At 35.3% G+C, this 72,089-nt stretch overlaps 1 protein-coding gene across 1 annotated transcript; it reads right to left on the bottom strand.

Annotated features, from left to right (window-relative positions):
• Window positions 1–49,119: 49,119 nt before the first annotated feature.
• Window positions 49,120–68,028, bottom strand: LOC138713726 (leucine-rich repeat-containing protein 70-like). The gene is made up of 2 exons (XM_069846040.1): window positions 67,893–68,028; window positions 49,120–57,964 (listed from the first exon to the last, which is right to left on the bottom strand). The coding sequence occupies exon 2, from the start codon at window positions 57,948–57,950 to the stop codon at window positions 56,367–56,369; it is 1,584 nt and encodes a 527-aa protein (XP_069702141.1). The 5' UTR covers window positions 57,951–57,964; window positions 67,893–68,028; the 3' UTR covers window positions 49,120–56,366.
• Window positions 68,029–72,089: the final 4,061 nt, after the last annotated feature.

Here is a 72,089-nt window from a genome sequence, read left to right as displayed (position 1 = left end):
TCAGCCTTTTCTGAAAGCAGACTGAATGATAAATGCTTCTCAACCGAATAATAGCAGGCATTTCCCATATTTATATTACGTTTAATTTCCTCTCGAGTGTAATTTATATTTGTTACTGTTGCTCAAAAGTATTTGAATTTTTCCGCCTCTTCAAAAAATAAATTTCCAGTTTTTATGTTTCTATTTCGTACTATGTTCTGATCACGAGACATAATTGTATACTTTGTCTTTTTGAGATTTACTTCCAAACCTATCTCTTTATTTACTTCAAGTAAAATTCCTGTGTTTTTCCTAATAGTTTGTGGATTTTCTCCTAACATATTGACGTCATCCGCATAAACAAGTAGCTGATGTAACCCGTTCAATTTAAAACGCTATCTGTTTTCTTGGATTTTCCTAATTACATATTCTAGAGCAAAGTTAAAAAGTAAAGGTGATAATGCATCTCCTTGCTTTAGCCCGCAGTAGTGGAAAAGCGTAAGATAGAACCTGGCCTATACAGACTCTCCTGTACGTTTCGCTGAGACATATTTTAATTAATCGTAGTACTTAGTAACCACCTTATGCTTATTTTATATATAAATAATAATTATATACTTTTTTGTGTCTGTGAACATGTTGACGGTTGAAAGACGAAACTTGCTCCAAGGACCACAATATCCAGGGCTAGAACTAGGGTATGTTACACAGAATTGTTTACGTCATTAGGAATCCATATCTCAGCCAATATGTGTCTTCGGTTCTCCCTCTATTCCTGCAACCTTCATCATCACATGTCCTTTTGAGTAAACATACCTTTATACATGTGAGGGGGTCAGAAGCAAAGGGGTACAAGTTATATTTCTAAGAACATGATTTAAGTGCATCCAGGTCAAGCTAAAACATCTAAAATTTTAGTGGCAGTGGGGTATATCTTTTAACCTCAGCAAACACTAAAATTGAAATAAAAAATTTCACGGAATTTACGAAATCTCAAGTACTTTCAATCACATTTTCTCGCAAATAATTTTAGTGCACTTATACCCCTTTTCTTCTGACCTCCTCATATGGTATCCTTCTGTGAAAATGCTGATAATATTCTGTACTCTCTTTCCGCGTTGCAGAATATCCGCAGTGGAGGACGCCACGTATATTACAGGTGGTGTCACATATCTGGGTTGATAATAGTTATGATGGTGAACAAATTGTTTTATCTTCTACCTTCATGTCCCCGCTCGCATATCACAGAGTGTGTCTGATGAATCAGCAGTGTTAACGGAATAATGTAGAATGTAATCAGCTACGATAACGTTTCAACCGCATTAGCATCCCAATCAATGGCTGACGGGGAACTTCCATTAAAACTCCGCGGCAGAAATCAATGCGATTTTCGAAGTTGCGTCAATACAGGACTACTGTATCATAGTATCAGAATAGTCTAGTAACAATTTGAGTTTCACATACGTATTAAGAACAATTTTTAAGAGAGTCGGTGTTAACTGATATGTCACGATTCGATACAGCATGGATGGGCATCGTGCCTCACTTGAGAAATAATGCCTCACTGACCTTCACAGAGCTTATCGCTCTGAGTGACATCATCTCCACAGTCCCCGTCCCTCCCTCACGCAGCTCCTAGGCGTGGGCAGGTTCTATATCAGTTTCATAAGCAATATCAGTGGTGGCATAATGGCATTATCAAAGCAGTGTGTACGCGTTAGAAAACGATTTTTTTCAAGAGAAATGGGAGGAAGAATTTTTTTGCTGTTTAGAAGGGGAGAACATACGATGTATGTTATGCTCGTAAATCCCATTAGGCATTAATAAATTTAATAAATACAACGACATTACTCCTTATGTCATAAACAACATGCTGAATTAGAAGGTGAGACAAATTAAATGTTATTTTACGTACTATTCCGAAGAAAATTTATTATCTTAACATATTCATAATATACTAAATACGACATTATACCTTAAACACGCTGCATTAAAAGGTACGAGGAATTAAATATTGTTTGTACGTATTATTTCCAAAAGAAATTTATAAAAAAATATTAAATGTGCGTAGAAAACGAAATATGATTTTCTGAAATGCAAATCTATTAAGTAATCTTGATAAACGCCAGAATATTCAAGAAAATAAACGTAGACAACGTGATGGAATATTATTGGCTAGTTACGCAATTTCTCGCCTGTGATTTAAATCAATTCAATGATGGAGAAATAGTAAAGAGGTTTATGATTAAAGCTGCCGAATTAATTTGCCAAATTGAATAAACGTTTTCGAGTCTCTCACGTTAACCAAGCGCTTTCCTAATAATTCGCCACTGACCGCCTTAGCAATTACGATAAGGTGACGCAGGTCACAGCAGTTTATAATTTCCCATCCTACTCTGCAGTCTCCTCTCCTAGTAAACAAACTATTTCAAATCGAATGCCTCCCGTAACCGAAAATTGTGCCCATGTATGCCATACAGCATATCACAGTATGCAATATTATGCTTCCTTGTTCATTTAATTTGCAATCTCAAGACCTTTGGGGCCCTTCTCCGTAAAAAAATTCTTATCACTTACAAGATACACTCGCCAAGTGCCTGACTGATAATGGTATAAAATCAAATCAGTGTTGCCAACACATAAATTGTATCCCCGTCAGTAGAGCACTTGGAAATCCGTCAGAATCCGTCAAAATTAAAAAAAAATATATATATATATATAGAGAGAGAGAGAGAGAGAGCAAATTTTAACACAACTTATTTACAAATCCTGATTAAAATAATAATTCGTCACCATTTAACTTGATTACGAGGAAATCTGAAACAGAGGATTCTTAAACATAGCACGGAACAGGCAAGGCTGTTCAAATAAAAAGTAAAACATCCCAAAAATTAAACAATTAAAAATTACAGTAGCTAAAAATGTCAAAAGACAATGTAAACCTAATTTCCGCCAAAAAATCCGTCACCCGTCAAAGCCATTTTTTTCCCGTCCGCTACGTTGAATTTCCGTCAATTTTGACGGAATTTCCGTCCAGTTGGCAACACTGAATCAAATAGGATGGAAAGTTCAGCTGTAATCAATGTTTATGGTATAGGTCGCGCCAGGGATTTTGGCAGATGGATTTTCTTATTGTGAACTCGAGAGCGAGTCCTCACCGCTGCAAGATCGGCTGTTATCTCTGTCGCAATGGAATGGGTAGGACATAAGAGTAAACATGCACGCCCGAGTATTCTATTGAACTGTGCACAGTCACCTCCAAAAACTAAACAAATATTACAGTAGTCTATATGTGTCTTTGGTATTCCCAAGAAACTTGTTCGATTAATTAAAATGTGTCTCAATGAAACTTACAGCAGAGTCCGTATAGGCCAGTTTCTATCTGATGCGTTTCCAATTCACTGCGGGCTAAAGCAAGGAGATGCACTATCACCTTTACTTTTTAACTTCGCTCTAGAATATGCCATTAGGAAAGTTCAGGATAACAGAGAGGGTTTGGAATTGAACGGGTTACATCAGCTTTTTGTCTATGCGGATGACGTGAATATATTAGGAAAAACTCCACAAACGATTAGGGAAAACACGGAAATTTTACTTGAAGCAAATAAAGCGATAGGTTTGGTAGTAAATCCCGAAAAGACAAAGTATATGATTATGTCTCGTGACCAGAATATTGTACGAAATGGAAATATAATCTGTTATATATATATATATATATATATATATATATATATATATATATGTATATATATATATATATATATATATATATATGTATATGGAAATATGTTAATCCTTAGTCAATAGATAAGACTGAGTTTTACGAAATACGAACATTAAGGGATGGAAAATGGGAGGCAGTAATGATCAAAATAATTATACCGATTTATTTTTTTTAACCAGCAGACGTGCAGCCTTTAAATTTAAAACAAAGATTCACTCATAAAATTGGGTTAGACTATTCATCTCATCTTTCACAATTGTTTCTAAAATGTATAAGGAAAGTAAAAAATTCAAATTCATTACAGGCTACTCCCTTGAAATAACTTCAATTTTTTTTTTTTTTACGAGTAGAGAGGAGAGAGAAAGAAGTCGACGATTTTAAAAATTCACTAAACTATATTTAACTAGAGACGTAACATTTAAAATGAAGGTTACTCTCTACAATATTGGTTAAATATTCTTAGATTTTTTTTAATACCATATCCTAAGGTACTTATGAAAAGGCAGAAGGGAGTGAGAAATCTCATGTCATCCGATCTCGATGAAAGTCGATATCTGGGGATCTTTGCGATCACAGAATACGAATAAGGTATTATTTAGTCCGACTTTGTCCCTAAACTGGTGGAGTGGGACAAAAATGGGTGAAAAATTAAATTAGATATCTTAGGGGTTTTCGAGACGAAAATTACGAATAATACAATTTGTGCGAATTCAATATGCCAGTTTCAGTACTATGAATTATATTAAAAAAAATAAACGTCGGATATCGCACAGGTACAGTATTTAAGGGGGTATGTAACACCTTTTGATAGTAGGCCTGTACATTTAGTAAAATCCAAAGTGTAATTTCTACATATTCTGAATGAATGTTGTGCTGGAATTTAATATAGTCATCAGCCAATACCTCTAGATTAACAAACAACCTTTTAGAATCCATAAAATACAGTATTTATTGTGAATGGTAATTATATTTTTCAATTGGTGCAATTTGTGCAGGGAAAATTGGTTTATCCGATATTTTGTAGGATTTCGAATATTTTAAAATGCTTTCTTCTCTGTTCTATTCACAATGTGCGTGTGAAGAAATTATTGCCCTTGTAATATCCATTACAGTCCTATTTATTATACTCTTATATAAATCTAACTTCCGCAGCATGCAATTTTACCCAATTAACCAAATTATATTTTGATTCTTAAGAAGAGAGAATGGACGACTACAGACTTCCCAAGAAAGCAATAAATTATAAACCAAAAGGACGAAGAGATCAGGGACGACCGATGAAAAGATGGAGCGACCTTTGAAGCCGGAACGGGCAATTGCCCATACCATGAAGTGAAGAAGAAGAAGAAGAAGAAGAAGAAGAAGAAGAAGAAGAAGAAAGAATAATCGTAATTTTATTAACTTGAATTGTCGCACCACCAGTAGATGATCCCTAGATTATTACTGGACAGATCTTGTATATTGATCTGGTAAGGGTAGGATTATATATATATATATATATATATATATATATATATATATATGTATATATATGCGCAATGCAATGCTTTTTCCTTTTAATTAAGAATTAATTTAATTTAGAAAATGTAGGAGACTTATTGTAAAATCACTGCGAACGGAAGTCATTTACATTTACTAAAGGTATTCTTTGAGTAGGACTGTACCGTGGTGTGTTTCATAATAAGGATAATTGATATGAGCTGCTGTTATGAAAATATGAACGACTCAGAATGTTATCGCATCTCATTCTCGCAGCTTACACAAACGATATTGGCTCGCCTACTGGAAATGTCATCGAGGTCATCTGCCAAAATCGGTGCCTCCGACTATACTACAGTCGCGCTCGAACCTCCTGACGTTTGCAGGTGTGTCCGCTTATCGGCGATAGCCAATAGCGGCAGTGCTGCGTTGCAACATTTGGACACGTAGACTCGCCGTATAGAAAGTCTCAAGATCAAATAACAAGTGCGCTCGGAAAATTGGTATGTTGTAGGAACCCTGCATGTATATATGATGAATGTTTAATGTTTTCTGAATACACAGAATCAAAAATCACATTTCTACTCCCAGTGGTTCCAATTTTATGGGTTATACAATAAAACCCCGATAATACGCTGTTCAAGGGACAGCTTGTAAACTGCGTATTAACCGTGATATTATATTAGACGGGTATACTAATTTTGACTTATATACAGTCGGTCTTACTAATAAAAACTCTGTATACAGACGTTTAACTGTCTTATACTTATACAATGAGTAGCTCGTTTATAAGTCGTGTGTAAATTCCTTACTAATAATCACTACATACGTCGCGTATAACAGTACAACTGTTACACAGCTACGTCATAGTTTCGTCATTACTTCGTTACGAAAGATAATAGAATATCTGAGGTTCTCTATTGCATCCGGTAGAGCGCTCTAGTGTGGCGTGTTAAATATCGATAGTACAACTGGCTCTAATCGATTACCATACTATATTTCGGTCAAAGAGTACAAGCTACAGTAATATTATTCTAATTATTCTGTGTTCTTTGGTTTGTTCCTCTTTGGTTACTAGGCAACCATCATCATAAAATGACAGTCGATACGAACAGCTGTTAGAGGGGCGACCATTTTTTCTCTATATACAACGCTTAAACAAGGGGTTTCGTGTATATAACTACTCCCATTGTATAGTTACATGCTGTTTATACGTCCATCGCTTCTGCATGGTTTATTAGTAAAGTTTTCTGTCTCAACTCTGCATAAGTCTAGTATAAAAACTATACACGGTTTATTAGTAAGACTGTTACGGTCTTACTAATAAAAACTCTACATACAGACGTTTAACTGTCTTATACAAAGAGTAGCTCGTTTATAAGTCGTGTGTAAATTCCTTACTAATAATCACTACATACGTCGTGTATAACAGTTTAACTGTTAACACAGCTACGTCATAGTTTCGTCATTACTTCGTTACGAAAGGTAATAGAATATCTGAGGTTCTCTATTGTATCCGGCAGAGTGCTCTAGTGTGCTGTGTTAAAGTATCGATAGTGCAACTAGCTCTGATCGATTACCACACTATATTTTGGTCAAAGAGTACAAGCTACCGCAATATTATTATACTTATTCTGTGCTCTTTGGTGTGTTCTTCTGTGGTTACAAGGCATTCATCACCATAAAATGACAGTCCATACGAACAGCTGTTAGAGGGGCGGCCATTTTTTCTCTATATACACCGCTTAAACAAGGGGTTTCATGTATATAACTACTGCAAAGCAATTCCCATTGTATAGTTACAGACTGTTTATACATCCATTGCTTATGCATGGTTTACTAGTAACATTTTCTGTCTCAACGCTGCATAAGTCTCGTATAAAAACTATACACGGTTTATTAGTAAGACCGAGTATCTATTAGCATTTTTTTATTGAAATAAAGTATAACTCTATTATGTAATTACTATACTGTACGACAAACACATTAACAGTATGTAGGCCTACTGTACTTAATTCTTTCGAAAAATGCCATTTAAAGTTGTTTGCTGTGTGCGTGTTCTCGAAGTCCTTTTGTAATTGTAGCTGCCCATAGTGGTAATTTTTATGAGCCTAGATAGATATTGTTATAATAATGAATACGGAAAGAAACTCATCTATAAACATAGACGGAGAGAGAATCGTTTCCTTGGGTGGGAGGAGCAAAGCAAAATCATAGAATCCCCATATAACTGGGTTATGGGGGACATCATTCATCATTTACCTTATCCCCCCGTTATAGCTTAACTGTGGTACAGTACATGGGAATATGACCATTTAATAAACGTATTTTCGGGGGCATATTTCTTACAGTTACGTCCATATCCGCGATGTTTCGGACCGAGTTCTATAGGGCTTGAACTGTAGGTCTACTTACTTACTGACTTTTAAGGAACCCGCAGGTTCATTGCCGCCCTCACATAAGCCCGCCATTGGTCCCTATCCTGAGCAAGATTAATCCAGTCTCTATCATCATATTCCACCTCCCTCAAATCCACTATAATATTATCTTCCCATCTACGTCTCGGCCTCCCCAAAGGTCTTTTTCCCTCCGGCCTCACAACTAACACTCTATATGCATTTCTGGATTCGCCCATACGTGCTATATGCCCTGCCCAACTCAAAGTCTGGATTTAATGTTCCTAATTATGTCAGGTGAAGAATACAATGCGTGCAGTTCTGTGTTGTGTAACTTCCTCTATTCTCCTGTAACTTCATCCCTCTAAACCCCAAATATTTTCCTAAGCACCTTATTCTCAAACACCCTTAACCTATATTCCTCTTTCAAAGCGAGAGTCCAAGTTTCACAACCATAAAGAACAACCGGTAATATAAGTGTTTTACAAATTCTAACTTTCAGATTTTTTGACAGCAGACTGGATGATAAAAGCTTCTCAACCGAATAATAACAGGCATTTCCCATATTTATTTATTTTGTGTTTAATTTCCTCCCGAGTATCATTTATATTTGTTACTGTTGCTTCCAGGTATTTGAATTATCCCTCCTCTTCAAAAGTTAAATTTCCAATTTTTATATTTCTATTTCGTACAATATTCTCGTCACGAGACATAATCATGTACTTTGTCTTTTCGGGATTTACTTCCAAACCTATCTCTTCACTTGCTTCAAGTAAAATTCCCTTGTTTTCCCTAATCGTTTGTGGATTTTCTCCTAACATATTCACGTCATCTGCATAGACAAGCAGCCGATGTAACCCGTTCAATTTCAAACCCTCTCTGTTATCCTGGACTTTCCTAATGGCATACTCTAGAGCAAAGTTAAAAAGTAAAGGTGATAGTGCATCTCCTTGCTTTAGTCCACAGTGAATTGGAAACACATCTGACAGAAACTGACCGATACGGACTCTGCTGTACATACTGTAGGTCTACTACAAATTATAATAGTTCATAACTTAAAACAATCTCCCCCTTTTTGTCTCTCGTACAGAAACACATGCATACATAAATAAAAGCACGTAACAGTGCTAACAGAAACTTTTTTATATAAAGTTTTCCTTCCTGAAGATATCATATGAAATGTAAACTCTTATTATTTTATTTAATCTCGTCTTTAAGTTTATACAATTATACCGGGATCACTTTTCTTTTTTCTGCATTGTTGTGCAGTATGTTATTCATATTTCTCCAAGTGACGGCCTGAACACCTGCAGACTTCTAACACATGAGTACAGGCTATTACAAAAGAAACATTACAGTGCTTCCATTCCTCAAATGAGGTATAGGAATTTTTATACATTTAGAAATTAAAAATAAATATTATAGTCCAGATACATGGTCTGAAGACATTAATTTGTCAATTTAAGCACAGGAACTTAATGATAAACGAAAGCAGAAAAGATCTTTTGAATTCAATATTTTATAACGTTAATAGAAAAAAAAGAGTTTGGGGGGGAGACGGTGCTCCCCCATAACTCCGCCTATGTCTATAAATAATCATTATTCTACTAATTCTAGCTGTCCTTGCATATATTTAAACATGTTGGTCCTTACATATGAAGAGTTCGCGGGAAAAACGATGAATGTCACATTTCTGTTAAGGATTAGATAATGGTCTAATTAAGTCTATAACTGCAAGATGTAATGCTGTTTCTATAGAAAATAAAGGAAAGGATTACTGTATTCGTGGTGATAATTCTCCTTTTTACCATTTTTCATAAGAACAATATTAAGTTTCTCAGTGATCCATTGAATTAGATAATGACATCAACCTTAACAAAACTGTGACATTCATCGTTTTTTCCGCGAACTCTTCTAAACATGTTTGTGGGTGTTCATGTAGAAATCCGCTAAGCACAATTAATGTAAACTACAATAAGCACATTGAATGAATGATACGTTTCTGCAGTTGAGACTTGAGCAACTCTAATCTTCAGAGTCCCAGATAACATTGACAAGAGCTTCAACAGGAAAGATAGATTTCTTCCAGGCATGCTTAATAATGTTAGTGATTTGAGGGCACTGAACTGATTATAAGTGGATGCAGGTTGATGATAGCTTATGATGTTATCAATGTTGTCGAGTAAAACTCTCTTACAAAAACGTTTGATGAACTACTTCTATTGACGAAAAAACTATACATCGAACGGTTGAACAAGGAAAGTTGCACCAGGTGGAGTGGTTGTTATCTATATGTATTTATCCCCATAATCACTAACATTATTAAGCATACCTGGAAGACAGCTACTTTCCAGTTGAATGTGTTGCATTTGAAGCTCCTGCCAATGTTATCTGGGACACTGAAGATTCTAGTTCAGGCATACCAGAAATCAGACTCTAAATGTGCAGTTATTTGCGCGGATCGCCGGTCTGTGCAGACTGCATCATTCGAGCGTTGCTCTTACCCTTTCTTAGCTGGAGGGATGTACAATAATCTATTCTGCGCTTCTAGGGTTGGATTAAATAGGCATTTGGACATTATAAACACACTTAGCAGAAGGAAAAAACACGGTTATTATCAGTGTCTATACTTGACAATTGTAATACAAGAAACTTTAGATTTACTCAGTTATATTTCACAAAGTAGTGGTTTGTAAAGCATAATTTATTAATATGATTTTTATATAGTATTTGAAGAAAAAAATATTGCAGTAATTTCGAAACAACAAAAAACGAACAAGTATTTCATTTTACGTAGTATGTACTAATTATTATTTTAAAGTAATAGACCTACTCTTTCATTGTTCGTCAATCATTATTATTTACTGGGATCATTGGTACACAAATATTGAAGAAAATATTATACTCCCAATTAATTACATGCAGTAGGACATTGTGAAGTTTTTACACTGAAATAATTTCCTTGCTGTATGTCAATATAAATAAACATTAATATTAATAAACGATATGAATTAAGCTTAAAATTTAAATTCACATATAGTTTATTTGGAAAAAGTTGAGAGTAAGTATCGACAAGTTGGAAGCGTTACTGAAAGAAATTAAAAGTGTAGTTCACAAGCTGTGAAGCGACGATATTCTATTTATGTTACATTTAAAGGTTTATTAATGTAAGTATATTAGCATAATATAGTTACGTGAGATGGAAAATTTGCCATTATATATTTTTCCAGAAAATTTTTCCGTCTTGCAAATAGTTGCTTTCTTCGCTCCTTACAACCTCAAGAGCCTCACATGTATTCCTCACTATATTCTCATCACTTACCAGCTTATGAAATGAAAGTCGTAAGTGGTCTAATCTTTGATGGCTGTGTTAGTACAGACTCCAAAACAACGCCATTGTCAAGTTCGTTTTGCCGTGAGAGTACTGATTAAGAAATAAGGCTGGCAATATATTTTGAGAACTTCACTAATCTGATCTAAACTATCACAAGACTATTACCTCGACATGGGCTGATGAAAGCCTTTCAATTTAAAATAATTATTGTTGGCTGAGGAAAACATTATAACAATTATGTTACATGATTCGTAATTTCTCTTCTTCGTTATCTGTGAACTCCTCACTTTATTTATCATAACTCATTCACAGGCACAGCCAAATCAGCACCCGTACTGAAGCTGCGTTACTGAAAGAAAAGCTGATATGCTGTTGCAGGTCTGTATAGTCCTGTCGCGTTCCCCTCCAAGGCGATTCACTCCCTCCAGGTAGGGGAATAGAAAGTGCACATCGCACAGAGACTACTGCACAATGTGCAGGGGTTTCGCATGCCTGTTCTAGTTGCTCAACTCCGAACTGCAGATATGCATCATTCATGCAATGTGCTTATTTGTACTTAACGGATTTCTACATCAACATCCACAAACATGTTTAAGTATATGTAAGGACAGCTAAAATTAGTAGAATAATTGTTATTTATAGTTGTGTTTCCTTCCGCATTCATTATTGTACCAATATCTATCTAGGCTCATAAACATTGTATAATTACCACTATGGGCAGCTACAACTGGTACCATAAACATTGATTGCAGCTGAACTTTCCATCCTATTTGATTTTATACCATTATCAGTCAGGCACTTCGCGAATGTGCCTTGTTAGATCAGGCGTGTCCAAAGCAATAGGTAGCGCCGAATCACTGCTGAATGCAGCCCACAACACTTCACTCAACGTTTGATGAGTGGGGACGGAGGGGTAGCTGATACAAATCACATTGTTTGGTAGTGGTGGATTGCTTCATTTAACTGTTACCAATGGCTGTTTTTATTCAATTATCAATATAAATAATATATATTTACACAAAATTATTCCATGAAATACTTCCCTACGTTACTTTTTTTAATGTAACACAATCAACATTTGTTTGGAAATGAATATAATGTATGTTACTCTCTTCAGTGAGCCAACATGCAATGCTTCTTATATAGCATTTGATATAAGGTGGGTGCTCCTGTAATGGCCATGTTCCTGATATGGCCACCCCCCTATTGTGAGTTAGTTAACCAAAAAATCCGCTAAATTGCAACAGCATCCAGTGAAAGGGCATCCTGGTATGTGACTTGATTGTTTTGCATCCAGTCAGGTTGAGCAATATGGCGTCAGTTGCCTGTTTTGCGGTTTTCATGTGACCTCTTCTTATTTTTCTCTGGTAAGTCTCCTTTGTTTTATGCATGTTTTTCAAAGACTTGTTCCATGAAAACCATAGTACTCCATTCAGTTTTTAATGTTCTGTTGATTGATGTTGTCGTTGATGGCGTATCTTTTACGAGTTGTTCATAACCAAACGATTTTCGTGAAAGCTTACCTGCTCCTGATATGGCCATATCAAGTTCATTTCACTTTTATTTTTTCACTTGACAAATTTACATGCCTTATAGCTGGGATTACGCAAAAATTTTGTATTTTAAGAAAAACAACTTAATTTTTTTATGGAAAAACCTGTTTTGACTACACTTTTGAATTATAAAAAAGATTATTAAGTGTCATGTTTATTCATTTTACACCAAAATTATTTAATTTTAGCACAACTGGTCTATCAAACTGAAAACAATCACGACTTGTAGAACATGGAACAAGGGTGGCCATATCATGTGCACATGTTACTGTTATGGCCACGAGGTAGACTTTTGGAATTTGGGACTTTTTGGACAATTAAAGCTACTTTTATGGGGAAAGAAAAAATGTTTTAAGAAAGTCCATTAGACTGAGAACGAGTAAGAAAAAAGTGGTTTACATTTTTTCAAAATGGCGGCTAGAAATATTCTCAAACTTTAGCATGGCCATATCAGGGACACCTACCTTACTAATGAACTGTTATTAACTAATTACTAATTACGTCGTTTCTATATGAATTCAATCAATAATTCATTGTAAAAAATTGGTTTATTTATGTGTGTAATAATAAGTAAAAATTAAGTTTAATCATTATTGTTCCCAATCTTCTTAATCGACTTAAGCAAAAACAACTTCAAAACCTCCTTGTTTGCAAATCGCTTCCCAAGCAGCAGCTTCGTCAATTGCGGAATGAGATCAAAGTCGCATGGACACAGATCAGGCGAGTAGGAAGGATGTTCCAAGATCTTTCACCCCCAAAAAAGTTCCTGACAGGCGCCGCAGTTTGGGCTGTTGCGTTATCATGCAGGATTATTATATTGTCCAGCAGGGCTGGACGTGTCCTTCGAATTGTACAACGCAGATGGTACATCAGGAATAATCTGTAGTATTGGGCATTGATAGTGTGGATCGTAGCTCAGAATGACACTAACGAGCATTTCTGCCTCGAAGAACAGCAATTTTCACGTATGACCGCTGTTCAACTTTACTTACATCCATCTTGGAGCACAGTCTCTAGCATACTAACTTTTGCGTGCACTGTCAACTAGCCAACAACAGAATTATTGTACAGGGACATCATTTTATTTTTACTTCAATTTTTATTGTACCTGAGTTTTTGAATGTACATCACTCCCACCCCTTCTACTAATGAAGTTCCAACTGTCCTTCACACAGAACCAAGGCCGTATGTAGGAAACAGCACTGAGTTAGTGAGTATAGTACGTTCCAAAAATATGTTCACGTTTTCCAGTGACGAAAGAGCTTTCAATATTGAATCATATTTTCGCACAGGTACTGTCGTCCGTTTGCCTACGTCGCATCCCGATTTTCCCCACCCGCTTCTGCTCGCTCCTCTGTAAAAGCTGAGCTGTCTTAGCTCTTTTCTGAAAACATTAATTTCTGTTAGGAATTGGAAGTTTACCTAATATTATACAACTGTTTAAATTTACTTAAATAAAAGGGCCTCGTTAAGTAATTAACTGTCACGTGATTTCCCACCTTTCTACGATCCTACGGCATAACCACTTGGACGGACAGTGGTAATTTTATCTGTGCGGGTCGGGAAGAAGAAAGATTGAATTTACAGTACGTATGGTACTCTTTTATAGAGTAGGTACAGAATTATTTCAACATGAGTTACTAGTAGGAGGACGAAACTAACAATTGGAATTAGATGCAATAGTCTATAGTGCGATAATATGCACAAAAGAACTGAAGCATGTATCGAAATGAACGGCCACCATTTTAAAAAATGTGTTTAAATATCCATATTATGATTATTTTTCAATTTAACTTCTTTCTCTATCTTGTACGCTAATGTGCTGTAGACAGTATAATATACACTGCATAATAAATACGTTCGCATGGTAACTCAGTTCGTGAGTAAAAACACTTATTCTTAATACAGTACTGTACTTTGATTAAACAAAAACCTAATGAAAATTATCAAACTCAAAATCGCGATATTTCCTAGTTTACGTAAATGGATTAACTAGTTTTCTTCCCTCCTATACCTAGCAAAGTGGTTTGTTTGTGTTTTACGCCAGTATCATCGAACTCCAATCATGGAAGGGGGTATCAAACTGTGTTTCCGGTTCTCTAAACGTATAGCCAGGTTAAAATTTAAAATGTTAGTAAAAATAAAATGATGTCCCTGTATATTGGATACACTGACTCAAGGAGAATGGTCTGCACAAGAGGGAAACAAATTGCTTAATATAAAGAACACTGTTCGAGTTTGGAATTCGTCCACAAGAGCGTCACGACACGAGGAGGTTTTACTCACCCGGCTGAGGATTGGCCACTGTCATCTGACACTTGGCCATCTCCTACGTGGCCAGCCTCAGCCGGAGTGTGATATGTGCCGTGTTCCACTTACGGTGGAACTTTTTTATTGCATTGCAGAAAATATGACCGTGTCCGCCGGCAATATGGAATTCGGACGACTCTACGTGACGCTCTTGGAAATGATTTTAATTGTACAAATGCAGTTCTGAGATTTTTATCGAATACAGGACTGGATAAGGTGATTTAGTTTTCCATTGACCCGTTTTACTTATCCTCCGGACCCTTTACATCCGGAGGTTACATTAGTTGTTTTATATTTGATTTTACATTGTTGACATTTCGGACTTTATACATCCGAATATTTTTAAAATGTTATTGTTTTTGAAATGTGATACACAATTTATCTCTGGTGGCCTTAGTTTTATTATTTTATTTCTTCGTTTTAAATGTCACCTAGGGTCGTAGAATTGCTAACTTTCATGATTCTGTATAAATCACCTTCTGTATACTGCATTTGTGTACCTCGTTTTAACGTGACAACGCTTTTTAGTTTCTTTAGCACTATAAATGTTATATTATTTACTAGCCATACCCGTGCGCTCCGCTGCACCCGTTAGAAATAAATATAAAGTAATTACATAATTAAAATAGGACATTTGATCCAGGGAACATTCGTGTTTGATAGAAGGGTAAATCGTTTAATATGTTACTTAATTTAAATTGCATCCAAATAATTAAAATGCGATCATTTTGGTCCAGAGACACTCATTTGGTGCAATGACAATTCCTTTAACATGTTTCTTAATTTTTATTACATGCAACCATAGCTTAATGAAGATTGACATCATTTAGATTTAATGTGTATATTTTATTTTACTTGTTATAGGTTTCCATTGAATTATGGTAATAACTTAATTTTAACCCTTGTTTTCTACGTATTCAGTAAATGGCGCTTGGCCCACTATGGTTGTGAACCCTTCAAATAACTTAAATTATATTATATAATATTACATTACATATTATATTATGTTATGTTATGTTATATTATATTATATTATATTATATTATATTATATTATATTATATTATATTATATTATATTATATTATATTATATTATATCAGAAGTTACTGTAATAACATTACAGCATTATGTCCATCTAGAGAAACTACACTTTCCAATGGTGAAATAATAATTAATAATACAAATCGGTTAATTTAGCTTCCGATATTACTTCATACAAACACAGAAACATTCTCTGTAGGCTATCTTTCATAGCTTTCGATTGTTGCTGTCCAAGGCCCCTTATAGACGAAGTCATTTGTTTTTTAATTCATTACACGGCCTTAGATGGCGTTATTTTAATTTTAAAACTCATTTATCTCATTAAATATCAGTCCTATCAAAATTTTTCAAGGAATAAAACTTATCGCAAATTATTTTTAAAGAAACGTTTGTTATGTAACATTTTTCACATAAATCAATAATAAGCGTGATATTTCGATTTATTTAATTCAGGCCCCCTTATAACCCCCCATTTAAATAATGTATTTTGAATGCCATATAGCCTAAAATCTAAGTTAAAACGAACTTAATTTATATTCCAATTTTCATCGAAATCCGTTCAGCCATTATTGCGTGAAAAGGTAACAAACATACAGACAGACAGACATACAAACAAAAATGTCAAAAAAGCGATTTTCGGTTTCAGGGTGGTTAATTATATATGTTAGGACTAATTATTTTTGGAAAATCGAAAATTACCAGAAACATTTCGGCTACAGATTTATTATTAGCATAGATGTCTCTGTTTTATTACGAATTTTAGATAAGGGAGCAAATAGCCATAGTAGGTGACGCGCCCTTTTCAAACCCTACTACTACTACTACTACTACTACTACTACTACTACTACTACTACTACTACTACTACTACTACTACTACACTGACTCTGGTCACCAATGAACACAGTCGCAATCTGGTGGTGGCATCTCGTACAGCAACAAGTTTTATTCAAAAGTATCATATGTACTGAACTAACCATGTTTTCGATTATTCGGAAGATATAACATAGTTTCCATGACTTATGAAATGACTCTCGTATGTGTCTCTGTAATAAACTAATTTTTAACGGTGAAATTTGATAATAATGTATAGTAAAATAATTATCTTTAATATTTCATCACAGAAAATATTTTGTTCATTGCAGAAATGTAAGTTTTTGGCATCTGAAGTATTTTTTTTCTGAAAGTGGACATGTCATATTTTAAAAGTTTGCTCCTCATATGGAAATAACATTGAACACACTAACGGAAAACGGTATTATCGCCGCGCTCTCATGGTTAACATTCGGCAGGTCTTTGAGCGGCCTCGTGCATAACATTCGGCAGGTCTTTGAAATTTAATTGTATTATTGTTTTCAATTTCTTATGTCGCCGCTCCAATCACTCGCCTCAATTTCAATGTTGCAACCAATAAGCTGCTTCCATTATTAAATGACACCTACTTGTCTAATCCACGTGGACTAAAAGCGAGGTTGCAATGTCTTGTGCTGAGGACGAACATTAAGGTGTGTGATTAAAAAATAATATTAAAGAGTTATTATTAATCCTTAAGCAGCCGCGCTTAACCACCCCCACCACTTAAACCATTATAATCTCGAGTATGCGAATTCCGATTTCAAAAATGTTTACTGTTATTGTTGCTTTACCAATTCCAATAAAGGTACTGAAAGTTTCAGAAGTACAGGCTTACTAAATATGAAGTTACGAGCTCCGTAATATCTGACTGGGGTGTTCACAACAAGAGTTAAGAATGTCAACGTCTCACTGTATGCCCAGTGCCTGTGTTGACTTCCGACGTGAACAAACTACGCGAAGAGTACAGTTTAAAAATGAGAAATGCAGCACTCCATTAATGTCTAGCAGATGACAATATACAAATATGAGGAATGTGTTGAAACATTAGTATAATTAGAAGAAGGAACTTGCCTTTATGGTTCATCCTTAGCTTCAGAGCCATCACAAGCCGAATTGCATTGCACTACAGACATTCTTAAATTATCGAATGTCAAACATCGTCGTCGATCACTCAAACCGTTTTTGAACTGCGAAAAGCTTCTTTCAACGTCACAGGACGTTAAGCATACTATCCTATCGTCTGATGATTTTGCATTATTAAGCCTGTTACAAATTGTTAAATAGCTCATATTTTTCTGGTATTTATTCTTTATTCGCTGTGTGCAGGTCCTTTCTTGATTTTTTCTGACACCTCTTTTATTATTGCTATGCCCTTGGATATTTCCAAACGAGATAGTCTCTACGGAGAGTTGTCTGATTCGGAACGCGCTGCTTGGTACCGTAAGTTGGGGTAATTCCGATATAGTATTATAATACCGATCATTTTGCTTTTTCATTAAAAGATTGTAGCTCTTGTATTATATCGTGAGGTATGTCGGACAATACATTATTTACGAAGCTAATAATGTGGCTGATATGAACCAGCTGCGTGAAGGTTTGCAACTGTATTAATTAAGTTTCATTTTCCATTGTTGACGCCAAGTCGTTTTCTGCTTGCTATAATATCCTTGTGTAACTTCAGTTCTACTGCTTCACTGGAAGGGTTTGTGACGTAAGTGAGAGTTAAAATGTGTTGTATAATTAGTTACTTATATTATTCGTTCAAAAATTTAAATATTTGGGGTCATATATTGATGATTTAGGGAGTTGTAACTCCGAAATAGATAGTAGATTGGTGCAAGCAAGAAAAGCCATAAGGATGCTGAATGGAGTACTGTGGAGTAGGACGATATTGGATGACACCAAGAAGAGGATTTTGACGGCGGTTGTGGAAAGTATAATGACATATGGCGCAGAGGGGTGGACATTGGTAGAAAGTAAAAAAATCTAAGATTTTGGCAGTGGAAATGGATGGAATACGACGTGGTGCCAGAGTTTCCAGATTAGAAAGAAGGAGAAATGAAGAAGTGAGACGGATGATGGATATGGAGGAGACAGTGATGGACAGAATTGAGAGACGAACTCTTCAATGGTATGGACATGTCAGAAGAATGGAGGAAAGTAAGTGGCCTAAAACTCTTTTGGAATGGTCACCACATGGTAGAAGGAAGCGGGGTAGGCCAAGAACAACATGGAGAGGACAGATCCATAGATTGATGAGTGACAGGTCCCTGGAAGGAGATGAATGGCTTGACCGGGAAGATTGGCGAATGGGAATACAGGGTAACCGCTAAATAGTGGAGAAACCCTCAAAAGTAAAAGTAAGTAATATTATTCGTAAGTTGGATAATTATTAGACCATACCTACTTGAAATTAAAACACTTAATATGGGAAATGGAAAAGTTCCAGGGTAACACCGATCATGGGTGGACCTATACAGAAAAAATAGGGACCATCATGGAGATGTGGTAGATACAGTCCAGTTCACTTGGATAATGCTGTTCGGGCAGTAAGGAATGGAAAATTGTCCATTCGGAGATTTCCCTTGAAGGAAGTGGATGTAAGAGATGTTGTTCAGGACTACTTCAGCTGGAAATGAAAATAGGAGAAAAGATTTACGAATAATCGTCCTGGAAATGAGTGGTTTCTTGTATTCCTAACTAGGAATAAGGAGCTCTCAAGCAGAATGAGTGAAAACAGAAGCGATCCAGAGCATTCATAACGAGAGTCACAATGAATCAATTCTTTCCTAATTTAGAAGAGGTCTTGAATGGAGTTCAGCCTTCAAATTTGATAAACTACGAACAAACTAATTTTTGCGATGACCTAGGGCAGAGTAAGATCATAGGTAAACGAGGTTCGAAACATCCAGTAAAAATTTTGGACGAGTCTAAAACAAGTATTAGTGTTATGGTGGCGGCAGCTGCAGGTGGCCCTGTACCTCACCGTGTACAGAAGCACACGTCCCTATGATACCTGGACAGAAGGTGGAATTAATGGTGCAGAATATGGTCGCAATAAAAGCGACTGGTTTGACCTAGGAACTTCTGAGAAATGGTTTTGTAAGATGCTTCTCCCCAATGCAAAGAAATTACAAGGACCTAAAGTAACAATCGGCGTTAATTTATCTAGTTATCTATCCATAAATATAATAAAGCTATGTGAAGAAAACAATATAAGATACGGTATGTGTTCTTACCACCTATTACAATTCACTTATGTCAGCCACTTGATGTGGCATTCTCTCATCCACTGAAGGCAGCATGGAGCAGTGGAAGAAAAAAAATATGGGAGTAATGCCAAAATCGGATTTCCATGAATTCTGTAATTTGTATTCTTGAAAAATGATGAAATATAGCATGGTACATTGTTCTTTGTAAGCCCTAAGTTTAAAATAATTTTTAAACATTTTTTAAACTTAAAATACTGATCGGTATAACACCTTCATACTCTAATAGTGATCATAAGGAAAATTTAATAGGTGATCGGTATTACCCCATTCTACCAGTTAACACTGATCACTGATTTTTCTTTAAATCTTTTTTAAAACATAAATTATTGATCGGTAAAACCCCTTCAACAGTTTGACAGCGATCATGAGGGAAATTAAACAGGTGATCGGTATTACCCCATCGTATGAGGTAACACCGATCACTGATTTTTTAAAAATAAAATTATAATTAAAATTAGTCAAATTATGAAAAATGTATCTACAGGTACTTAAAGATTGGGAGAAAATTAATTGCTTTATTACGCACATATTAAAGAAAATGCTAATGAACTACGTACGACAATGTATTAAAGTGATCGGTATTAGCCCATTTTACGGTATATTTTTCCAAAAATCCTCGAACGGAATATTTTCTTTAATCATCATCGCACATAAATCCTTCACAAATTCTGATTTTGCATTTCATACTGATTTTGATGTTGAGGAAATCACCACCTTTAAAGCGTGTGCAATATTGTCTTTATGTTTTCTGCTGTTACAATGTCTTTCTACGTAATACTTCCTACATAATATTGTAATTTCATACTCACATGCTGTACATACAATTGCGTTTTCTTGGATGCTGTATCTCCGTAACAAAGTATTTTTATTTATTTATTTATTTATTTATTTATTTATTTATTTATTTATTTATTTATTTATTTTTTATTTCAAATATACAGAATAAAGAAATATAATTACAAAACAAACAAAGAGAAATACAAATAAAATAATACAAGCAATATAAAAAGAAGATACAGTAGTATTAACAAAATTTGAGACCGAATGAGCAGCGCTCGTGCTCGGTCGCAGTTCAGATATAATATTAAAATAAAAAATAATAATATAAATAAATAAGTAAAATAAAATAGGAACTAAAATATAATTACAGCGGCAATGGAATTATATAATATAATATTAACACTAGAGAAGAATAATATCGCACGTGAAAAATAGGACTAATATATATTTCAAAATTATAGAATACAAATATAATATAGGTTGATTAATTCATACACATTGGCTATAAATTTATTTAATCAAATTGAAGATATTAACACGTTTCTAATTTTCTTGTTATATGTTAGTGGGTTACATGTTAGAAGTTCTGGGTGTAATTTAGTTAAAGCATTGTACAACCGAGGGCCAAAATTTATGCTATGCTTTAGACCAGCAGATGTGAGACATTTAGGTTCTACTAATGTTGAATTAATATTTCGTCTTGTGTCATAATTGTGTGTCTGTAATACAAACTTATTACGATTTTTATGATAAAATTTTAACAGCGTATACTTATAAATTTGTTCAATATTAAATACATTAAATTCAGAATAAATTAATTTAGTTGGATAATCGAAACGTTTCTTCAAACAAATTTTAATTATTCGTTTTTGTAGTAAATTTAACGGACTAAGATTAATTTTTGTACTTCCACCCCAAACAATTATACCATATTGAATGATAGACTGAATAATGGTCAAATAAACATTTCGTAGAACTCTAATAGGTAAGTAGCATCTTCATATTCTTTGTTTGCTTAGTTTCCGTCATTGTAGGTAACTACTGCTCACTACGTCCGTTCATTGGACTATGAAGGCCTGTGTTCGTTCTGTGTTGTTATGATAAGACGGCAAGTAGGCAAATGGATAGCGTGTAGTTGCATTTCTTTTGGTTGCACTGGCCGTAGTTGTTCACCTGTCCGTCCACCTATGCTCCATGTCGAGTCAACGTGTTTTTTGTGCTGCGCACAAACCCCTCATCTTTAATAATAATAACAGCCATTTAACAATATAACAAACTAGTGCTTATTCTTATCGAGGAAGTAGACGTAGAGTGAAACCTAGAAAGCAACAATCGGTCGGCAAAATTATGTTTTAAAAGCTCACCGCACGTTATTGTATGATGCCGACATGTTAAGCATGAAGCCGCAGCGATGGCAGGCCCCTATATGTAAGAAATAAATGCATGTTATCCTTTTGTATCTATTTTAATTAACTTACCTTCAATTAACATTGTGAAAATCACATAACCAGTTTTGGCACATTGTGTAGCCTACATTAATTGTAGGCTTTAGCACTTTGATTAAATTTTTTTCTATATTATGTTAACAGTGTTTCCGATTTCTATTTTAATGTCAACGGCCTTCCCGTTTCGTTAGCTATTGAGCGCTCTCCACGAGGTTTTCAATAAAACAAGCCAAATGGATGTCATTGTTTCGTGGCGACAAAGGACGACTGATGCACAAAATTATCTACAACGTGGATTGTTAGTGGAATTTCCCTTCCAAATACGCTCAACATGTTGAACAAACAATATGAATGCGCCTGGACACCGATGTCATAATCAGATATCGGGGAACTGTATTATCGCTTATCTTAATTTGAAATTCTATGAGCAAGTGAGCCGTTATTAGAAGACTATCAGCGAGTTTATTCACGGTTGGTAGGTTCATAAATTACTTTTAACTTCATTATTAGCGGTGTTGTCAAGTCTTTAGAAGATAGTAGCCAAAGCTGTACCGTACAAATAATCAATACATTGTGTTAATAGTCAATTTTAAAATAATTTTGAAAACGGGAGTGAATAATTAATAAAAATCTGACTTTGCCTGAAAAGTAAAAATATTAAAATTAAATTATTATTATTATTATTTTCATTAACCTAACGAAGCCAAGATTAAGGACGAAGCTATTCGATCATGATAAGTACCCTATATTTAGATTTGCTTCTTTAAATAACATTTTTCGAGATATAATAAGGCGGAAATTGAAGACGTTCTGGCGAAATTTTATTTCAGAAGTTTATTTTCGCATAAAAGTATTGTCATTATGACTACAATGATGTAATACTCAAGCAGTTTCGGAAGTTGTATACGTGGGACAGTTATTTTTAAGTTATTCATTCCATATTATAATGTACAAGTACCATTTTGTTAGTTATTCAAAATCGTACAATTGTAAAGGGTTATTGCATGTCCACTTTATCCTTCAAAGAGGTGAAAAAATTCAAATATGTTGGAGCAACAGAAACAAATATATAAATGACACTCGGGAGGAAATTAAACGCAGAATAAATATGGGAAATGCCTATTATTATTCGGTTGAGAAGCTTTTGTCATCTAGTCTGCTGTCAAAAAATCTGAAAGTTAGAATTTATAAAACAGTTATATTACCGGTTGTTCTGTATGGTTGTGAAACTTGGACTCTCACTTTGAGAGAGGAACAGAGATTAAGGGTGTTTGAGTATAAGGCTTTTAGGAAAATATTTGGGGCTAAGAGGGATGAAGTTACAGGAGAATGGAGAAAGTTACACAACGCACAACTGCACGCATTTTATTCTTCACCTGATATAATTAGGAACATCAAATCCAGACGTTTGAGACGGGCAGGGCATGTAGCACGCATGTGCGAATCCAGAAACGCATGTAGAGTGTTAGTTGGGGGGCCGGAGGGAATAAGACCGGAGGCCGAGATGTAGATGGGAGGATAATATTAAACTAGATTTGAGGGAGGTGGGATATGATGGTAGGAACTGGATTAAACTTGCATCTTACTGATGGCGGGCTTATGTGAGAGCGGCAATGAACCTCCGGTTCCCTTAAAAGCCATAAGTATTTTATTATTATTATTATTATTATTATTATTATTATTATTATTATTATTATTGTGGTTTAGTCAACTGTCCGAAGAAATCTGAACCTCACAAGTGATATCAACATGACACCACTTATGAGACAACAAGGCCAGAAGATAATGGGGTAGGGTAGCCAGTTCCTTTCCCTCATTATTATTATTATTATTATTATTATTATTATTATTATTATTATTATTATTATTATTTCAATTTCATTTCAAGTCATTGCTCTCCTGCAATATTTTAATAAAAATATAGTCCCTTTTTTACTTGGTTATTTAACGACGCTGTATCAACTACGAGGTTATTTAGCGTCGATGAGACTGGTGTTGGCGAGATTGGCCATACATTACCTGAAATTTGCCTTACATTTGGGGAAAATCTGGGAAAAGACCGAAGCAGGTAATCAGCTCAAGTGGGAATCGAACCCCTGCCCGAGCTCAACTCCGGATCGGCAGACAAGCGCCTAAGCCGACAGCCGATTTAGGCCAATTACAAGAAGCAAGTAATAATTATGGTCAATAAATAAAGACAACCGATTTGCCTCAATTGAAAAGAAAAAGCAATGACTAATGTTTAACACTTATCCTTCGGGATTTCAGTGTTTAGGTTAGCTTCATTTACGGAGCAAAAAGCCTTCCTACATGGCATCCCTAGGCTTAAATTATGTTCACCATACCTATTGTAGGGATAATCGTTAGTCTCTAGGACCACATTTCTGTGTCGTGTATCATCTAACAATACTCAGTTCCAACGTAGTCCGAGTTTAACGCCCCTCCGTCTCCCTGAGATTTCCGCAACCTCCTCAAAAGGATATTGTCTGCGTGCAATTCACTCACAGGTAAACTGCATTGTGCTGTATTCCTTATTGCTGAAACTACTCCATGACGAAAATGTTGGCGAAATGAAAAAGAAGATCTAACCAGGAAATTTATCCCAAAAGTCAGTGAGTCATTTGTGTTAAAACTGCAAGAGTAGGCTTATACGTTTTATCTCGGGGAGAGAAAATATTTTATTCTAATAAACTAGATATCGGAAGCTATGGAATTTGCGGCAAACATAGAATTACCAGAACGAATAGAAGAAATGGTGTACGGCTTGTACGCACTTCTATGCTTTCCCATTGTCGGTGGCGGACCTGACAACTAGTGGCGCTTCGATCGGTAGGATCTATCGGTTGTCAGAAGTCAGACACCTCGAAAATATATTTATCGCGCGTTTATTGATGAAAGTTTCTAGGGGTTATTAATTTGCTTTGTTGTTGAGAGTTATGTAGATGTCTTCAATTTGTTATGCTTTGAATTAACCAGTGACAAAAGAATATTGTGTGGTTGTTTACAAAATAATTACAAAAATTCCGTATTGTTTTGTCCCGAGTACCGCTCATAGCGGTAGCAACGCCGCGTTGCGGGAGATCCGTGTAAACTCACAGAGTGCGTACACTTCTTCTATTCGTCCTGGAATTACTCATATATTTAGCGCTTCAATATCTATTGCTTGAAATGAGTATGTCGTTAATAATTTGCATAAAGAAATACGGTAATGTACATATAAATGATTAAAGCCATGTGTTCTTTAGAAATTCAGAATATCTTCTACCTTTTATGTCTTTTTTTCAGTCGTCCACTTTCCACTTTATGTTAATCTAAATTTCAGTTATACTTGTATTAATATCTTATCATTTATGATACATGCTTAATTATTTTCGACTAATTTACTTCCTCATATGATTACAAAACTCCTTCACTGTTCTCATAAACTACATCGTTCAGTTTGAATATTTTTATCTTTGGCCTCAAGGTTCACTCATAGTCCTGTTAAACTGAGTACCGAGTATTTCCTGGAGGTAAAGGCGGTCGGAGCAAGGTGCAGACTCCACACCTCCTCATTCTAGTGTCGAGATCAAAAAAGCATAAACTATACGGTAGTTGAATTAGATTAAGCAAGCACGTGTGATGACGTAAAGTTATGTTTAACCCGAGTGATAGAAGAGAGTTAGGCAGCATTTCTGGACCTCGAATTTGTTCAGTTTTCAAGAAATGTCATATACCATGCATGGGCACAATTTTCAGTTACGTGAGGCACTCGATTTGAAATAGTTTGTTTACTAGGAGAGGAGACCGCAGAGTAGAATGGGAAATATAAACTGCTGTGACCTGCGTCACCTTATCGTAATTGCTAAGGCGGTCAGTGGCGAATTATTAGGAAAGCGCTTGGTTAACGTGAGAGACTCGAAAACTTTTATTCAATCTGGAAAATTAATTCGGCAGCTTTAATCATAAACCTCTTTACTATTTCTCCATCATTGAATTGATTTAAATCACAGGCGAGAAATTGCGTAACTAGCCAATAATATTCCATCACGTTGTCTACGTTTATTTTCTTGAATATTCTGGCGTTTATCAAGATTACTTAATAGATTTGCACGTTCTCGACCTAAAATAATTTCAGAAAACCATATTTCGTTTTGCACGCACATTTGATATTTTTTTTTATAAATTTCTTTTGGAAATAATACGTACAGACAACATTTAATTCCTCGTACCTTTTAATGCAGCGTGTTTAAGGTATAATGTCGTATTTAGCATACTATGCAAATGTTAAGATCATAAATTTTCTTCGGAATAGTACGAAAAATAAAATTTAATTTGCCTTACCTTCTAATTCAGCATGTTCTTTATGACATAACCAGTAATGTTGTTGCATATTAAATTTATTAATGCCTAATAGGATTTTCGAGCATAACATACATCGTATATTCTCCCCTTCTAAACAGCAAAAAAAACTCTTCCTCTCATTTCTCATGAAATAATCGTTTTCTAACGCGTACACACTGCTTTGATAATGCCATTATGCCACCACTGGTATTGTTTATGAAACTGATATAGAACCTGCCCACGCATATGAGCTGTGTGAGGGAGGAACGGGGACTGTGAATATGATGTCACTCAGAGCGATAAGCTCTGTGAAGGTCAGTGAGGCATTATTTCTCAAGTGAGGCACGATGCCCATCTCTGTCATATACGCTTCTCTCACTCAAACCATGGCCTTCATAAAGGATCCAACTGAGTGGACTAACTTCTTTAGGCGACTTAAATAATAAACACAATATGCACACTCATGAAAAGAAAAAATTACCGGCTTAAAGAAGTCTTCATAGAGGCCATGAAGTACAGCTGTACCGAAATTTTGCGTCATACTACATGTTTATCATTCCGGTTATTGTTTTCTCTCCCACGCCTTTAGAACGATCCTAGCACTACTGCCGTTATCAATTTTTAATTTAGATAATGATATAACTCACGAAACTTCCAAATACACGAATTTAACAACTAATTTTCCAGGTATCCGCTATGTTCATTAAATTACAACACACTTTCCTTATAATGGATGTTAAAACTATCGATTCTCTTGTCCCACACAACTGGAATATCGCGTAAATGTTCTCATTCACATTTCCACTCAAATTCTTGTAATTTCTAACTCAGTGTTATGTTTTGCCACAAGATTTTCTTGATGTCGTCACTTTGAGAAATAAAGTATATGGAGTTGGAAAAAATATTCAAGTCACTGTATGGACCTGAAAATGTCTGTTTATAGGATTGGTATTTTCCGGTTAGAGGGCCGTGGTCTGTCGGTATACAACCAAACGTTTCGTCCACTACTCCGGTGGACATTTTCAATGGCGTGGTACACGTGAATCCTGCCTAGGACTCGCGTTACGAAATGCGCGCTGGTTCGAGTCCTGATGGAGAAAGAAATTTTATCATTAAATTTCCGCCAGTGTATGGGACCAGTGCCCCACCTAGTATCGTGATGCACTTAGGGAGCTACGATAGGTAGCGAATTCCGGTTACGAAAACCAGCTGGGGGGATCATGATGCTAACCACACGATACCTCCATTATGGTTGGATGATCGTCCACCTCTGCTTCGGCATGTGGATGTGAGACCAGCAGCCGGCTGGTCGGTCACGATCCTTCATGGGCTGTCGTGCCTCGGATTAGTAGTTAATCTCTAATATGCATTTGGATAACAATTAACACTTCTCTCTGTATTGGCAACATTTAACTTCCCATAATAGGAATATCTAGACAAGTGCTTTGTGTGGAGTGTGGCATTGTATGGAGAAGAAATATACACATTACGACGAAATGAAGAGAAACGAATAGACGCATTTGAAATGTGGATATGGAGAAGAATGGAGCGTGCGAAGTGGACAGACAGAAAAAGAAATGAAATTATATTGGAAAGAGTGGGTGAAAAAAAGAATGATGCTGAAACTGATCAGAAAGAGAAAAACGAATTGATTTGGTCACTGGCTGAGAAGAAACTGTCTATTGAAGGAAGCAGTGGAAGGAATGGTGAACGGGATAAGAGTTCGGGGCAGAAGAAGATGTCAGATGGTAGACGAAATTAAGATATGTGGATCATAATGTGAACCAAAATGCAACACTGTTACAGTATTTAATCATAGCAGTAATTTAGGCTCAAGAATATATAACAAATTTATATTTAAATGTCCTAATCTTGTCAATTTTAATAGTTCTAGTATTAGATTTAAAAAGTTATGTATGGATTTTATAAAAATTGAAAAATTGAAAATTTAAATTTATATATTCTAATTGCATAGTAGACATAAGAGAAATTGTATTGTATACTTATTAATTTCAATTCAGGAATCCGCCCCTGAGCACGAGTTCTACTCTTTCAGGGGCGAGCTAATGTTTATCTGTATATATTATATTTTATGTTACAATTATTGGCAAAATAAGTAAATAAATAAATAAATAAATAAATAAATATGAGGAGACAAAGCGGAAGGCAGAAAATATGAAAGACTGGAGAATGCTGGGTTTGCAGTGAAAGACCTGCCCTTGGGTAGAACACTATGATTGAATGAATAGGAATACAGCATTCATAATATAAATGGACTGCGTTCACACCTGTGGAATATTGGTTAGCGCGCCTGATCGCGAAACCACGTGCCCGAGTTCGAATCCCGGTTGGTTCAAGTTACCTGATTGAGGTATTTCCGGGGTCTTCTCTCAACCCAACACGAGCAAATGCTGGGTAACTGTCTGTGCTGGATCCCGGACTCATTTCACCGGCATTAACACCTTCATTTTATTCAGACGCTAGATAACCTGAGATGACTGATACAGCATCGTAAAATAACTAATTAAAAAAGGTAGACTGTAAGGATTTGTACAATTAATTGCACTTCCCAGTGGACTACATAAAGCTTCAATTAACAGTTATAAAATGATATATATATATTTTAATTCGGTTATTTTACGACGCTATATCAACATCTCAGGTTATTTAGCGTCTGAATGATATGAAGGTGACAATGCCGGTGAAATGAATCCGGGGTCCAACACCGAAAGTTACCCAGCATTTGCTCGTATTGGGTTGAGGAAAACACCCGGAAAAAACCTCAACCAGGTAACTTGCCCCGACCGGGATTCGGACCCGGGCCACCTGGTTTCGCAGCCAGACGCGCTGACCGTTACTCCACAGGTGTGGACTATAAAATGATAATAAATCGCAATGAAAATATCAGAATTTATAGGCGTCTAAACAAAACCTTCCCCATATTAGACGCATTTCCTCTGCCTCCCGTTACACATTTTAAATGCCTGTATATTTTACCACACAATACAGGTATCATAAAACATCATATATTATTGTTTCACTTTTGTATCACTAATCGGATTCTGGTCATTGAAAACCATGAAATGTATTTCTGGATAAATGCAATTAATCGAGAACAATGCCGCTTGATTTAATGTAGCATTTATGTGGCTGAACTTAGACTGATTAAATTTTGCGTTGACAAAACTGATCGGCTTTCAATTACTTTTAAGCGCGTATTCGATTATGTATGAACTGTCACAAAGCTCGGTGCAGTAACGCAATTTACTGGGGTTATTGTACTTTTCATAACCGACATGCACCCACTTTTATGCTATGTGCCGATTACAATAGCATGTGTGAATTGATTCCTAAAGGCAGTGCATTCATTGAACAACGGGTCCGCAAATGCAACAATTTAAAACGTCAACAGAGGTTTGCGGTGCAATTCCACGTGAAAGATGCAGGGATTTACTGACGTTTCAGACATGCTGTATGTAATGTTTATTTAATATTCCGACCTGAAGAGATTTTTAAGGGTAATAATAATAATAATAATAATAATAATAATAATAATAATAATAATAATAATAATATACCTAGAGAAGAATAAACAAGTGTATGCACTATTTGTGAATTTAGAAAAGACTTTTGACAGAGTGGATTGGAATAAACTGATGGGGATCCTAAAGAAAATTGGTGTGGATTGGAAAGAGAGGAGACTGTTCATTAATCTTTATATGAAAAAAGTGAAAGTCAGGATAGGAAAAAAAGTCACAAGGAAGTGAAATTGGGTGAGGAGTACGTCAAGGATGTCCTTTATCACCTACCCTATTCAACATCTACTTGGAATTTAAAGGTCATGTTGATAATTCAGTTCAGTTTGCAATATAAATTAATTTTGTACAATTTTCAGCCAAAAACGTATCTAATTATGAGGCAGAAATAAATTCTGTTTTATTTACATCACATTAAAGTGTATTTCACTAATCATATTATTATGTTTCACGAATATTTTCGACTTTTTTTTATACAAGTCATCATCAGGTGACACAGTAAAGCAGACAAAATAAATTGAACATAGGTGAAAACAGTACATTGGATGAACATATATACATAATGTAAGCCATGCATACTCATTTTAAGGCGAAGTGTGGTTGTGACTCAGGACATCTTACATTATATTAAGTTAAAATGATTCAATAAAATACCAATCAAATAGAATAAAATTACACTCAGGATATTTACTTAGTATATAAGAACATGGCGATTTGTGTGCAAATTTTTAAACATTTTTTTAAACATTTTAAATGACATTTTGACGAGATGAGTTCGAGAATTCTCTACAGCGTTATGTTACATTCGCTTTACATTTAAGGAAAACCTTGGAAAATCTCAATCTGGTGATTAACACTTCTCAGTAAGAGCCCGCTCATTATCTCCAGTTCACGCCAATGGCCATCACATTCTTAGAATACCTGTTTTCGAGTGTGTTACTTGTAAATAATACTTGTAATCGTTTTTATCTTTCTATGTTTCGAAATCGGGTGCTTCTAATAGAATAAGAAGATTAAGAAGTTTCACTAAGCATTTGGTAACATTTTTTTTGTAGACTTCAGAATAAGTGATAGTGCCAAGAGCCATAGACATTTTCTTGCTCATACGGAGCTTCGCTAGGGCATTGTTTCGATTCTCGCTTAGGCTGATTGCCTGGTTGGTTTCTTCGAGGTTTTATCCAACTGTAAGGTGCATGTCAGGTAATAAAATGGCAAATTCTCTGCCCCCATCTCGCAAAACACCATTTCGCTGCTAAATAACCTAGTAGTTGATATAGATTCGTTAAATAACCGACTGAAAAATAATGCCAAATTTTGATATTATTTTCTCAGATTATAATGTTCCCTGTATTTAGATGTAGTTTTCACTACACCGTTTCCAGATGTATATCAGAGTACGTCATTTGTATATCAGATAAATCAAATATATTTCCGAAAACATGATTTGTATGTTAGCTGAGTTAACTGTATTCCAGAAATTGTATTTCATTTCAGTCAAATGTATTTCAGATTAGATCAATTGTATTTCAGAGAACATCAATTGTATTTCATAAATTATCATTTGTATTTCAGATAACTGCATAATGAAATAGCATTTTTAATATAGACATTGATTTCTTAACACATTGCTGTTTAAAATATGTCAAGCTGACACTTTCAAATACCTTTTTAACAATAACACGCGATCCGAGAAAAATATCTTAAAACTTTATAAAATTACAGTACTGTATTGAAATACTGGTACTTTGTGATCGAATGATGTATGAAATAATCTGGAAAAGTATATGTAGAGATTATATTACAAAGCGTTGCCATGGAAATCACTTCATATATATTCTCTGATAGTGTATATGATAAGACCTTGTTTAATCTGTGATTTTCCTGCAGTTTTTAATTTATATTACATTACACAAGTGAAATGGAACTTCAAGATAACTGTGGAATAAGTCATGTCTATGTTACGAAAAACTGTTATAAGATTGGATAAATGCAATTAACTTTTTTTGAAATACAAATTACACTTCCTGAAACACAATTTAATTTTATTCTGAAATACAAATGAAGTTTTCTGAAATGCAGTGTACTATTTCTGAAATACAAATAACGCTTTCTGAAATTATATTGATTGATCTGAAATTCAAATGACGATTTCCGAAATTAAATTGATTAATCTGAAATACAAATTACGTTTTCAAAAATTAAATTGATTAATCTGAAATACCAAGTCAAAGTCAAGAACGTAGAAGAATGTCAGAAGGAAGTTAAATAGTGAGAGAAGTACGTCAAGGATGCCCTTGATCATCTACCCTGTTCAAAATCTACTTGGAGGACTTAGTGAAGAACTATTTTAAGAACATGGGAGCAGTGATAGTAGGAGAAAGAAGAATAAAGAGCATAAGATTTGCTGATGATATGGCGTTTGTTAGGAGAAGAGGAGATGATACTAAGGGATAGGCTACTGAAGCTAAATGGCAGCTTTGAGCAGTTTGGGATAAACATAAATGCAAATAGGACGAAGACCATGGTCATAGGAAGGAAAATAAAGAAGGTAAACTTACGAATTCTAAACGAGACAGTAGAGCAAGTGGACAGCTTCAAATACTTGGGTTGTACAATAAGCAATAACATGAACTGCTGCCAGAAAGTTAAAAGGAGGATAGCAATAGCCAAGGAAGCTATTAGCAGAAAAAGGAGCATCTTTTGCGGACCTCTGGAAAAAGAATTAAGGAAGAGACTGTTGGAAGTACTTTGTGTGGAGTATGGCATTATATGGTTGTCTCCTTTAACCTCTCGAATATGGCCGGTTAGAGATTACCGTGGTTAACCTCCTATTTAAGTCCTAACTGAAGTATTTTGTTTAGTATTTATTTATTTAACCTGGTAGAGATAAGGCCATCAGGCCTTCTCTGCCCCTCTACTAGGGGGTTACAACTATAATATGAAGAATAAAATTACAATTAATATTAAATTTACAATTACAATTACAATAAAAATTAAAGTACAAAAAGATTACTTGATTAATGAAAGCTAGACAATTTATCATAGAAGTTAAGAACAAAGAATAGGCTATGTTGTATTTACTGAATTACAAATTAAACCTAGAATAACAAAATTCTATAGAGACGAAATTACCATATATTGAGATATATTTTTTTGATTAAGAGAACTGTTCATAAGAATCCATGTCTGAACGAGTCTCAATTACTCACCAGGTGCCTAGTAAGTTTGCGTTTGAATTCAATTTTATTTCGACAGTCCCTGATGCTAGCAGGTAACGAATTCCAGAGTCTTGGTAGGGCTATTGTGAAAGATGATGAGTATGAGGAGGTGCGATGGGATGGTATTGTTAGTATTGTTTCATGGCGAGAGCGTGTGTTCAGATTGTGTTGGGAAGAAAGTTAAATGAAGCGAGACGACAGGTACGAAGGAATAGAAGAGTTCAAGATTTCAAAGAGAAGGAGAAGTGAATGTATTTCTTTTCTTATCTTAGCTAACCTATTGTTTCCAGGGATGGAGTAATATGATCATATTTACGAACATTGCTTACAAAACGTACACATAGATTATGAACACGAAGTTGGGGCACCGTAAAAATGCTTAACCAGGATTAGGGGGAAATTTTAACCGGTGGTTACACTAACAGGACGTTGATGCACGTGGGCATTAGTGGCTATAATGCTTGCCACTATAATGTATGTATGTATTTATTTACACTGCAAGTGGGCAAGCACCTGGTGGCTGTGGTATACACAATATAAACAATACATAATAAAATGATAAGCAACACACAATAAAATTTACAGTACACAATACAATTTTACAATACATATACAATTTTATACACAATACAATAAGAATACACAATACAATTTAACACAATAATAATAAAACATAAATAAAATACCTAATTTTACAATACAACCTACATAATTATGTATAGGTCCTACATAAGTTTCAATAGTCTTTCACTTTACTCTCATCTCACTCCCTGTAGTGGCACTATGACGCATTTCACTGACACTCTATAACACATTTCACTGACACTATAGGACACATTTCATTGACGCTATAAATTATCACTGATCGGAACTGTTCACTGCACTGTAAAACCATAACTTCACTGACTCACCTCGCTTCACTGATACAACAGTTCAAATAAGTCAAATAATTACACCCTTATGCATACTTATAAACAGAACTACATTTAAACTAAACATTTCTAGTCTAAGGCCCAATTGTATAAATCTCCCTGACTAAAGATCAACTTTGATCGAAGATCGAAAAGTGAACCGAGTTCAGACACTTCTTCTATTGTATAAAACTTTCCTGCGATCAAATTACCTTGGTTCAAATGCAATCTAAGTTCACGTGAAAAGGATTTGGCAACATCGCATAAACAGGTGAAAAACGTGATGCGCGGACAGGTTTGTTCAGTGTTGCCAATCTAGCGACTTTAACTCTTTTTCAACGACAATTTCTTTTAACTTTTATATTGCTTAAATAGGAATTTTAGCACCCCATAGTGACAAAATTTAATCTTTCTTTGTCGATAATGAGAAATCTAGCGACTTTACAACTACCGTACACTCTGTTGGAGACACTAGTTTTTTTGTGCAATGTAAATAATGGCGGACAATAAGAAGAAGGTTACTGTTCTCCGAGTTATCATGTTATGGTGTTTGATACTGCTAAACATAATAAAGCTTTATAAAACGACAATTTTCGTTTAGTAATACAGTTAATTGAAAATTTATGAATGTACCTATCATATCCGTTAATAATTAATGGTTGTTATAAACATAATATAATTATAGGTTATGTTATTTGATACTGCTGAACACGATAGAGCCTTATAAAATATAAGATTGTTTGTGTATTAAGGCAAGAAATTGAAAGAAATATATATAAATGTACCTATCATATCTATTAATATTAATAATAATAGATATTTTATTTGCACAATCTGTCACTCGTATATTTCAAACAGAAAAGAAATAACTGAACTTGGATCATCTAACTTAATCGGAGAAATTTCTTCAGTCAAAGTTGACTTTAGTTTGAGACAAATTAATCTCAGATTAGACTTTATACAACACAAAATTCCAAGTTCAGCTGAAACAAGGATCAATTTAACCTCTGATCTAAGATTAAATGGTTTATACAATCAGGCCTAAGACTCTCTTACAAGCTATTTTTAAATAATTTACAATTCAAACCAAGGAAGTAACTCGTCAGGCTAGATAAATACATGTCACATTAAAAAATTAAATGTTGAATGTCACCTTAATTTTAATTTGCACTTTATACACAACTTTTTAAGTTATTCTTGAATCTCCTTAAGGAAGGACAGACCTCGAAGACCGCTGCAGGTAGGTCATTCCAATCATTTATAGTTCTATTTAAAAATGAGAATTTACCTACATCCGTTTTCTGTTTCCTACATTTGATTTTAAAATCATGATCGTTCCTACCATAGTACGTTGGCTTTTCTAACCGAGCCGTTATGTCTACCCATGCTTTCTGACCTAGATGTGCTCTATACAATGATGTTATTCTAGTTTTCCTACGTCTGTTTTCCAAAGTTTCCCATCTAAGTTCTTTTATCGTATCGTTTCCATCTTCTCTTTAACCTTTAACAAATTTAACTGCCCTATACTGGATTCTTTCTAAGGAATTTATCTTATATATTCTATAGGGATCCCAACATGTAGTTCCGTATTCCATTAACGGTCGCACTAACGTTAGATATGCTATTTCCCTCGATTTGGTGCTAGCCTTTCTCAAGACTCTCATAATAAAGTGAAGTGCCCTCCATGCTTTACCCGTAACATTATCAACATGCTCTCCCCAAGAAAGTTTGGAGTTTAAATACACTCCTAGGTATTTACAACATTGTTCTTGCGGAATTACAACACCATTGAATTCGTAATTATAGTTTAAATTTTTTGATTAAATACTGACCGAACATGATGTACTTTTAATGACGATTAAAATATTTAACATACATTTTTTCGAAAGGGAAGTGGTAAAGCTGAGAGGACAATGTAGTGGAATTACATCTGCCAGTGATGTATCATAAAAATAGCGTCACTGTCTTAAGGTAATACAAGCACGAGTAAATATTGCGCAGACATGTAAATAATGTGTGGTGCTGCTGTAAACAATGTTTAACTTGGTGTTTACAGCGTATATAGCGAAAAGTGTAACTCCCACCGAAGAAGAGAACAATAACGCACAATCCTACAGAGTGGGCGAAAAATCCATAGATTTACAATGATATGACAAGCCTATTATGAATCCAAAACATCCGCATGTATTCCTCCATGGCCTTTGCACAGACGGATGTAACTCCAGGTCCGTTTTCTCATTTTTCTTAGCATTTGTGGCGTCACAGTGAGTTATCAAGTGTGGATTTAAAATAGCGCGAAGAAGCATGTAACTTGCTTCTTCGTCTTTTCCTAAAGAGAGAAGATAAAAGGAAAGTCTCTTTTTCTATGAATGTGGTATTCATTGAAGTTATAAACAAAGCTCGGAACTTGGGGACTTGTGTATCGTGCGCATGGGTAGGCCTAAGTTACAGGTACAGCGTACACAAAGCTCACACTACAAGTGCTCAGGGACAGTCGTATGTACGAAGAAAGTGGTCACGTCGAACGACAAGACGGATGACGAAACTGTGTCATGTCGAAGCCAATGACATTCAGAGAATTACAGGTAAACGTCTGTTTGAGAAATTAGAAAATACGTGTTATTCAAATGAGTATTATAGGCTATAAGTTTGAAAATATATTTCTTAAATTTTAGGTACAGAATTTCGTGGAGAAATTCGAAGGAGATACATTATTTTCTTCGAATGGAGAATTTATATTTTTTAAGTTGTGCCACACACAAACTAGAGGCTGGAAACGGGCATTCATTGAAAGACATAGCAGTACCTTAAATTGGTGGAAGATTTGTCCTTAGTCATGGATCAAGTCATAGAGGGCCTGGTTTAGTAGTGAAACACAAATTGAAAACTATTTTCTAGAAAAAAATAATGGATATACTTAGCTACTTGTCTCAGATACGAGATCAGCTAGCAACTGCTGAAAATCTAACAGAAAATAGTAACAGTGAAGACATTCAGCATTTTAAATTTGTTCTCGTCACTTCATGTGACGCGGAAATAAGTTTTTTTTTTTCGTTTCAAATCACGTTTAACTAACAGGCGAAGAAGTTATGAGCTTGAAAATCTTCGAATGTAAGTAGTCATACACTGCAATGAAAATGTACAGAACAGAACAGTAAATTTGACATATTGCTCATGTTTATTTTTATTAAATATAATATCTGCTATAAAATTAGGTGTTTCAATCTATCATAATGCTATCAATATGTTGTTCAGCCAGAAACCACTTTTCTAGCAGACCTGGCAGTACCGCCGTGCTGGAAGCGGGAGTTTGTTGACATTGAAGTCCGGTCGCTTAGCCACGTTCAAAGACACAAGTCCCCAAGTTCCGAGCTTTGGTTATAAAGATCTGATACTACCCCTTGAACTAAAAAAAAGAATACATTTAGATTTCAGTATTTTTTTTATCCATAACTGTTGTTTCTTTTTTAATTTTTCACTGTCAGATTAACAAAATCTACATCGACATAAGGCATAGTCCTCCTACCCCTCCTTCAATATATTCATCGTGCCAGTTTCATTCTTCATCCTTGCTGAGTTTCAAGTTCCATTCATTCATTCATTCATTCATTCATTCATTCATTCATAGTGTCCTGCCCAAGGACAGATCTTTCACTGCAAACCCAGCATTCTCCAGTCTTTCATATTTTCTGCCTTCCTCTTTGTCTCCTGATATGATCCACATATCTTGTCGCCATCGGTACAGCAGTTGGTATAGCGCTTGCCTTCTATGCTCGAGGTTGCGGGTTCGATCCCGGCTGAGGTCGATGGTAGTAGATTTACTTGCATGTAAAAGAACTCCTGCGGGACAAAAATTCCGGCACACCGGCGACGCTAATATAACCTCTGCAGTTGCGAGCGTCGTTAAATAAACCGTAATATTTATTTATTTCCACATATCTTAATGTCGTCTATCATCTGATGTCTTCTTCTGTCCCGAACTCTTCTCCCGTTCACCATTCCTTCCAGTGCATCCTTCAGTAAGCAGTTTCTTTTCGGCTAGTGACCCAACCAATTCCTTTTTCTCTTTCTGATCAGTTTCACCACCATTCTTTCTTCATCCACTCTTTCCAACACAGCTTCATTTTTTATCCTGCCTGTCCACTTCAATGCTCCATTCTTCTCCATACCCACATTTCAAATGCATCTACGTATTCGTTTCTCTTTATTATCGTTTCTAATTAAATTTATTTCAATGTATTTGATTGTCTCCATGGATTTTCCTGTTATATAAAGTAAAGTGTCTTACCTATCATATACAAATAACTGTTGATTAAATATATAGGCCTAAATGATTACTGTTTAATGACACAAGCATTTTTATTATACAAAATTAAACAGAAGTTAAAATTTATTAAAATTGGATGGCTGTGAAAAATTTACGTTTCAAACATTTTATAAAGATATTCATGAATATGTTGTATTAGAATATAGAATAATTTGTTAATAAATATACAGTAACATAATAACAATACATAAAATTTAAATACCGATCATGTGACTTGTAAACAATTTCAATAATAACTCCCACCTTGATAAAATTCTGCGTAAGCCACTGAAAATAACATTGAGTTTTGTATCCGTTACAATACTTTCATCATCCATATTGTCTATTGTTACCGAGCACTGTGATTTATTTGAATATTATGCAAAGAATGTATTATCGCCGCGCCAGCCAGAGTAACGACCGGCAGATCAAAGAAAAGGTTAACAACAATAACAGACATGTCGATTGCATACTGTTCTAAAGCGATGTTGTCGCGTCTTTTTCAAACTGCAGGACGTGCAAACGAGAAACACTACTTTATAACTAATAATAATAATAATAATAATAATAATAATAATAATAATAATAATAATAATAATAATAATAACAACAACATTTCAGAATTCATTTCATCATGTGAATCTGCTTTGGAGTCACCTATATTTCTAGCTGAAAGGAACAAACAATTTGGAACCCAGCCGTCACTACTACCTGCGTGCAAAACCATAGTTCGTTTCCCGCGAGATACAGGAGCATTGAAGGCACATGAGCAACTCCCAACATCCCAACCTTTTTTGGGGACATCATGGATGTCATTATCATGTCTCGTCCAAAAATATAATTTTTTGGCCTGCCGATCTTTTAGAACGAACTGTGTTCAAATATTTGTACCTCCACGTTACTATTCTCGATGACTCCATTATCACGCGTCTTTTGTTAAGAATTCCGAACCTGAATCCTAACTTTTTCAATAATTCTTTCAGTGTTGTTTCTTTGCAGGGGAATTCACACTTGTTTTGAAGTTATATTAATATTTCACTAACTCTTGGCGACTGTCCATTTGTTTTTTAAATCATACACCGTTCGACGAATCAGATTGCAGGTGAAGTTATCAGCTTTTTCAAATTTCTGTTTTTTATTTTTACGTTTTTTGAGTGTTTTAGGACCTCTTTCTACAACTCTGCTTACGGCTTGCCTACTTGATCCAACAGCTTTTGCGGTCTCTGTAATCGGTCCTTTGCCCAGTTTATTACGTTTGACGTAGGCATACACATTACAAATTATTTTCTGAGACCGTTTATTCAATGTCCCCATACATTTGCTACCTGTAATTGTGTTACTTCTATTAGTTGAAGAAACACACGCATTTACATTACTGTCAACTTCATCATCGCCTTCCCACGGCCTCCACATCTTAAATATTAACAGCAACTTATAACTTCCATTTGAAATGCTTTACTAAACTGAACGAACATTTGTTATTAAAAATGGCAACCTTGGTTCTTACTCCACGTGGACTTGATATGTACACGTCAAAATTCAATCCTGGATTGCCATTGGCGGCAACCGTTTTTGTAGAATATGATTGGAGCAGTGAGACTGAAAGAAACACAATCACACGCGACAAACAATAACTTATAATATCAAAGCCTCGCCGGTCGTTGCTCAGGCTGCCGCGGCGATAATAATTATAGATGTCGGAAATTGGTCTAGTAAAAAGTGTAATATATTTTTAAAACAAAATGTGTACGTATATTTCTGTGGATGTTTAATGATAATTTTTGTAATAAAAATTACCTTTCCTTACATCTAAACAAAATTTCACAAGATTTATTCTAAAATCCTTACGCAGCTAAAAGCATGAAGGGTTGGGGGGGGGAGGATAGGAGAGGCCAGCGAGCTTGAAGGTGCAGATTCGAGCGAGTGGGATAGATCCGCTTCTTCAAAGCAGACTTCGATTCTTGTCACGCTCGACAAACTTGAACCGAACATAGCGCTTGAAATGCACGACACTACTCCCCACCCCTGACTTCACTTCGTGTGTAGCGACTATTGCGAGTGGTATTTATATTGCGTCATGAATTTGTGACGTTATCACAAAGAACTTGCTAATTTCTTAGATAATCCTTTAATACGATAATAGGGGAAAATAAATATGTTGTAAGTTCACAGGGATAACGGCTTCGAAGCTGGGTACCTGGTTCTAATGAAGTGCACTAGTAGCAATTTAAAACATGGGGGCATGAGATAGTTACTCTGCCTGCCATAAATAAATTCACTTCAATGAAATTCCCCAATGTAAAAAAAAAAAATAATAAAATAAATAAAAAATAAAAAAGTGACGTTTTGCGATGCCTACTCTACACCATTTACCGCGTTATAATTATCAGTAAAGGCTGGTTCACAATAAACCAGGAATGGAAACAACAACGAGAACAAGAACGGAAATATTGTTAAAATAAATGTATTCAAATGTAAGCATTCACAATTAATTATTATGAATACTCGCATTTAAATACATTTATTTTAACATTATTTCCGTTCTCGTTCTCGTTGTCGTTTCCGTTCCCGGTTTATTGTGAACCAGCCTTTACAAGGCATTTCCGAATTTACGTACCTTACAGTTTCTGTGTTTTTTACACTCAGGATACATTCTACATCCACTTGTGGAAAGAATACATAATATACACTTACCTATTCATTCACCTCGAGGAAAATATATCCGAACAGCGATGTTCTCTCCGTGTCTTGTTGCTAACTGGATTTTTCTCAGGAAGAAGAAGTGCACTTCGAGAGTTTCAGATTCGTTACGTCGAAAGAAACTGACAACCAGAGTTCTGCCCGCTCCACCCGAGGATCCCATGACTATTATCCTCGGATTTAGATAAGGAGAGATACAGTGTTGCACACAGCTGGATCTGCCAAATCCCGGCTAGAAGAGATTGTTCTCGGTATTAAATACACAACATTGAACGATGTACGAGACATATTAGACGAGAGCTGATCCAGATCGTGGATGGTTTCCACTACTTGGCACCCTACTTAAAAAAAAAATGAAGACCTTTTCTTTGTCAAATATTTCCTTATCAAAATCCTTATTCTGTGTGTCATGTTATTTTGAGATAAGTACGTAGACAGTTCTTTTAATAACGTATAATCAAACAGGTGACTTCGCGACGGAGCATTGACTTATTCAGAAAGTTCGAAGCACGATAACAAGAACAGATCTTCCTTCTCTTTTTTTCTTTACTCAGAAGTTATCGAGCAGACAGGCAAGAAGGCAGTCGGATATGGACAAAACTAGCCATTTCGTACTTCTTTACACCTTAAAAACATGCAAGTAAAATTTATTTTTGTTCCTAGCATATTATAGGGGAGAGTCGGGTAGTATGGGACATCGGGTAATATCGGAAAGTGAGTTTCTTTCATCTACCACACGATGATAGTACCTGATTGACATGGTTACGTTTCTGTGATGTCGCATAGAGAAACGTAACCATGTCATTCAGGTACTACCATATGGTGGTAGATGAAAGAAACGCACTGTCCGATATTACCCGATGTCCGATACTACCCGACTCTCCCCTAATAATTTCACTACTCTGTTCAAGGAACATTTATTATAATAAATTATTACAAAAACATAACAAAACACACATATTTGTGTAAGTTCTCATATAATTTTAACAAACAATATCTTTTGATGAGTTTCATCTGCAATATTCGCCGGGCTGATCACGTAAATATTGTCCTGGCTCCGTCTAGAACAGCGGTCATCAGCACAGAGCACCCTGGGGCTAGCGTCACTTACCCGCGGAGAACACACTGCACTATGATCCACTCGTAGCTGCTAGCGGGTATGCTCTCTACCTCTTCCTGCTGCACGACAGAGCACACGGGACGGCTCCGCTTACCCTTTATTCATTTCAGCGAGTGCTGACGATCACTGATCTAGAAGATCGTAGGAAAATCCACTGTCTTTCCCTCCTCTTTCACATATTGCATATCTCCACTTCTGTCTATCTTGCGTCTGGTTTTCAAAATTTATCCACCCACTATAACCTACTGTAGACACACGATCACAACACACCTCAATGTTTTCCATTCCCTTCCAACGAACATCCTCATATTCATATTCTTTCACTGTGGCTGTTCCTCGACTTTGGAATTCCCTACTGAGTAATATCAGGGACTGTCAGACATCAAACCAATTTAAGAATGGACTAAGGAAACATTTGCTAACAATTTTTGTTAACAATAATAGCTGTTTCAAGTTTCTCAATGTTTCATAGTTATATATCACAGAATAAATTTTACTTGAAGCAAGTAGAGCGATCGGTTTGGAAGTAAATCCCGCAAAGACAAAGTATATGATTATGTCTCGTGACCAGAATATTGTACGAAATGGAAATATAAAAATTGGAGATTTATCCTTCGAAGGGGTGGAAAAATTCAAATATCTTGGAGCAACAGTAACAAATATAAATGACACTCGGGAGGAAATTAAACGCAGAATAAATATGGGAAATGCGTGTTATTATTCGGTTGAGAAGCTCTTATCATCCAGTCTGCTGTCCAAAAATCTGAAAGTTAGAATTTATAAAACAGTTATATTACCGGTTCTTCTGTATGGTTGTGAAACTTGGACTCTCACTCTGAGAGAGGAACATAGGTTCAGGATGTTTGAGAATAAGGTGCTTAGGAAAATATTTGGGGCTAAGCGGGATGAAGTTACAGGAGAATGGAGAAAGTTACACTACACAGAACTGCACGCATTGTATTCTTCACCTGACATAATTAGGAACATTAAATCCAGACGTTTGAGATGGGCAGGGCATGTAGCACGTATGGGCGAATCCAGAAATGCATATAGAGTGTTAGTTGGGAGACCGGAGGGAAAAAGACCTTTAGGGAGGCCGAGACGTAGATGGGAGGATAATATTAAAATGGATTTGAGGGAGGTGGGGTATGATGATAGAGACTGGATTAATCTTGCACAGGATAGGGACCGCTGGCGGGCTTATGTGAGGGCGGCAATGAACCTTCGGGTTCCTTAAAAGCCATTTGTAAGTAAGTAAGTAAGTAAAATTGGAGATTTGTCCTTCGAAGGGGTGGAAAAATTCAAATATCTTGGAGCAACAGTAACGAATATAAATGACACTCGGGAGGAAATTAAACGCAGAATAAATATGGGAAATGCGTGTTATTATTCGGTTGAGAAGCTCTTATCATCCAGTCTGCTGTCCAAAAATCTGAAAGTTAGAATTTATAAAACAGTTATATTACCGGTTCTTCTGTATGGTTGTGAAACTTGGACTCTCACTCTGAGAGAGGAACATAGGTTCAGGATGTTTGAGAATAAGGTGCTTAGGAAAATATTTGGGGCTAAGCGGGATGAAGTTACAGGAGAATGGAGAAAGTTACACAACACAGAACTGCACGCATTGTATTCTTCACCTGACATAATTAGGAACATTAAATCCAGACGTTTGAGATGGGCAGGGCATGTAGCACGTATGGGCGAATCCAGAAATGCATATAGAGTATTAGTTGGGAGACCGGAGGGAAAAAGACCTTTAGGGAGGCCGAGACGTAGATGGGAGGATAATATTAAAATGGATTTGAGGGAGGTGGGGTATGATGATAGAGACTGGATTAATCTTGCACAGGATAGGGACCGCTGGCGGGCTTATGTGAGGGAGGTAATGAACCTTCGGGTTCCTTAAAAGCCATTTGTAAGTAAGTAAGTAAGTAATATCACAGAATAAATATTTAAATTATCCCATTATTATCATTATTATTATTATTATTATTATTATTATTATTATTATATTTTTACCAGTGTTTATTATTGTCTCACTAACATTACTTATCCAACTTTCATTATTTACTTTCATATTGTTTTATGGTCTAGTCATGGTTGTTCATCATCCCAGCATTTGGAAGTTTTTGGAAGTCGTTCTTGTAGTCTTCATACCGTATAACCATTTCCCTGATGCGTTCATGATTATTGACATATGTCTGACTTCATGGTGCACGACAGTTGAGTAACCGCCTACTCATTTGATTCCTGTTCATCCAGCAAGACTTCTACATGATCCCTTTACCATTCCGCGTAGGCCTCACCGCGGTCTCTCAAACCCGGTCCCACGAGTTACCATGATTCCGATGCGTATCGCTATCACTAATAATTTTGACCACAAGCCCGGAACCTAAGAGAGAAACGGAGATGATGATGAAAAAGAGGAAGTGGAATTACTCGTATGATGGCGAAATGACTTCGAAAGTTACCAAGTAACTCTGCTTCGATTGGTTGAGGAAAAACCTCGGAAAAACCTCAACCAGGTAACTTGCCCCAACCAGGATTTGAACCTGGTTCCGTTCGTTTCACGGTCAGACGAGCTAACCGTCACTCCACAGCGGTGGACGATAATTGTTATAGAAAAACAAGCAAAACAATTGTCTTGAAATAAGATACCAAGTAACTTTATCAGGCGATTGGAACCCCACTCATCTTCGCCACTTCCTTTCCTCCCCCATCACCCTTTCCTCATCATCCCGTTTCTGGTTTTTCAGATCACTCTACAGGCGGCCTCCCGGAGCTACTGGCTCTCTCGACCGGCCTCCGTGGAATTTAGTTGGATGGCTCCTGCAACGAACACCCGAGGCGGACCTACTCGGGGGAGGAGTTTCGCCTCCGACCGACAGGGGGACCTTGGGGGAAGTTGCCGAAGCAGGAATGGTATATGGATTTCTGTCGGCTGTAGGGACCGGTCGTTATGGAGTCATGTGATTAGGGCGGTGCGCGTAGGGGATCTGTGGCATGCAACTCATTCCATATCGAGGGTTAGCGCAATAGATCTCAACAGGTCGCAGTGCTGGGCCATCCGTGCCCCCCTCAGTTAAATTCCATTTCAATTCCAGTCCACTACCACAGTTATGTAGGGGGTGGGAGAAAAGAAAACGAATTCCTTCTACAAGTTATTCTTGAAACTATTAGCAGATCTTATTTACACTTATGAAGTAACAGCTCCTATTACCTACACAACTTTTCTTATAAATTTAAACAAAACATTCCCTTGAACGGTACATCACTTAATAAAAGAACTTAGTTATATTATCACATAAAACAAATAATATTTTATTTGAATTTTATACCTTAGAATTGCAATAATGATATGATATGATATTTTATGCTCGACCATGCCGAAATGTAGTAATTATACACCTGGTAGCAGACCTTAATGGACCTCATTAAAGTACACGTACTCATTAAAGGTCAGGTCTTTCAGCCAATGACGACTCAGGTTACAACTGTTCAGCCACTGACAGGTCTGCTTTGTACCGTTATAAAACCGCAAGTATCGATTATTCTCGGATATGCAATCGAAAGAGAATTAGCGAAAAGTCACGGAGGCTGGAAATCAAACTGTCGCAGAAGGTTATGTTCTGTTACTATAATAATTAGCGTTAATTGTAAATAATATTCAAATAAATTCAATTTGTCATCTCGTTTTTCAATGTCTAATTTATTTTTAATGTTATCTCAGTAGGTTCTTATGGCCTGGCAAGGTCATTGTGAACATCTGTTACTCGGAAAAAATCAATACTTTCGCGTCTGCGCACATCTCACAACATACGGGACATTGGCCAAGGTCAGATACAAAGAAAATTAATAATATCAAGTTATAAATATGGTCGAGCATAAAAATTCGTATGAAACTCGCCTATAATGGTAATTAAGAAGCTCGTATGAAAATTATGAAACTCGCTTGCGCTTGTTTCATAAATATCCATACTCACTTCTTAATTACCTTCATTATAGGCTCGTTGCATAATGTACTATTTTTCCATCAGCTTACATCGGTCGTGATGGCCCTTCACATTTCTGTATAAGCTTACAGTGTCATCACTCCCTTGGATACATATTCTGCTTACGGTTTTTTTTCTTTAACATCCGGCTATTACATATAGGCCTAAATAACTCTAATTAATTCCCTACCACTTCTCTCATCTCTGTTTCACTTCCCTTCTTTTTCTACTCACTCCATTTATCCATCTTATTCTTACTACCATTAGGCCTCTGACTAGTCTCTTCTCCGAAGACGGTAACTGATTTCTCAAGAATTAAGAAAAACTAAGGCGTACTTAAAATTCATCGTATTACAACTCTGCTGTATGTGTTGTTTTCTTATCTAAGGAATGATAACTTCTCAACCAAAGAAAACAGCTGTGAGAAAATTTCCTTAGTATCTCTTGAATCGTTTTGGATGCTATTTTCCATTTTCTAAATTTACATTCTCATTTTTAAAGTCGTCTAAAAATGTATAGCAAAAACATTTCACACAGCGTACTAATTAAGCAGAAAAAAGTAAGTTCCCTTTTTATCAGTACTCGACTGAAGCAGCTGGTCAGATATGGATAGTAGACACAGTGAACATATGGTGTTTTTAACAGACTAATAACCTTCCCTAACACCGCCCTTGTCCTCCACCATTCTAACCTGTAGTTGGACTCCAATGCGCGAAAAGACGATGTAGTAGTAATTCCTTAAATCAGGCATGTTCAAAGCAATGGAAAGCCTGAATCACTGCTGAATGCAGCCCGCAATACTTCAGTCTACGTTTGAGGAGTGGGGATAGAGAAGTAGCTGATACAAATCACAAAGTGTGGCAGTGGTGGATTACTTTATTTAACTGTTACCAATGGCTGTTTATCGAATTATCAACATAAATAATATATATTTACACAAAATTGTCCCAAGAAATGTTTGTCTACAATTCTTTTTTAAATATAACACAATCAACATTTGTTTGAAAATGAATATAATGCATATTACTCTCTTTAGTGAGCCAATTTATATTGTTTCTTATGTATCATTTGATATACTAATGAACTGTGACTGTATTAACTAATAATTATTAATTACGTCGTTCCTATATCAATGAGATTTGCATAGGTCTCACATGAACACAATGAGAGTGAATCTCTTTTTGCTTGAGGCAGACACCTGAGTTTCACACTCATTGTTAATAAGGTGTGAAGTGAGTTCACAAATCTTGTAATATCCGTGACGGTATCTCTTCTTTATTTTCTGCAATAATAATTAATTTTATTCAACAACGTTTTCCTTTAAATCATGATGCTGATCTTTTAAATTGATTCTAATAATAAAAGTAATTTCATTTCATTGTATAGAGTTTTAAAATAGTAAAAATGTAACATTCGTGACAACTGGAATGGCGATTGCCTCCGTGGTCTGTTGGTCAGCATGCTGGTTTCCAGATCAGGAGGTCCCGGGTTCGATTCCCGAGCTCAGCTCTCGGTGAATTTTTCTTCTGGAAATTTGTATGAATGTGATTGTGAGTGTGCCGGGTTAATATTAATTAACCAATTATCAAAAATATAAAAATACATCAGGACTGTCGCTGGGCAGTAACCTGAACACACGTTTCAGCGTCACATTGTTGACAAGTAACTCCATCTGTTAACACAACCATAAAGCATCTAATAGAATGCTGTAGAGTTACCAACAGCGAAAAGAAAAAAACTGGAATGGCTGTTATACACGTAGCATGTATATTGAAAGTGATTCTACAGAATTTCTTGGTTAGTTAGAAACAATGGATGAAGAAGAAATTGTGTTACGGCCTCCTTGCTACAAAATATACTTACTGGCTTTTAAGGAACCCGGAGGTTCATTACCGCCCTCACATAAGCCCGCCATTGGTCCCTATCCTGAGCAAGATTACTCCAGTCTCTACCATCATATCTCACCTCCCTCAAATCCATTTTAATACTATCTTCCCATCTACGTCTCGGCCTCCCCAAAGGTCTTTTTCCCTCCGGCCTCCCAACTAACACTCTGTATGCATTTCTGGATTCGCCCATACGTGCTACATGTCCTGCCCATCTCGAACGTCTGGATTTAATGTTCCTAATTATGTCAGGTGAAGAATACAATGCGTGCAGTTCGCTACAAAATATAAGAAGACCAAATGGCTTTGTTTCAAAAATTAATTTAAGAGTAAAGATTTACTCCAGAATAACCATTCTTTTTTTTATTTTAAAGCTTAATGTGTGTACACATGTTACTAAAAAATGAAAGAGCTCTGATAAATAGTATTATATTTATGACTGCTTGAAGATAGGCTATTTTTTTTTCATTATTTTGCATGCGATAACTACCAACTCGTCTTAACACTCTTTTACTTAATTAGTACTATCCATAAAATCCTGATTTTTTACTCTTGTCTTTAGAGAAACTGTTAAGGAATGATTTACACTTTTTGCTGTTTTTAAATAAAATGGACGGTTTTCTTGCAATTTAAATAAAAAGATTAACATGACGTATCGTTATTTTCTGTCTTAAGTCTGGAACCCTACTGCAATGACTATGGGACGGAATGCTGCTATTCAGACCGAGTTCTCGTGTGTATTCATAGGTGAACCGGTGATGCGCTGTTGCCAAACTACCAGACTTCCAGCCTGAATTTTTAAGTAACCCTGCACTTAAATACGTAACGCATAATAAGATTTTTATTTACTTTAATGTATTTTATTGTGCCCTTCAATCTGCATAGTTATTTCACTTCCACCCTCAGTGTGTATGATAAATGAAGAGGAAAGTATGGACACTAAAGTAGAAGAAAATCATTATTTATCAGTGATCATTTATTTACAGAAATATATTTTTATTTACAAACAACCTTTTTAAAAATTGTATTGTATTTACAAAATAAACTATTTACAAAGATGTTTTATCATTAATGTTGAAAATGAGTTACAGTATGTTTTGTTTCATTTTCTTATCTTCGAATGGAAGGACGTAAGTCCTTCGTAATACAATTTGACAGTCAATTTATCTATTATGCTTTTATCACTGCATCCTTGGTTAAAACTTCTCACCGTACTGCTGATTGTAACAGTGGTACACATATTCTGAATGTCTGAAGATTGACAATTGAATTTTGAATTTGTATGAATCTTTCTTTAAAGTCATATGACTTTTAAGATATTTGTGTACTTAATAATTAAATTCACTGAAATTATATTGTATTGTAATGATAGTTTTTGCCGTATCATTGTGCATACGATTTCGTTCTTTTTCCAAACGGCACAAAAACAACTATTTTAATTTTATTAATAGTGAAATACAAATCAAATACTGTACTTGACAATAAGTGCTTCTTCATGTTTCTTCGTTCTCAGTGTCCATCCATATGTGATTTATCACAGATTACTTCCTTAATACAGTATAATGTTACTTTATCTTCTTAGTTCAGTTCTTAAAAGTGGTCACATAATGTAAACTGTGCTGTGCCTCAGTAATCGTTGTGATAATTTTTTTTTAACTACAGGATAGTTTTTAGCTACATATCGTCGGTTTACGATTAAAAAAACATTAAGTCAAAAATAAAACTTAATCTTAAAAATATTATTTTTAGTAAGTTGTTTGTGTATTTAATTTTTCAAATCTAATTTTATACACATACGTTATGTAGACCTACATTATATACGCCTTTCTTATGTAAGTAATATTTTTGACTTCATGTACTTTGCTTGTAAACCGACAAAATATTTGGTACAGTTACATATATTTTTCTACAGTCTATACAACATTTACAAAATACTGTATATTGGCATTCGTCGGTGATGCAAGTCTTTTTAGAAATTTTTAGAAAGTTTCTCTTTGCTAGGACATGTTCGTTTTGCATTTCGGACACTGAAATGTAGCTTTGTAGATTAGAAGCAATGAGGAAGTGTTAAGTATTTTTATATACAGGCTATACATATATACTGTATATTTGTATCTGTCAGGACGTCTGTTGTCCCCGACCAACCAGTATAAATTCGAGGGTTGTGGTTTCCAATGTCACTACAGGCATGGGCATTGTGCTTCGCTTCTGATTGTGCCGTCATGTGTTTGTCATGTGATAGATGTAAGCCACACTGTGGGAGTCCCGCAGTCCGTCGTCTGTGTCTAGAGCAGTAAGGGACAGAAACTGATTCGCAGTGTTGAAATTAGAAAAGTTTTATTTTTAGACTATTTATTCCTTAAAAGGAACTACCGAACTAAACATATTTAATTATTAGAAATGTACTCTACTGAAATATTAGCAGCTCATTGTGTATATTACAACTTACGATGTCAGTTTTTTCTGTAAAAACTAGATAGAAGTAATATTGATATTAACTTTTGTTTCACCGCAGTTCAGTCTGTTAACAATAAACATGTACTGGCAATAGTTGAATCGGTTTTTTTAGAAAAGGTAAATCGGTGAAAATAACGAAAAAAAAAAACATTAAAAATGGAAATTTTGCTTTTACTTACTTACTTATTTACTTACTTACTTACTTACTTACTTACTTACTTACTTACTTACTTACTTACTGGCTTTTATGTAACCCGGAGGTTTATTGCCGCCCTCACATAAGCCCGCCATTGGTCCCTATCCTGAGCAAGATTAATCCAGTCTCTATTATCATATCCCACCTCCCTCAAATCCATTTTAATATTATCCTCCCACCTACGTCTCGGCCTCCCTCAAGGTCTTTTTCCCTCCGGCCTCCCAACTAACACTCCATATGCATTTCTGGATTCGCCCATACGTGCTACATGCCCTGCCCATCTCAAACGTCTGGATTTAATGTTCCTAATTATGTCAGGTGAAGAATACAATGCGTGCAGTTCTGTGTTCTGTAACTTTCTCCATTCTCCTGTCACTTTATCCCTCTCAGCCCCAAATATTTTCCTAAGCACCTTATTCTCAAACACCCTTAACCTATGTTCCTCTCTCAAAGTTTCACAACCGAGAATTTTGCTTTTAACTCTAAAAAATAAAATAATGTTTCACTTTTTAAAAATGTGCTTATTTTGGCCCTATGACAATTTAAAGCCCCTCGGGACGAATTTAAGAAACCAGCGCGTGCTTGGAGCTACAGCCCTTTAAACTGACACTCAGCTGTTATTCTGACAGACTTCGTTCATTCTGATTTCCTTTTCATTCAATTCAAGTTTTGCGCTGTTATGTAAGAGAAAAATTGTGTGTGGTAACCTGTATAGGAAAGGAGGATATCGACAGTGTATATCATATAGGACATGCTGTACGCTGATATCCGTTTTCTCGATTTTCCAATTTTCAACATTTTGTAACATTCAAATTATTGCTCTAATGAATGTAGTTTTTCTCCAGTCTCAGTGAAATTTTGCACGGAAGTCCATAAAAGTATGTGAAGTAAACTGACACTGTTTTCTTCTGCTATTAATATTAAAATCATCCTGTGTTGAGTATATGATAAGTTAAAAAAAAATTGAAAAATTAACAACTCAAAGGGTAAATATTTTTATCAAAAATTAATTGGAAGAATGTAAAAAGCATGTGTCATATTTTACATACATGTGTCAATAATTAATTAGTTATACATTTAAAGAAAAGTTATGTAAATTTTGAAAATTGGGACAATTGTAATTCAGTATTAGAAAAAAATAATTATAAGTAAATTAATTAGAATATCAAAGTGACAATTTGTGTATTGCATGTTCATATAGTCAGTAATGTGTGGTAAACGTTTCAGATTATTTGGTGTAAAAGTGTAGAAGTTAGAAATTTCGCAGATTCATAGCCTTAAAGCATTGATTTGTAATTATGTCCAATTTTTGCACTCTTATTGTTCCTTGTTTAGTTTACAAAGAACACATGTCCGAGACAAAAAAAATTCCATAGAAACAACCCTTTTCATTATAAAAAATCTGAAACTGGTGTGTAAAGCCTATTTTAGTATCCTTTTCAAGATGTAATACACAGAATTGAAAACAAATCTTTAATTTAAATATCTTTTTGTGTCTCCTGTAAAATTGGGAAAATGTGACTTGTGCCCTTTCTAAAATAAACAATTCATCTATAAGTAGGCTACTGCATTCTTTTATCGCACAAATAAAATAACTATTATAAAGGCCCATTCACATTGAAAATTAAACATAAACGTAACATAAACACAGAAGTTTGCGGTCAAGTTACCAAATGGGATCATTCACAATGATTCACATGAACACTGACATTAACATTATCGTTAGGCTTTAACATGAAAGCTTACAAACACCAAACTTTCATGTTTATGCTTACGTGACTTGGAATCAATACACAATCGTAGAGCGCTGAAGTATACAACAGAATATGACGAAATGACGTCATTGTTATGTTTCCATAGATACCAAATATATTTGCGGTTATGTTTATGTTCCCATCGTGAATGATGGTATTACCACAGTCTAGTATATACAGTCACGAAGCTTGAGTTGTTGAGGGTGCTAGGAACAATAGACTGTGCCGGTACTATTTCGCATTGTGATGAGGCGATAGTAGCGATCCTAGTGGTTAGCAACTATGTATGGATGCATATTTCCTACATATTGAGCTTCGTGACTGTATTATACTAGATTGTGGTATTACCATAGAAGAGGGTAAAGTCGATCAAAATTTTGCAATTTTTTAATGATATTGAGGTTATGCAATGGAGCGAAATTCCTCAGAAAATAGCATTTTGTCGTCATATCCTTCACTTATGAAGATAAATTACAAGAATTGAATTACAATCTATAAAAAATTGTTTTTTTTTATTTGACTTGTGATCGAAGTTACCTGATTAAATAGGGTAAAGTCGATCACCATTGAATTTTTAGTTTAAGATCGATTTTGAAATATTGCATAGTAAAGTCGATCACTGTTTATATTTTTAAAAAACAAATTAAGTGTATTACATATATTTTATTTATTATAAGGGGTGTAAAACCAATAATAATCTTCAATATATGCCTATAGCATTATATAGAGTATCTTTTGTTACTGTGATCATATTATTTGATACAATTAGGCCTATAAGTCTCCACTGTACAATCGTGACTATGATTGCCAACTTATAAAACATAAAAACACATTTTAATACTTCACATACCAACAAAAAAAGATTTAAGAATTCAAAATTTACATAGAAATACCACCCTTCAATTATAATCTAAAATGCAATTCAACATTGCTTAGGTTTATATCAGATGTTATTTGAAATCTTCCTCTCCTCTTGTCACTTTAGAAACTACATTGTTCCCATAGTCAGGTACAGAGGGATGTACAAAATATGTTTCTTTGTCAGTGCTTCTCTTACACAAGAAATTCACCATAATTTCGTCTTCCTCTTTCCCCACTATCCCATCAATATAAGCTATACTGTGACACTTTTCTGTTTATAAGTGTTAGTTGGAGGTATTTCGGTGAACAATTTATTCTTTCTGCTGGTCCTATCTGTTTCGAGTAGGTCGATGGCATGATCGACTTAACCCTACAAAGGTACAAGTTTTCTTAAAATAATAAGTTTCAATACTAACATTCACGAACTGCAAAACTATTATTTCAGGATACAATCTCAACGAAAAGTACTTACGTATACTTCCTGTCTCCTTTCACTGCTGATTATAATTTAGAATTTGTAAGACTTTGTTTTCATTTAAGAGAAAAAGTTGAGAACAATTTTCACTTCAACGGTAATTACACAGTGTTCCCATTGTTGGCATTCGCAGGCTTTTTGTTGTCCCTCTCGCTTACATTTACAATGTAAGGCAATGAAGTCAGCGTAACAAAATTTTAACAAGTAACTGAGAAAATACATAATTTTCAATAAAAATCGCAAGTGATCGATTTTACACCCACTGATTGACTTTACCCGCTTCTACGGTAACGTTGACATTCTTGTAACGCTTATGTTATGTTTAAATTTCATTGTAAATGGACTTTAAGAATTGTCGAAAACTTGCGGGCCTGAACACATCTGAGTTGTCAACGCCGTTATTTTTTTTTAATTTATCCTTTTTTTTTTTTGCTGTTCATTACTGCACAGTTATACTTTTGAAAGAAAATGAAGAGAACATTACTTTACCAAAGTCTTTATTTTTTATGTGTTACGTAGCCTGCTGGTTGGCCCTGTTGCTTGGTTTTAACTAAATCATATGTGAAAAGTCGCTTCATAAAGACTCCATTTAATCAGAGTCTAATATCTGTTTTTCTGTGTTTCAGGAGCCATCCGTTTTATTGCTTCTTGCCTGTTACTTGGTCGATGGTAGACGTGAGTTTTATTAAAAGAATATACAACACCTATATAATTAAGCTATATTCTTGTTCATTTATATTATCCATGACGGAATTAAAGAATTTCGTAGTTTTGTGATATTTTTTTCTATTAAATATATGGTTTTATTTTGTGTACTGAAAAAATGATTCGGCCGTAATTAATTAAATGACACAACGCAGAATCGCGTTAATTCATATGCAGACTAATAATGCAATCAAGTATTATCTAGAGCCTAAGCTTTCACTATGGGGTGCTTTACGTTAGGAGTAAAACAAATGGACGCGTATACAGGGTGATCCGTTTGGGTATGGATAAAATTAAAACACCGTAAAACATTTACTACTGAACTTTATTTGTTGGAACTTTGTACATACAACACTGAAAGATGAAAGATTCCTCAGAGCTCAACATGACCCCCATTGTGCACCCTGCACAACTCATAACGATGATGAAATTCAGCCCATGTCCGTTGTAACATAAGAGGGGTGATTTGTTGAAAAGCTTGATTAATTTGTACTCTCAGATCATCAATGTTCCTGGGTTTTTGTGACTAGATAATATCTTTAACAAAACCTTTCACGAAGAAGTCAGGAGGGGTTAGATCTAGGGAGTTTGGGGACCAAGCCAAGAAATAGCTGCTTCTCGTACTTGATTTCGCCTGCGACCTCCTGCATGTTTTTTTTAACACAACATGTTCCTACAAATGTTCCATATCACAGCATTATGGAATCGTATTTAGATACATTACGTACACTATACTCACGTCGAAATTCCCTTTGAACTCTTTTAACACTCTCAAATTTAGCATACCAAAGAACACATTGTGCTCGCTGTTGATTTGTAGTAGTAATTTTAATCATTACGATTTTCATTTGTCCTTTCAGATCATGCATTGTTGATTGTCATATATAAAAACTCCCATCTTTTAATCATAATATAACCAGCAAGAAATTTTTCCTATCATAATAGCTTTATAGTAATAAACTAATATTAACCATACCCAAACGGATCAGACCGTAGATTTAAAATAGAAACAGCTAAGACCTGAAATTCAAAACGCTAGTAATAAAACAAACGTAAACTATATTGACAAGTCTCGATCTAAAATAGCAACAAAATATAAAACGTCTTTAGTAAAACAAACTTAAAAAGTTGACACCTTTGATTTGAAATAGGAACAGGTAAGGCTTAAAATATCAAACTCTAGTAGTAAAACAAACATAAAGAATTGACCGTTTCGATTTAACATACGAACAGTTAAGACCTAAAATATGAAACACTTTTATCAAATTAGACGCAAACAATTAACACTTTTCGATTTAAAATAAGAACAGTTCAGACCTAAAATACGACAGGCTATTATCAATAAAAATATAAACAATTGACACGTCTCAATTAAAATATTAACAAGTAAGACCTAAAATATGAAACGCTTTTAGCAAAACAAAAATAATCAATTGACATTTGGTTTAAAAAAACAAACGATTGACCTAAAACATGAAACTTTAATAGTGAAAGAATCCTAAAATAACATTTTATAGGGTTAAGCTGAGGTGTAAGTAGAATTTTGCGGCACTTTTTGGGCATATTTCGATGAAAAAGTGCAATATAAGACTTGAAGTATAAAACATTAGCTTTCTGCGGTCGTTGGTCATTTGTAAGGTACAAGTAAACCATTTAAGAGAAATTTATATCTTTTATTATGCAATTTTATAGTCAAGTTTTGAATTTTACGACATAAAATGCATTCCAATTTTTTTTCTCACATTTGTGTGTAATAAATTAGTTTTCTTGTTGGCCGTGTAATAGCGGCGCATGTGTACCATCATTTTCGTGTCGTAAATGTATCGCTTGGTTATCAGCCTCGACTTCTGATGGGATCCCGATAGATGGCACAGTCGATTCGATATTTGACGTAAATGATTGATGTTGCCTCAGTGACGGATATGTTCCTCTGTTATCAGAGAAATTATCTATCTCCAGAGCGTTGTCCGTCGATTCCAGCGCGCTAGTATTAGAATGTGAAGGTTCAATTACATTTTTGCGTCGATAATGCAATTCATCACGCGTTTTGTTAATCGTAGGACATTGGTTCTGCAGTTCATTGCTATTATTCGGCTTAAAATGCAAATTGTTTGGGTCGAAGAAGTGAACTGGATTTTCAGATATGTGCTGCGGGTTCCTCTGTTTCCTAACGTACACTACAACCATGATCAGCACAATGCTGATGATTATGACACACACCACTGCTACACACATCACTGTGAACATATCGTTTTCACTGTTATTTTCACGAATTTCTTTGGAATCTTCTTCTACGTCATAATCGTAATCTTCATTTTGTATATTCAATACTTTTCCACTTCTACCTGAGAGAATATTGCATTTTAAGGATGAAGTCAAAACCAACATTGACATATATTTGGAGCAAATTGCTTCCAAGTCTTGACACATAAACCACAAAGAAAGACTTTTGCAAAAACAAAATATCGGAAAGTCTGTTAATATTGTAATATTAAAGTTCTTTCCGGTTATGAATGTATTGTATTCATCATACGCTACAGTTTTTATAAAAACATCGTAGTGATTAAGATTCATGTTATCTAATTTACGAAATAAGTACCTTGTTACACCATTTGCTTCATAAACAGAAGCAGTAATATTTGTGACGATCATTTGCTGTATTTCAGAATTTGCAACGTATTTACTATTAGGAGTTTCGCCTCTATTAGAAGATACCTCAGACAATGAGAGTTTTTCTCCACAAGACGGAATTTCTGACATATTGAAAGATTTCCTGAAAAGATCGAACCAATTAGTCTCCAAAGGGTTACTCTTAATGTCAAAGAAAAGCAAAAGCGGATTGCTTCGAAAGATAGTGGCCTCCAGTATCTTAATTTGATTCCTACTCAAGTTGAGTTTGGTCAGCTTCTTCGTTTGACTGAATAGACAATTGTCCAAGCTACCTATTTTGTTGTTTTGGAGGAATAAGTACCTTAGTTCTTTTAGGTATCTGAAAGTCTTGCAAGTTAAATGTGAAATGTTGTTGTCATGCAAATATAACCACATCAACCTTTTGAACGGGCTTAAGGAATTCTCCTCTATCACTACCAGGCCATTGTCATTGACGAAGAGTTGTGTGACGCGCTGCAAGTGTCTGAAATCAGAGTCGCGGAGTGTGTTGATCCAGTTGAAAGACAGGTCGATGCTGACGGTGTCTTTCCTAAGCTTCGGCACGGACGTGAGAGTAGCATTGTTGCAGTTGACCTGTTGAGAACCGCACACACAAGTCGCCGGACACGAAGCGACTGTACAAGCCAGCAAGCTGAGAAAGAGAACCACTTGGCAGAGAAATCCCTCTGTCATAGCGCTCCTCTGAGCTGTAACAAATTCAATAAATCAGCAGAAATACACGAGTCGTTGCAGATACTGATCATTAGACTTCGTTGAATTGCCACACGCAGCATGCAATCAGGTTGCCGATGTATGTAGTATAGAAGAGGTGAGCGACCGCCCGGTTTCGTAGTATAAGCAGTTCATGTTAAGAGTTGTGTCCGGTCCAAATAGATAGAGCAGCTACAGCTAATGTATACCTATGTAAGCACTTGTTTTTGCATCACTGTGGTTGGAATAGTCAAAGTTTAACATTTGTTCAGTGCAGACAAGAATTCAATCAAACATGAGATTGTTGCTGTTCCAAATAATCGCCCCTGGAATACCCTTACCCCCGCAGCCAGTCTTGACCCGTTGGGGAACGTGGTTGGATGCTGGTAATAATAACATTACGTCAAAATAATGGAGGTAATTGATGCATTGGATAGGACAGACAGCTCCGCTGTTGCAGCTGTAAAATCCTTGTCTTCTGAACAGCTATTGGAAGATATTCTGTTCATTGATTCTAATTTTAAAATCATGTCCAAAAGCATCATCCTGTTAGAATCGTCTAAACTACAACTCTCAGAAGTCCTTAATATAGTGGATAAAGTAACACAAACCGTTATCCAAAATAACAATTCACTAATCTCAGAAAAAGTGAAATGTAAGTTGAGAAACATTATTGCTAAAAATTCTGCCTATTCACAACTTCGTATTATAAATGATGTACTATCAGGTCATGACAAGACATCTGAAGTTTGTGTACTAAAAGTAGTGACTTTCCGTTCTTCAAATATGTACGTATTACATCGTGTGATGTCGAACGTACATTTTCACAAAATAAAAACTGTTTAAGTGACCATCGGAGGAAGTTACTTTGCAGTCGCTCAAAATGTACGTAACTCTTCACCGCAATGCACATATTCAAGGATGATGTGAGCATCTTACATTAAATTTTAAGAGTTAATATATCTCACTGTAAAATAATTGTATATTTACATGTTTAGACATTTCCTACTTCAATGATCATTCATTATATTTCTTGAATGCAGGATACAGGTTTTATTGTAACCGCAGTATACTGCTCAGTGTTTACATTAGAGGCATACTCTATCCTTTGCACGCCCCCTTTCTCATACAGTCTATACCGCGTGCGCAGTAAACCTTGCGATTCTCGTGGCAATTCCAAGAAGTCTACTGATCACCAGGCTTCGAGACTTCGGGCCCAATAGAACAGTTCAGTGGGAAATCCGCATAATGGCGTACTGAGTATAGTGGTAAAGCGTACAGTGGGTTGGGGTACTGTAGAATGGATGCCAACAAATACGCAAAGGAAAGGCTCTGGGTTTGAAGGTTCTGACGAATAATTTGGTTTTCATACAAACCTGTTTTAAAACTGCGTCTGAAACTAGCTCGTGTTCGGGGACAGTTCCGTTACATAGATACACATACTTTGTAGACAAAATACTTAAGAAAAAAGCTCACATAAAGATGATGATAAAATTAATAAATAATAATACTAGTAATAACTGAGTGAAAAAGGAGACGATGTTGAGATTGATGGATTAATATTAAATTATTATTAGTAGTATAATTAGTACAGGTCATGTTGATATAGTAACCAAGATAAGATAGAAAAAATATATTTGGGATAGAAATAAACTTGTTTTGCAATACGTAGTACATAATATATATACTGGGAAGTCTGTAATATAATTTTTTTAATTCTGGATCTGAAAATTTCATTGTTTAAAGTAGTCAATTCTGGATGAAATTTTATTATCGAATTATATAGACGTGGACCATAATTTGTACTGTGTAGTAAAGCAGCAGATGTGAAATATTTAGGTTCAACTAACTTAAGAATTTCATTTCGTCTTGTATTATGAGCATGTGGCTGAGCTACAAATTTCATTCTATTTTTATGATATAATTTCATTAAAAAGTATTTATAAATTTGGTCAATTCTAAAAACATTCAATTCGGAATGGATCAAATTTGTTGGATAATCCAGTCCCCTTTTCAAACAAATTTTGATGATACGTTTTTGCAACATAATTAGAGGAAAAAGAGCAGTTTTTCTTAATGCCTCCCCATCCAGTTATGCCATATTGGATAACAGATTCAACTATAGCCAAATAAACCAAACGTAATACATGAGTAGGCAAGTAATGGCGAAGGTTTACAAATTTTTAAATTGTTTTACGTATCCTGTTACATAAAAAGGTGATTTGTCTATCCCATTTCAAGTGCTGATCAACAATAATTCCCAGGTATTTCACATCTACAGTCGGAAGCGCTCAAATTAATTAGAAAATGATGCAGAGAATTAATTAGACATCAAGTACACCGGTTACTGAATGTGTAAAACAGAAGTGGAAATCAATTTTATGTAAAAATAACGGATATGGATCACTGTGTAACATAAACAGCAAATTAGTGGACATAGAGTCACCTGAGAATAAAGGACTGTCTCTTAGAGACTGCAATGATGTTAGGTTTTTTCGTTTTGCTCCTATCACATCATGCGACGTACAAACTGCAGTACAAACTTTGGCAGATAACCGAAAAAGATTTACGTTTGAGACACTGAGAATGTATCTTGTACTAGGTACATTGCAATTCGGTACTGTAACTGCACTTCCTAAAGACGACCAATAGGATAAATGAAAAAATTAAAATTGCTACATGCTTATTTCCACCATTAACACTGTGTATAATTAAGCACAAATGCTTATAAAAGACAGAAGAATAAATACTTTTCACATTCTTTTGACATTATCAATCATTGTGTCATGTATATTTACTTTCAGAATGTACATATGTGTGCTTCCCCATACTACCGTACTCTACTCTAAATAGCAACGTTGTTACCTCAACACATCTCTATCTACCTGCAGCGAGTCAACAACCTATAGTGCATGCACAGTAAACTTATTGTATCGGGTCTAAAGTCTCGAAGCCTGCTGATCACCAATGTCGCCAGAAGTATGTAGGTATTAGAGATGAACAACGATCGAGAAAGCAAGACTAACAGCGCCCGCAAAGCCGAAAACCCGCACGACAATGTTGTATACGTCGCGTCGTTGACGTAAAGACTGCTTGTGAGTGTTTCGAGACGCCGAGATTGATCACTCCCGAAGTCCTGAGCGTCAAGCAGCCTTGAATCGCCACAGTTGTTCATACCCGACTGAACTTTTATTTACTTTGGCAACTGTTATACATGTATATACAATCAAGTAGCCTATTTGAAACATCATCTCTACCTTTCAGTGTACAATAATCCGTTCCCCAATATTTATTTAATTACTAGATCCTTATTAAAAGTCATAGATATTCTTAACGCGGGCTTCCAGTGGATGATGAGCGAACTAACGTTTTCCGTATTCATAAACCAGTGTTAGCGATGTGATATGATATGAATCCTGTACAAGTAATCAGTCGATAGCCGGGGCTAGTTTAGCACGCTCGTAGCGCGGGTTAGCGAAATGTCTATGCATAGCATCCTAGGAATTTTCTTTTCATATGTTTGAGATCAAGTGCACAATCTCAAGTAAAAAGATATTAACGTTATGCTTTATGTTTCTTAGAAATGCAAATTTATTTGAGAATTGTTTTTTTTTTCTATTTATATAACCATAGGTAATATCATATAATAGAACCAGAACATTTTGATAACTAAGTTACCGGTACTGTTCTGCTTTGTCTGTTTGTCTCAGTTAAACATTTATAATGTTATTTATTTCAATTATGTATGTTATTCAAAGTTACGAAATCTTTCCTCCCCGACCAAATGCTATTTCGAGAATGATGAGCGAGACTAGAAGCGCACGAGAATGACGAGACGAGACTCGAAAGACAAATGCAACGAACACAGCGAGCGAGAGCGGCAGTTAGTTTTGTTCATCTCTAGTAGGTATACTAAACAAAAGGAAGAGGGAATTCTCACTGTATACTTTTCTTAGTTTAAGTAATAAATTACATTAAATATATTAATATAATAATTAATATTAACTGTAAATTATTTTAATGTCAACATTAGGCACATAAATATATTTCCCGTTAGGGTTGTCACAAGCGATAAGTAGAGACAGTTCATACAACATTTGGGAGAGGGAATGATTTACAATTGAGGCGGTAGCCAGAAAAAGGGCCCATAAACAAAAGTCATGTCAAAGATTGAAAGATTTATTTTTATTAATTGCGATTTGAATGCACTTTTATCAAAATAATAATAGCTTTTTCTTAAATAAAGCATTCCGACTTTAATAGTGTTATAAATGTATGTATTTCATTAGAGCGTTTTGTAGGCCTTTTTCCAGAGAACATGTTTATTTTATCAAAATACTTTCAATATGATTATATGTTAACATTAAACTAAACATCAGTATGGAACATCATTTTAGTACAATTATATTTCTTACATATCAGCTTCTTGTCTATGCGGATGACGTGAATATGCTAGGAGAAAATCCACAAACAATTAGGGAAAACGCGGAAATTCTTTTTGAAGCAAGTAGAGCGATAGGGTTGGAAGTAAATCCCGAAAAGACTAAGTATATGATTATGTCTCGTGACCAGAATATTGTACGAAATGGAACTATAAAAATTGGAGATTTATCCTTCGAAGAGGTGGAAAAATTCAAATATCTTGGAGCAACAGTAACAAATCTAAATGACACTCGGGAGGAAATTAAACGCAGAATAAATATGGGAAATGCCTGTTATTATTCGGTTGAGAAGCTTTTGTCATCTAGTCTTCTGTCAAAAAGTCTGAAAGTTAGAATTTATAAAACAGTTATATTACCGGTTGTTCTTTATGGTTGTGAAACTTGGACTCTCTCACTTTGAGAGAGGAACAGAGATTAAGGGTGTTTGAGAATAAGGTTCTTAGGAAAATATTTGGGGCTAAGAGGGATGAAGTTACAGGAGAATGGAGAAAGTCACACAACGCAGAGCTGCACGCATTGTATACTTCACCTGACATAATTAGGAACATAAAATCCAGACGTTTGAGATGGGCAGGACATGTAGCACGTATGGGCGAATCCAGAAATGCATATAGAGTGTTAGTTGGGAGGCCGGAGGGAAAAAGACCTTTGGGGAGGCCGAGACGTAGATGGGAAGATAATATTAAAATGGATTTGAGGGAAATAGGATATGATGGTAGAGACTGGATTAATCTTGCTCAGGATAGGGACCAATGGCGGGCTTATGTGAGGGCGGCAATGAACCTACGGGTTCCTTAAAAGCCAGTAAGTAAGTAAATAAGTATATTTCTTACATATATCTCATAGTTACGTCATAAATTGTACAGAAAACGTAAAAATCAAGAATATCTATTGGGTACAGAATACAGATCGTGTTTAGTATTAATCTAGAATGGATTCACACTCACTTCAAAGTTTATCTTCAGAGTGCAGTTTACACTTTAGTGCAAATCCTGGATGGACTCACACTCTACTTTGAGGATCATTTTCACTGATGTTTGCTGAGTTCCAAAACTACACAAGAGTGCATGGATTCATTCAATTAGCTACCCTGCCCTCTGTTTACAGGATACGTAAACAAGTGTATTTTAAAACGGAGAATCGAATTAAACATTCTCCCGAAAAAGAGCCTATAGACCAGGGATCGTCAGCACAGAGCACGCTGGGGCTAGAGTTTCTTACCCGCGGAAAAAGCAGTGCACTAGGGTGCACTCCATAGCTGCTAGCGGGTGTGCTCTCCATCTCTCCCTGTTGCACGATGGTGCACATCGGACAGCACCGCGTACCCTTTGCACACTTCAGCGAATGCTGACGACCACTGCTATAGACCTATGGACCCATTTTCCAGCTACCGCCTCAAATTTTTTGCTTCGTTATTTAACGATGCTGTATCAACTACGAGGTTATTTAGCGTTGATGGAATTGGTGATAGGGAGATGATATTTGGTGAGATGAGACCAAGGATTCGCCATAGATTACCTGACATTCACCTTACGGTAAAATGTATTATTGTATTAACAGTAACGGTTGTAGTGAAAATTCACTGTCCAACGATTACACCTAACTTTGTGAGATCTGTGTCAGGCATGTAACTTTACAAATGAGCGTCTGAGGTAGTGCTTAAGTTTCAGCGCGCTTCTCTTTTCGCCAATCAGACACTAGTCTCTCACACTACGCCAACCAGTGATGTAGCCAGACTAATTATTTTGGGTATGCAGGGTTTAGAAAGTACCTGACCCATCTCCTGAAAACGCCGCTGCCGTCAACTCTCTTGAAACTCATTCTCGGAAGTCTTGTTTAATAACATGTCAAATTATGATAAACAATCATGCAAGGCATATCTACACAAACTCTTCATAAGGTGAAGCTGGGGCCGTCGAGATTTCCTAGCAACGAATCTGATGATCATTGATCATGAGTCCTTCAACAAATTCCAACTTTTCTACCTCTTGATGGATAAACTTGCTAGATTATACAGCGTGGTGTTTGACACGGTTATCCTGGTGTAAGTTTTTATTCGTCGTAAAGCAGAAAAAGTCCTTTCTGCGGATGCAGCATTGGAATGAAATTCTTCGAATTTTTCTCCGTTTCGGAGCTTTGAAAAACTATCTATCGTTGCCTTAATGAGGGATATTACTAATATCCATTTTTGGAGAATGAAGTGCTTCCGATAATGGCTTTGCAAGAGCAAGAATACCGTCTAAACATACCAGATAAAATAGTATGTCAAATTTTTCTAGCTGATGTAACAATCCAGTAGCCTCCACAGCTTCCTACTTTTTATCGCTTCCAGACAAATTTTTAGGCCCAATCTAATACAGTTAAATTGACTCTTGAAGAAATGAAAGCTTTTTTGACTTCTTATCTTAATTCTATTGATTGTAACTATTACTCTGGATACATGGTTTATTTTTAATGTTTTTAATGTTGAGTGTTTTCTTGTATACATGAAACTCTTATCTAAATCAAATTGTTGAATTCTTTGTAAGTTCATACATATGTTTGTATACTTTTTGCTGGTTGAGTGGAAGAGAAGGCCTTACGGCCTTAACTCTGCCAGCTAAAATAAATTATTATTATTATTATTATTATTATTATTATTATTATTATTATTATTATTATTATTATTAATATTATTATTATTATAAAAGAAACGCAAAAATTCGCAAATGTTTTGGGTGGGCCTGGGCCCATCTGGCCCACCCCCTGGCTACGTCACTGACGCCAACAATCACCAACAATGAAAGATGACGTAACTGGGAAATTAAAACAGAGAATTTTGCTATGATGATAATATATTTCTGAAATATGACTTCAATCAACCATTTTCAATTAACTTTTGTCATTAATAAAGTTTTGTAGCAGTATTTTAACGAAACCTGAATGCGTAACAATGGAGCAATTTCAAATTTAAGACTCAATATTCACTTCCTTGATCCTTCAGAAGTCAGTTCTTATAGCTTTATAGTGCACGTCATTGTGTTTATGCGAAGTGCGAGAATTTGTGCGTGTTTTTTTTTTTTGTGTGTTCAGTATGAATCCAGCAAAAAGATACTTTATTTCTATATGTGATAAATGAAAATACGCTTTCAACCAAGGTTCACAAAATCATGTTCGGAATAAAAACTCAAATAGAAAGTCATAAAAAGGACTCATTTTTCGGTTTTGAAGTGAATATGTCGCTTGAAAATCTCACAGAGGCCGAAAAACAAACTGTAATGAAATAGTTCACCACTATGTAATGACAGATTGTTGTAATATCTAGCCAAATGGTACGAATGGTTTGTGGATAGATGACAGGAACAGAATGTCGACAGTAGTGATGAAAGCGGAAATTTGTATTAAAATGAACTTGATTGTAAGGTGTCAGGAATTCTACAAAATAGCCTTAGAAAACAAGACACTTCTGGATTCTGCAAGAAGCTCCAAGAAATACAAATTTTAATGTTGTCCTCTGTCTAATCTTAATATCTACAGTAAAGATTTAATTATTGCTGAATTTTTAACAATTTTACAACTTTTTTTTGTGTGAGGCTGTGAAAAAATTAACTGATATGCATTTAAGAGAACATATTCTTCTGTCCCATGTCTAAAAATTTCACTATAATTGGATTTTATTTGTCGGAGAAATAAATTCCTAAAATCTGCAAATCTAAGTTTAGAATTAAGGAAATTGTTGAAAACGATTTTTTTCACGATTTCAAATATTAATTTATCTGTCAAATCAAATCGGGACTGCCTCCGTGGTCTGTTGGTCAGCATGCTGGCTTCCAGATCAGGAGGTCCCGGGTTCGATTCCCGGGAATTTTTCTTGAAGAAGAGTAATTCCTGGGCGTCTAGAGTCTGAAAATTTGTATGAATGTGAGTGCGATTGTGAGTGTGCCAGGTTAATATTAATTAACCAATCATCACAAATATAAAAATGCATCAGGACTTTCGCTGGGCAGTAACATGAACACATGTTTCAGCGTCATTTTGTTGACAAGTAACTCCATCTGTTAGCACAACCATAAAGCATCTAATAGATGCTATAGAGTTACTAACAACGAAAAAAAAAATCAAATCGGACAGTGTTGAATTTTTAACCGATCCTTTAACTTGTAATACAAAATAATGAAGTACAGTAATAATTAATTATAATAGGTATTATAATAATAATAATAATAATAATAATAATACTTACCTACTTACGAATGGCTTTTAAGGAACCCGAAGGTTCATTGCCGCCCTCACATAAGCCCGCCATCGGTCCCTATCCTGTGCAAGATTAATCCAGTCTCTATCATCATATCCCACCTCCCTCAAATCCATTTTATTATCCTCCCATCTACGTCTCGGCCTCCCTAAAGGTCTTTTTCCCTCCGGTCTCCCAACTAACATTCTATATGCATTTCTGGATTCGCCCATACGTGCTACATGCTCTGCCCATCTCAAACGTCTGGATTTAATGTTCCTAATTATATCAGGTGAAGAATACAATGCATGCAGTTCTGCGTTGTGTAACTTTCTCCATTCTCCTGTAACTTCATCCCGCTTAGCCCCAAATATTTTCCTAAGCACCGTATTCTCAAACACCCTTAACCTATGTTCCTTTCTCAAAGTGAGAGTCCAAGTTTCACAACCATACAGAAGAACCGGTAATATAACTGTTTTATAAATTCTAACTTTCAGATTTTTTGACAACAGACTGGATGATAAGAGCTTCTCAACCGAATAATAACACGCATTTCCCATATTTATTCTGTGTTTAATTTCCTCCCGAGTGTCATTTATATTTGTTACTGTTGCTCCAAGATATTTGAATTTTTCCATCTCTTCGAAGGATAAATATCCAATTTTTATATTTCCATTTCGTGCAATATTCTGGTCACGAGACATAATCATGTACTTTGTCTTTTCGGGATTAACTTCCAAACCGATCGCTTTATTTGCTTCAAGTAATATTTCCGTGTTTTCCCTAATCGTTTGTGTATTTTCTCCTAACATATTCACGTCATCCGCATAGACAAGAAGCTGATGTAACAATAATAATAATAATAATAATAATAATAATAATAATACGCCCAAGTAATAATAATTAATTTTATAGACAGTAAATCTCCGGGTTTGGCGATAGTTCAACTTGGCAACCCTATTTTCGAACCTTATGCAAAATTGTAGTTCAAGATAAACAAAACAAATTGTTGTCTCAGTGGTTGATATTTTGCAACTTTGAAATGTAATAAAATAATCCGATTTTATTGAACTACAGTATGTAGTTAGTCATTATACACTTCTTCATATTACGAGACTCAAAACTTTCAGTTATAGCAAAACAGAAATAATATTAAATGTCTCTTATAAATTACAAATAACACTTACTTATAAACATCACTAAATATATTAAAAACTATTTCAATAGTAACAAATGCTTATACAGAAGAAGTTTGAAGTTTGTACTTACTCTAGTTAACTTGTAACCAGGAGAAACGACTGTAGCGAATGTTATTTGATGTACGAAGCAACTTGTTGCTAGAGAAGTGCTTTTCCTCATCCATCAATCGCGAAGTAGGCTACAAGTATTTGTGGGATGAGCTTCGAATTGGACGTGTTTGAAAAAGAGATAACAACATTCTTATCTTGGCTACGTATACACTATCAGCTAGAGAAAAAGTGGAGAACTTCTTGTAACATGCCAATACTCTTATTTCAGCCATATTGAGAACAATGTGTAAGACGTAAAACTTCGATTTCATTCATTTTTATTCATTCGTCTTTATTACACAGTAACTTCAACTGTTTGCGAGGATATTAAAATATAATAAAATTATTGTATCTTCTCACAGTCAGTGTATAAAATTGGAATACTACATTTAAAAAGAAATGTTTCAGAGTTAGCGGATTGTATAATAGCAGTAATTGATTGGCGCTGATTCTGCTATTTGAACTTCCAAAAATAAAGCACGTAAGATGAGTTTTTTATGTCCGATAATTTTCCAAGGAGGTAGCAATCGTTTACAAAGAAAATCATCTTAGTAGGGTAGAGTAGCATAAATCGCACCGCTTCCTAAATGGTACCACTGCTAGTTTAAAACAAGTTACTGTAGTAGTGTAGCATCTAGTGGTATTGTTACAATCTACCATATGAACTTCCACCATGTCACTTGATTTCTACCACTTCTTTGTGCTAGCAACGTGGTGATAAGAGTATTTAATATAATCGCTCAGGTGGATGTATATTTAGCTAACATTTTGTAACTAAATAACGGATTTGTATGCAAAGGAATTCATAATCTTAAGATGTTATTGGTTAAAAGAAATATTAAAGAACATTTAACTTAATACGATTTTCGAACATGTGGAGATTATAGGCTAGAATGAAAGAAATAATAACTTATGACGTAGTTTCTTAATTCGCACCACTTTATAGGTGCCTAATTCGCACCGGTGCGATATGAGCAACTGTACCAATTCTAGCCGTTCAAATGAAGGCCCAAAATTTTTAACTGAACGAGGAATGCATCAGGTGGGTGCAATATCAAGTGGTGAAAAGCGCATTAATACAACAAGTGTGTATTGTACAAGCGCATCAGATATTTTGTGCCACCTATGAAAATTTTTAAACGTCAAACAGTGCATCCTAAATTATCAGCTGGTGCTTATCCAGGATCATTATTTGTTTCCTCTGAGTCAGGTTACATCAACGGTGAACTATTTGTCGAATAGCTCAAACATTTTATTTGCCACTCAAACCTCCTATAGAAAAAAGTGCTGCTTCTGCATGTCCACCTATACGAACCATTCCAAAAATTTAGAAGCTAGATTATCTCGGGAAAATGATGTGCTCCTATTTCAGCTTCCTCGTCATAATACTCAGAGGCCCAGCTTTTAGATGTTTCTACCTTCACACCATTTCAGACAGCTAAATCACGAAACAGTTCTTAGGTGGCTTCGGGATAATCGTGGAGAAAAGGTAACGCAGTTTACAGTTTGAACTGTCTGGTGAAGCACATGACAAATGTGTAACAATAAAAAACGCATTCAGGAAGTTTAAATGTTAGGTAATTTATGCTCTATTATTTCAATTTCATTTGAAGATACGTTAATCTCTTTCATTAATTTCAATAAACTTGTAATTTGCATTTATTACATTATTCATATTAAATACTGTTCAATATGTTCAATATTAAAAGCTTTCCTTCATCCTGTTCCCTGCAGTTAAAGAGGTGCGATTTAAGAAACCGCAGGTGCTATTTAGGAAACTGGATGCCTAAATGGCACCATTGATAAATGTTTCGAAAATGTCATTCTACTTCAAAAATATTAAATCAAATTCAAGGATTCTTTTTTACATGAAAGGTAAATGTTCTGGGAATGTATTTCTGTAAAGGAATGCAGAAAATAAAAATTGTATTTTTCAATAAAAATTATAAATGCTAAAGTGGTGCGATATACGCAACCTTACCCTATAATTTTCCTTGAAATGAAAGATAAATTAAAGTTGTAAAATCACCACGCTGTTTACGTAAGTGCAAGCCTATGTCTCTATTTTCCAAAATTATTTTTTACACGATCGTGTTTCTTAATGAAAAGGCTTAAAAGATCTTTGCCTATATCTTGTCTCTTGAATGTAAATTATGCTTTTATCCATTCTCATTTAATGTATATGTCATTTATTTGGGGACATAATAAGAAAACTGCTTTGAGACCTTTACAAATTATTCAAAATAGAGCTTTAAGAAATTTATTGGGTTTTCATTATTTGACTCCAGTTAAATATCTATATCAATTTTCTTTCGTTCTACCAGTTAAATCAATTATTAAATTAGGTGCTGCTATTTTCATGTACAAAGTTATTAACAATTTAATACATAGTAATATTACATTTCAGTTTAATAAAGATGTGCATATATATATATATATATATATATATATATATCAAAACTGCCCCCATTGAGGGTAGCCCTTACGGACTCACTATATCCTCAAAAAAAATTAATATAATATGTAAACATAGATATTAAATTTTAAAGAAGGGAAACAAATAAAAGGGCGTGAAAAATTACAATTGCTATTAATGTGGCACCATGTGATTAATTAGGATTTGGCAGGATTTTTTTAATGCAATCATCACAATGTCATCCCTCAGAGATGTTGGCAGAGCAAACTGCAGTCGAAATTCTTCAAAAAAAGCTGGTATAGTCCCTCGAGCCCCTATGAGCAAGCCGAATACCTCAACGTGAATTAAGGCATATTTCAGCTTGAAATAGTTGACTGTAGGCTTATAGATCGACTTCTTCTCAAGGTGGACCTCGGCTGACTGATGACATTCTACTTCAAAACGTATCGTGGGGTCCACAATGATGCCCTGTTTAGTGTCAGCATTGTACTCTAAAATATCTACTCGTCTCGTTGACCCATTTTCAGCTAGACAGGAGATTTCTTCTTCTACTATCCGGCCCTTATTTCTTAATGCGGCAGCAATTTTGGATCTTATAAGATGATGTCTAGAGTTCCTCAAGAGCAATCCCTGTTCACAGAATCCCAAGACGTGTGCTAAAGACAAAAGACAATATATATTTTTCTCAGCATAGCTCAGTAACTTATGGAACGAAAGAACTTAAGCATTTTTAACAACTTTTAACCAACTTCCTTTAGAATACAGACTTTTACCAAATTGCCGGTGTTTTAAGAATTGTTTAAAAATACGTTTTTGGGAAGATTATTTATTTTAGTTCTCAGTTGATTTATTTATTGCATGGTTTCAAAATTTTTCTTCTTTGTGCCCAAAACTTTGTTATCTTACTATTTGTTCTTATTTTGCTTTCTTTATTTCATAAATTCCTGTGTTATTGTTTGTATTGTTTGTTTTCACAGACTGTAGTTTCATGACTTTTCAATTACATTATGTATGTGTTCTTGTATAGCCCCTACATATGAGTTATACTCGTTGGGGCATACTCAATAAAAAAAAAATGTACTTAGCGCTATTGTTGACAGGCCTCATAAGTTGGTTCACAACATGCGGACTGGTTGCTAGAGAAACTATTACAACTCATAACAGCACTTATAGGACATAACAGAACCAGTTATTCCAGGGGCGATTTCTCAGGACATGCTATGCTTGCTGCGCAAGCCCAATATTTTCGTAGAATGTGTATTTCTCAAAATGGCGTTACGTACATTAAAATTTATTTTGATTTTTTAAATACTTTATAGGCGTATTATTATCCGCAGATTGCACACCGCAAGTATCGCAACGCTTGCTCGTTTCTCAGAGCTACATGAAAGACGTAGAAATAGCGAGAATATGATGCGCGCGCAAGTGCCTGTCCGTCCTAGGCGCACATGCTTCTGTTATGTGTTGTTTGAAGCTCTGGTCCGAGAGCTACACCAACGACAATTTAACGTTACACAGAGCAGTATTGACAGCGGGAATGTGCTGTGATTTGCGAGTGCAATGTAATTGTATGAGCGGAATGCATGTGTTAGCTGCTGCATGTATTATTAATTTGAAGTATTGCAATGAGTTCGGAATTGTGTGTTATTGAAACCTTATTATTAAATCCATTTTCCCGAAGGACTATTCAAGAGAATACAAACATTATAGAGAATATGTGCTCAATACAACACTACGCATTGGTTGGCAGGGTCGAAAAAA

The sequence above is a fragment of the Periplaneta americana genome, chromosome 14, assembly GCF_040183065.1.
Source record: "Periplaneta americana isolate PAMFEO1 chromosome 14, P.americana_PAMFEO1_priV1, whole genome shotgun sequence".
In the NCBI taxonomy this organism is placed as follows: Eukaryota; Metazoa; Arthropoda; class Insecta; order Blattodea; family Blattidae; genus Periplaneta; species Periplaneta americana.
The sequence above is the reverse complement of the archived record's forward strand: the minus strand, read 5'-3'. Positions and strand labels throughout refer to the sequence as shown.

Bases quoted from the DNA above. Each gene is read 5' to 3' on its own strand.
- LOC138713726 (XM_069846040.1), bottom strand. From the start codon at position 57,950: ATGACAGAGGGATTTCTCTGCCAAGTGGTTCTCTTTCTCAGCTTGCTG.